At 36.6% G+C, this 71,746-nt stretch overlaps 4 protein-coding genes across 5 annotated transcripts; 2 read left to right on the top strand and 2 right to left on the bottom strand.

The window, feature by feature from the left end:
- The first annotated feature begins 24,348 nt into the window (after positions 1–24,348).
- On the top strand, positions 24,349–28,523 carry LOC122056416 (proline-rich receptor-like protein kinase PERK1). The gene is made up of 8 exons (XM_042618354.1): positions 24,349–24,949; positions 25,116–25,673; positions 26,284–26,370; positions 26,480–26,550; positions 26,797–26,873; positions 27,104–27,251; positions 27,334–27,495; positions 27,993–28,523. Exons 1-8 carry the CDS (start codon positions 24,445–24,447, stop codon positions 28,269–28,271), a joined length of 1,887 nt encoding a protein of 628 aa, XP_042474288.1. The 5' UTR covers positions 24,349–24,444; the 3' UTR covers positions 28,272–28,523.
- A 13,616-nt stretch (positions 28,524–42,139) lies between these two features.
- Positions 42,140–48,749, bottom strand: LOC122056414 (protein Mpv17-like). 2 transcript variants are annotated; one of them, XM_042618351.1, is made up of 4 exons: positions 48,625–48,749; positions 48,170–48,528; positions 46,193–46,284; positions 42,140–42,731 (listed from the first exon to the last, which is right to left on the bottom strand). In XM_042618351.1, the coding sequence occupies exons 2-4, from the start codon at positions 48,320–48,322 to the stop codon at positions 42,302–42,304; spliced, it is 675 nt and encodes a 224-aa protein (XP_042474285.1). In that variant the 5' UTR covers positions 48,323–48,528; positions 48,625–48,749; the 3' UTR covers positions 42,140–42,301. The 2 variants fall into 2 exon arrangements, with proteins under 2 accessions (XP_042474285.1, XP_042474286.1); XM_042618352.1 differs by having other exon boundaries at positions 48,170–48,467; positions 48,577–48,712.
- A 2-nt stretch (positions 48,750–48,751) lies between these two features.
- On the top strand, positions 48,752–64,888 carry LOC122056413 (eukaryotic translation initiation factor 3 subunit L-like). The gene is made up of 7 exons (XM_042618350.1): positions 48,752–49,312; positions 51,653–51,987; positions 62,043–62,382; positions 63,144–63,292; positions 63,478–63,571; positions 63,841–63,912; positions 64,609–64,888. Exons 1-7 carry the CDS (start codon positions 48,752–48,754, stop codon positions 64,651–64,653), a joined length of 1,596 nt encoding a protein of 531 aa, XP_042474284.1. The 3' UTR covers positions 64,654–64,888.
- A 407-nt stretch (positions 64,889–65,295) lies between these two features.
- Positions 65,296–67,798, bottom strand: LOC121968233 (rho guanine nucleotide exchange factor 8-like). The gene is made up of 5 exons (XM_042518693.1): positions 66,830–67,798; positions 66,663–66,737; positions 66,283–66,555; positions 65,873–66,196; positions 65,296–65,801 (listed from the first exon to the last, which is right to left on the bottom strand). The coding sequence occupies exons 1-5, from the start codon at positions 66,935–66,937 to the stop codon at positions 65,385–65,387; spliced, it is 1,197 nt and encodes a 398-aa protein (XP_042374627.1). The 5' UTR covers positions 66,938–67,798; the 3' UTR covers positions 65,296–65,384.
- Positions 67,799–71,746: the final 3,948 nt, after the last annotated feature.

The raw sequence follows: 71,746 nt of genomic DNA, 5'->3' as shown, positions 1-71,746 counted from the left end.
CATCACAATTTATTGTGATAATAGCGGTGCAGTTGCAAACTCGAAGGAACCACGAGCTCATAAGGCAAGTAAACATATAGAGCGCAAGTACCACCTGATACGAGATATCGTGAAGCGAGGAGAAGTTGTCATCGCCAAGATTGCATCAGCGGATAACCTGGCAGATCCTTTCACTAAGGCCCTTCCGGCGAAAGCTTTCGATCGGCATGTGGAGGGAATGGGAATCAGATGTATGGTAGAAGATATGGCAGCTTAGTCATTAGTATAAGTGGGAGATTGTTGGAGTGTATACTGAAAGCCTAAGCTTTGTAAACATCCATTATAAATAAAGAATCACATTTGGTCTAATTATCTACATTTGTTTGTAGTTGTTCATTTAATTTATATTGTAGATAACATAGTATGTGGTGTCACATACAGAAGATGATGTTATCAGTACCTTATAAATTATAATAGCTCACGACCAGAATGGAAAGGAACAAACCATTAGAAGGTCGTAGTGTAATTAGGTATTAGTTTATCTTGACTATATAATTACACTAGTACACTCAGAGTGTATTGAGTAGGACCATTTGAGGTCGTTTCTTTTATACTGACTTTATAAAGGAACAAAGACCTCGGTTATTATGGAAGTGTGTGCTCTTAATCCTAATATAATAACAAGCACATATATTTGATATTTATTTCTTTAATTTATCAATGGGTGAGATTTAGTTCGATGAATCAATAAGCCCGATAAATTGGGAAATGATATCACTTATAGTGTGTGTTGTTGATTATAGAAGGAAGCTGTGTCGTAGAGATACTAGGTTGATAATGTCCCAAGAGGAGCTCATAAGGATTGTCATGTTAAACCCTGTAGGTGGACTTAGTCCAACATGGCGATAAGGTTGAGTGGTACTACTCTTGGACTTAGATATTAATTAAATGAGTTGTCAGTAACTCACTTAATTAGTGGACATTCGATATCTTAAACACAGGGAGACTAACACACTCATAATAAGAAGGAGCCCAAAAATGTAATTTGGGATTGGTGCGGTAGTTCAATGATAGTTCTCTAGTGGAATGAATTATCATTGATAAAATTAAGTTGTGTGTTCGGGGCGAACACGGGATGCTTAATTTTATCGGGAGACCAAAACCAATTCCTCCTCTCGGTCCCTATCGTAGCCTCTTATTTATAGAGTTCTATACCCACCTATACCCACCTTCTATACCCACCCAATAGGGGCCGACCAAGCTAGCTTGGGAACAAGCTAGGGCCGGCCTAGGTATAAAATTGGGTGGCCGGCCCTAGCTTGAACCCAAGCTAGTAGGGCCGGCCAAATTAAATTAAAAAGAAATTTAATTTTAATTTTTATTATTATGTGGAAGATATAATTTAAAGAGAATTAAAATTAAAATATCTCTCTTGTAAAAGATCTACAAAAGATTAAAGAAAGAGATTGGATCTCTTTCCTTATTTGTAGATTGGAGAGATGTTTTATTTTCTCTTTAAAAATTATTTACATGTTGATAAAATTAAAATTATAGAAATTTCCTTTTATCAACCATGAAGAGATTTTAAAGAGAAATTTTATTTTTTTAAAATTTCCGGAAACAAATTAGGAAGTTTTAATTGTTGATTAAAACTTGTCCAATTTGTTCTCCAATGATGTGGCCGGCCATTGAAGTTTGATTTGGAAAATTTATTTTATTTTTCTAAATTAAATCATGTCAAGGAAATTGAGGAAATTTTATTGTAATTAAATTTCCTAATTTGCCTAGGCCAAGGAATATAAAAGAAGGGGTGAGGGTGCCTTCATGTGATAACCCTTATTATTTCTCTTCCTCTCTTATTCCTTGTGGTGGCCGGCCAATACCCTTTCCCTCTCTTCTTCTTGTGGTGGCCGAACCTCTCCCTCTCCCTTGGAGCTCTTGTGGTGGCCGGATACTACTCGGAGAAGAAGAAGAAGAAGGAGAAAAAGCTAGCATCTCTTGGAGCTTGGTTAGTGTTTTGATTTTCTTCCTTGGTGAAGCTTCCTCTTTGTTGGCCGAACCTAGCTAGGAGGAGAAGAAGGTGGTTGGTGGTTTCTCGTCTCGGAAGATCGTTGCCCACACAACGTTCGAGGTTAGAAGAGGAATACGGTAGAAGATCAAGAGGTCTTTCTAGAAGGTATAACTAGTAGTTTTTCCTTTTCCGCATCATGCTAGTTATTTATGGAAATAATACCAAATACAAGAGGCTTACGTTCTAGAATTTCGAATATATTTTTCGAAGTTGTGTTCTTTTGTTTCTTTCTTTTCCTTGTGATTTGATTGTTCTTTTTTGTTAACCTAAAGTTATTTTAGGAAATTAAATATTAGCTTTCTATTAAAGGTTTTGTCTAGTCGGTGGTGGTTGCTCCCATATCCAAGAAGGCCATGTGCCTCGCCACGTCAGTACTGGGAACCTTTTATGGAAATTAATATTTAATGGAATTAATAACTTAAGGAGACTTGGGTCGAACGTGTTAAGTTCTGCAGGAGATTCAAGTCAAAACCTAAAAGAACAAATAGATTAAGTTTTGGATCAAACGTGTTAAGTTCCGCAGGCGATCCAAAATTTAATTTAAAAGAACACATGGTAGCTAGGAAAAGGTTCAGACCTTTGTACAAAATTTTTGTACAGTGGAACCTATAGGTTTTCCGAGTAGCAACCAACAGAAATCACCCAAGCGAGCGGAGCCAGAGCGGAAGACTAGGACCGAGGTGAGCAACATTGGAGCAGAGGGCCCGGACCGAAAAAGTTAACCGTGTTGACTTTAAGGGTCCGAGCACCCAGACCCATTCTGGGCGCCTGGAGCGATTTCGGGCGCCTAGAACCCGATTCTATCCAAATCGTGTTTGACTGCGATCCGTTGTAGAGGGGATAAAGTTGTATCCCCCTCCAGGTGCTTAGAACCCTTCCAGGCACCCCAACCAAGATTGTAAATATAGCCTTGGTCTAAGAAGCTATAACTAACAAGTAATTTCATTTACAACACTTGTGTGCTTTCCATTTTTGTTTAGCTTCTTCATTTTTGTGCTTTCACTACTGTAAGAGGCTTCTCCGCCTAAAGGAGTATTGAAGTGCACTTCATTCCTTGGATTAACAATCTCCCCGGTTGTAACCAAGTAAATCCCTTGAACCTCGTCTTTTTGGTTTATTTCTAATTTTATTTATGCAAGTATTCATTTAAGTCCGAGAAGGGTATTTTCTATTTTATTTTATGTAGGGTTATTCAACCCCCCTTCTGGCTGACCCAATGGTCCCAACAAATGGTATCAGAGCCAAGTGCTTCAGAAGGACTAACCGCTAATCTAAGCAAAGACGATGGTCGGACCGAGCATATCTGCCGAAGTTCGAGGAGGAGTTCGCTAGCTAGAAAAAATGAATGCAAGTATTTTTTAAAACCGACTTTGAATTACTTTTAATAATGAAATTCAGTTTTGTAGCACCCGAAGGTAAGGAAGAATACCAGTGGATGAAGAAAGAACAGGCCGACTACGTGGCAAACGGCAACGCAGAATTTCATCTGCTGAGCGTCCTTCTGCCATAAGAAGTCAACCGGATCGACACCTACAACTCAGCAAAGGAGCTTTGGGAGAAGTTCCTTGAGCTACACGAAGGAACGTCCGAGGCCAAGCTCGCGAGACGAGACTTACTCCGTAACCAGCTGACGAACCTACGACTTGAAGAAAATGAAACGATTGCACATCTTCACTCAAGGACTAAGGAGCTCATCACCGGACTTTCGAATCTCGGAGAAAAGGTAAGTAACCGAGATTCGCCAAAGTACGCTCTTAATGCATTCCCAAAGAATATCAAATGAGCATTATTAGTAGATGCCTTCTATATCTCTAAGGACTTAGAATCTATTACCTTAGAAGAATTCTTTTCAACTTTTGAAGTGCATGAATCGAGATGTGCAAGTACGAAGGAGCTGAAGCACAACATCGCCCTCAAAGTAACAAGAGACGAACATGAGTCAGAATCTTCTCTCGACAACGAGGAAATGGTGATGATGGTAAGACGTTTTAAAAAGTTATGTAAATCTAGAAAAACTAACCAACCGCAGGGTAGAAAGAAAAGGACGATTAAATGCTACCACTACAATGAAGAAGGACACGTCAAAGACAACTGCCCCAAGCTAAGGAACAAGGACAAGGACAAAGAAAAGAAGCTCGTTCAAATGAACAAGTACATGACACTAAAGGTGGCGTGGGACGATACATCATCCGAATCAGAAGTCGAGGCTTTCTCCGGACTTGCATTAATGGTAAGTCATCAAGAAGATGAACACGAAGCAAGCTCATCCGAAATGAGCATCGATGAAGGGGAAGCTACATCGGAAGAAAGCATCAATTCAGGGGGAGCTACGGATAACGAAGTCAACAAGGTAAGCCATGTACGATCTCTCCCATCTGACAAGTTATTTAAGTTTGTAAAATTATTAACCAAAGATTGTTGCAAATTTGAAAAATAAATTTAAAATTAATTGTAGCAAAATCTTGCCCATTAGAATAATTTGACAAGATTAAACTGGAAAATGATATTTTGCAAAAGGAAATAAGCAACTTGAAAAATAATGCATGCTCATATAACACAAATTTTAGAAAATTCAATAACCTAAATTGGTATTTTAGATATCACAAAGGATAAATTAGAAATATTTCAAAGAAATATGTCCCTATGAAATACCTAATCAATCCAGTTGGCTGGAACGTATATTGGGTTCCCAAGTCTTGCCTAACTTGAACTTTATTTAGACTTTGAGCTTTCAGCGAGAAAATTAAACGTTTAATTTCCTTATGCGGTTTTGTTTAGAAGTGGTTGATGATCAAATAACCAAGAAGACCTAGTGCCTTGCCACAGTCTGAAAGCCAAATATTGAAATAAAATGTTTAATTGACTACCTAATAAATCATTAAAATTGGAATTAGATAATATTTTGAATAGTTATTCAATTATGTTGGAAAATTCTAAAGTTTTTTGCAAATCTATTTAACTTCTTAGAAAATCTTTCTTTAGAAATTTTTTAACTTAGAAATTGTTTTAAACTCATTTTTACTTAAAGTTTCTTTTAAGTTATTTTTTTTAAATGTATTTTACTTAAAAAAAATTTTACTTAGAATTTTTTTTTTCCCAAAATTTCTACAAAAAAATTAATTATTGAAAATTTTCTTTAACTAAGAATTTTTTTTTAAAAAAAAAGTTTCTAAAAATTGTATTTTCATTTTTAGAGCTATCAAAATTGTTCTCAAAATTTCCAAACTCAGATTTTACTTAGAAACTTTTTTGCAACACTTAAAGCTTCTAAAACTACTGAGAAATTTTTTTAAATTTTCAAAACTTGATACCATTTTTTTTTAAATCAGGATTACCCTTAGATTTTTTTTGGTACCCCATTTTTTATGTGATCAAAGGGGGAGAAAAAAGAATTAAGTCTAGGGGTAGGTAGCTTAAAATTAATTTTACTTTTTTCACCTTATTGCAAAATTTATTGTTTTAACTTTATTTGTTTACCCTATCTTAACTTGGGTTGCTCACATCAAAAAGGGAGAGATTGTTGGAACCCCAAGGTTATTTTGATATGATCAAACAAGTTACATTAGGTCTTGTTGATTTTTGATCCCTGTGTCTAAGTGTGTAGGAGCTTAGGAGCATAGGAAGTCAAGCGGAAGACGCGACTAGCGAGAAAGACGACACGGGAGAGAGTCGACGGGCTCAGTGCGTCTGAGGGATGATGCGCTGCGGAAGAGTACACCAGTGGATGAGAAAAATGTGCACGACGTTCGAGGGATGAGAAGCCAAACCGGAAGCCTACTCGAGGAGAAGGCCGAAATTGGGTTCGGGTGAACCTTATTTCGGTTGACCGAAATCACCAATCGAGCAGAGCTGGAGCGGAAGACCCAAACTGAGGCGAGCAGCACTAGAGTAGAGGGCCCAGACTGAAAAAGTCAACCATGTTGACTTTAAGGGTCCAAGCGCCCGTAGCGATTCCGGGCGCCCAGAACCTGATTCTATCCAGATCGCATTTGACGTGATCTGTTACAGAGGGGATAAATTTTTATCCCCCTCCAGGCGCTTGGAACCCTTCCAAGCACCCCGACCAAGGTTATAAATATAGCCTTGGTCAAAGAAGCTATAACTAACAAGCAATTTCATTTACAACACTTGTGCGCTTTCTATTTTTATTTAGCTTCTTCATTTTTGTACTTTCACTACTGTAAGAGGCTTCTTCACCTGAAGGAGTATTGAAGTGCACTTCATTTCCTTGGATTAACAACCTCTCTGGTTGTAATCAAGTAAATCCCTTGAGCCTTGTCTTTTTGGTTTATTTCTAATTTTATTTATGCAAGTGTTCATTTAAGTCCAAGAAGGGTATTTTCTATTTTATTTTGTGCAGGGCTATTCAACCCCCTTTCTAACCGGCCCAACGGTCGCAACACGGTATTCCACTAAGATCTCCGGCATTATCACGCATGTACATCAAAGTGGTGTAGAGTACAGGTCAACCTTAGGGCTGCAAACAAGCTGAGCCGAGCCGAGCTTTGGGGTGTTCAAGCTTGTTTGATAAGGTAACCAAGCCGAGCCGAGCCGAGTCGAGCTTAAAATGAACCAAGCTTTTGAAATGAGTGTTCAAGCTTGGCTTGGTTTATTTTGTATGAGCTTGAGCTTGTTTGAAGCTTGGCTTGAGCTTAATTCGTTTAGATGTTATCAAGCTCGCAATTCAAGCTTGGCTTAAGCTTGGTTCATTTAGATGTTATCAAGCTCTTAATTCAAGCCTATTTGATTGTTTGAAACTTTTAGTTATTTGATTGGTTATTGAGCTTGATAATTTAAATTTATTTATTTTATTTTATTTTATTGTTTATTTAGCATATTGAAAAGAGTTTTATTAATGAATATGGTTTGTGAACATTGTTCATGAACGTTGTTCATGAACATTGTTCACGAACGTTAATGAGCTGAACACATATGTGTTCAAGCTTGTTTATTTAGCTTAATGAGTTGTTCAAACTTGTTTTTTTTAATTAATCATATGTATATTGAACGAGCATAAACAAGCTCTTACCAAGCCGAACACCAAGCTTGTTCACGAATGCTTGGTTCATTTACAGCCCTAGTCAGCCTTATAAAACTCAAGGTTCTATTTATTATTTGCCCGAATAGGTCAATGCCCCGCCGAGATATGCTCAGAGAACAACATTGTCAGAGAATCCTAACAACTTCTTAGAGAACATTATTCTAAGATGATGCAAGTTCAGGGAACCTTCCTCAGAGATGATTATGCTTTCCCTCAGCCAAAACATTATGACCGTATATTCCTTCAACCGCCTCATTAATGACATCAATTATTAAAAGGGTGCACACAGGTAGCAGAAGATTTCTCGGACTTGCTATACGTCCTCCAGGATGCATATACTCCGATGCTCAATAACTTTTGACACCTGATATCATCTCATGATTGCGAAGGTTATAGAGGTGATATATAAATAGGGGATCCTCTCCGATAACAAGATACACACACTTCATTACACTAAGTGCACATCCTATTGTTCGTTACTACTATTTTACTTCCCGCCCAGGCAATACACTGACTTGAGCGTCGGAGAGCCTTCATCAGGGACCCCTTCCTTGGTTTTTGACACTATCATTTTGTTGGCTTGGTTGAGTGTGTGTAGGAATCTTGGTACACAAGTCAAGAGTCTTCTATCCAGTCTAGAGGTCTTCATTCGGTCAACGTAGTAACCACATGCATAACGCTCCACCTTCAGCTTTCAGATGGGATCATATTTGACGTTGTTTTTGGGAATCTTTCCCTGAATCTGAAGCTCAGAGATAGAAGAAGCTTGACAACTTACTAGTGTCACATTGACTCCAGAGGAGCTAGAGATGCTAATCAATGCTTGGGCACAAAAACTAGTGCAGCACCAATAACAAGTAGCTATTGGTGGTACTCTGCCACTCAATCCTATCACATCAACAATAGCACATCAGAGGGAAAGAGGAGGGAGGCCCAGCAAAATGTTAGCCCAGTCCCTTAGCGGCCAGTTTGGACCCTCCTTATGTTCTGCTAGCCCATCTGCCTCTTACGCCACATTCACTAATGCCTCATTCACCAATTGCGCTCCATCGAGCCCTTTTCCGTATGCCACCCAAGTACATGGGCCAAGAAGGGCTACCTCAAGAATCTTTTAGAGAAGCACCTGTCTGAGAGGGGAGCAAAGGAAAAGCTCCAATAATTTGCAACTCTCTCGAGCGAATTAGCACCCCATTCTCTTAGGGAGTGGTAGACAATAATCTACCAAGACATTATTGTACTTTGGCAATAGGTGAATACTCGGGAACAATTGATCCTGAGGACCACCTCCCGAAGTTGGAAAACGCCATCCTTGTCCATCAATATATGGATGGCGTAAAGTGTCGAGTATTTCTCACCACACTTTCGGGCTCAGCACAAAGGTGGTTCAAATGACTGCCAACTGAGTCTATACATAGTTTCAAGGATTTCAGCAAGTCCTTCCTGCATCATTTCACTAGTAGCTAATGTTACGACAAAACTCCCTTGAGCCTCTTTTCGCTCAAGAAAGAGCCCAAAGAAACTCTCTGAGGTTATATCAAGAAGTTCAATCAGGTGGCTATGGACGTGCCCTCGGCCACCCTTGAGATTTTGGTGAGCGCATTTTCTCAAAGGCTCACCCCAACAACAATTTCTTCCATTCCCTCATCAAAAGGTCACCTAGGGACTTCAACCATTTACTTAGCCGGGTGACCAAGTACATCGATGTGGAGGAGGCACAGGCAGCTCGGAAAAAGGAAGCCTTAGCACCCGCCGAGGCATCTGCCCTAGAGCACCGAGCGCCTCCTATGCCTCCACAGCTTAGAGGAGCTCGTGCAGGTCCCCAGCCTCATTTTCCCAGCCCCGACCCTAAGTTGTATAGTATGTGGAGGCCAATCGAGTGGAGTGTCTCGAGCCTCTCAGATTGGCTCCTTTCAAATTTTGCACATACCATCATGTTAGGGTCAATTTGTAGCTAGGGGGAATAGCTCGTCGCATTTGTTGTCTTGATGTTTCGTGATGATGTGCAGTGGAAAAGAACTCGAAGCAAACACTCACAACGCTAACAAGAGGATTTACTGAATATCCACCTCAAGAAGAGGTGACTAATCCAAGGATCCACATACGACGCACTCTCCACTAAGAAAAACACTCCTTCTCGGTAATTACCGGAGGTGGAGAAACCTCATACAAACTCACACAAGCATACAACTCGAAACAAGAAGTAAATACAAGATAATACAAATGAAAAACCTTCTTGCTTGAACCCTTGTAGCTTGTAGATGCCTCTGGACCCTTTGAAAAGTGCAACAACACTTCTCTTCTAAGCTCTTAGTCTAGTGATGAGTCGTAGTGAAGAATTGTGTAATCGCTACAGAGAAGAAAGCTTGCCACGACTTTATACCCGCCACTTCTAGGGCTCCCAATAGATTAGGCTTGCTCCCAATCGATTGCTAGGTAAGATCCTAGTGATCTCAGCCGTCCAAAATCTGCATCATGCGTAACGGTCATTTCCCAATCGATTGACCAATCAATTGGGGAGGCTTGAATCGATCGGCTAATCGATTCAGCCTCCCTCATATCCATGTGCGAGAAACAACCCCCAATCGATCGCCTGATCGATTGGCGTTACCCAATTGATCGATCGATCGATTGGGGTGTTAGAGTGTATACTAAAAGCCTAGTTTTTTTGTAAATATTTATTTTGAAATAAAGAATCACATTAGTCAAATGTCTACATTTATATGCTAAGTGTAGTTGTTCAATTAATTTATATTGTACATAACATGGTGTGTGGTGTCACACACAGAAGATCATGTTACCAGTTCCTTATAAGTTATAAATAGTAACTCACGACTAAAATGGAAAGGAACAAACCATTGAAATAGTCGTAGTGTAATTTGGTATTAGTTTATCTTGACTATAAAATTACACTAGTACACTCTGAGTGTATTGAGCAGGACCATTTGAGGTAGTATCTTTTATACTGACTATATAAAAGAACAATACGTCTGTTATTATGGAAGTGTGTACTCTTAATCATGATATAATAACAAACACATATACTTAATATTTATTTCTTTAATTTATCAAAAGGTGTGATTTAGCTCATTAAATCAATAGACCCAATAAGTTGGGAAATCATGTTATTTATATGGTATGTTGTTGATTATAGAATGAAACTGTGTCCTAGTAATCTAGGTTGATGATGTCCCCTTGAGGAGCTCATAAGGATTGTCATGTAAATCCTGCAGGTGGACTTAGTCCGACATGACAATAAGGTTGAGTGGTACTACTCTTAGAGCTAGATATTAATTAAGTGAGTTGTCAGTAACTTATTTAATTAGTGAACATTCGATATCTTAAACACAGAGAGACTAACACACTCATGATAAGAAGGAGCACATATAGTAATATAAGATTGGTGCGGTAGTGCAATAATAACTTTTTAGTAGAATGAGATATTATTGATGAACTCGAGTTGGGTGTTCGGGGCGAACACGGAAAGCTCAAGTTCATCGGGAGACCAAAACCAATTCCTCCTCTCGTCCCTGTCGTAGCCTCTTATTTATAAAGTCTTATACCCACCTAAATCCAACTTCTTACCCACCTTAAGGTGGTCGGCCAAGCCTAGCTTGGAGCCCAAGCTAGGGTCGGCCAAACCAAGGAGAGATGGGTTCAAGTGGTGGCCGGCCCTAGCTTGGAGCCCAAGTAGGTGGCCGACCACAATAAAGATAAAAGGGATTTTAATTTTAAAATCTTTCCTTATGTGGAAACCATGATTTAAAAGAGAGTTTTAAAATTAAAATTTTTCTTTTATAGTTTCTACAAAGGATTAAGAGAAAGGTTTGATATCTTTCCTTATTTGTAGTTAAAAGAAAGATTTTAATATTGGAGAAAACTTTCCTTTTTGAAATCATCCACATGTTTTAATAGAGAGATTTTAATCTATAAAAGTTTCCTTTTATAACCAACCATGAAGGGAATTTTTAAAAAGAGACATTTTTATTTTAAAAATTTCCGGAAATAAATTAGGAAGTTTAAATTTTGTATTTAAAACTTTCCTTGTTTGGAGGACTTGTAGGGGTCGACCACAACAAGATGGGTTAAGAGGAAATTTTAATTAAATTTTCCTTATTAGCCATTGGCAAGGAAAATAAGGAAGTTTTAATTATGTTTAAAACTTTGCTTATTTACCAAGACCAAGGAATATAAAAGAGAGGGTAGAGGTGCCTCACCTCAAGACAACACATCTATTATTCCTCTCCTCTCTTCCTTGGTGGTGGTCAACCCTCATTCTTCCTCTCCTCCTTTTCTTCTTCTTTGGTGGCCGGCGGCATCAATCCCTTGGAGCTTGGTTGGTGGCCGAATTTAGCTTGTAGAAGAAGTAGATAAAGGAGGCTTTGCTTCTTAGCATCCCTTGGAGCTTGGTTGGTGGCCAAAGTTCTTCATCTCAAGGAGATTGTTGGTGGCCGAAACTTGCAAGGAGAAGAAGGAGGCTTGGGTGGATTCTCGTCTCGATAGATCATCACCCACACGACGTCCGAGATAAGAAGAGGAATACGATAGAAGATCGTGAGGTCTATAAGCTACAAAGAAAGGTATAACTAGTTGTCTTGTTCCGCATCATACTAGTTTTCTTTGTATGGATTTTGAAATACCAAACACAAGAGGCTAACGATTCTAGGTTTCGAATTTATGATTCGATTTTGTGTTTCTTTTGTTTTTTCGATCTTGTGATTCGATTGTTCTTAATGGTTAAACCTAGGGTTACTATAAGGATATTAAATATTGAATTTCGTTGAAAGGCTTTATCTAGGAAGTGGTGGATGATCCCATACCCAAGAAGGCCTAGTGCTTCGCCATGTTTAACCTGGAAGTCGATCTCTGAAATAAATATTTAATCGAATTTATAACATGGGTAGATTTGGATTAATAATGTTAAGCATCGTTTGCGATCCAAGTCTAAACCTCTAAGAACATATATGTTGAATTTGGAATCAATAATGTTAAGTTCTGTTTGTGATTTCAAATTTAATTTCTAAAGAACACAATAGGTTGTTAGGAAAGGTTCAGGACTTGTACAAAATTTTTGTACAGGGAAACCGGTTATGGTATGATATTTCGAGTAGCAACCAACATGGGGAGCATTCTGTGCTCGCGATTTAACTTCTCAATTTATCAGTTGATCGATTAGGCCAGCCTTCTTCACAGCACACCCTCAATCGATGGGCTGATCGATTGAATCACGGTTCAATCGATCGGTTGATCGATTGATCTCCCTTTGACTTATTTAACTTAAGTCCAAGGTACCCAAACTCAACATCCTGTCAACCTTGACCTGTTGGGACTACTTGTGCCTAGTATCGGATCAATCTTGATCTGCTGGGACTTCTTCACCGAGTGTCCGGTCAATTCTTTGACCCACTTGGACTTTTCTCCTTATGCCAAGTGTCCGGTTAATCCTAACGAAGTGATGTTTTACTCCTATATGTTTAGTTCTAGAGTGATGTACTAGATTTTTTGTTAGATTTATAGAACTTATATTATCAATAAATGTGTTTATATTTTTATAATTCAAATTAAAATCCTTTAAAGTATGGGGCACCCATAGCAATTGAGCTACACATTCACCCATTGCTATGTATTCAGCTTTAGTAGTAGATAAGGCAACACAATGTTGCTTTCTACTAAACCAGCTAACTAAAGACGAACCTAGTAGTTGACTTCCTTCACTAGTGTTCTTTCTATCTAACTTGCATCTGACATAATCTGAATCAGAATAACCAACTAATTCAAAATTTACTATTCTTGGATACCACATTCCAACATTAATTGTTCCTTTTAGATATTTAATTATTCTTTTAACATAAGATAGGTGGGATTCTTTAGCACGCATTTGATAATAAGCACACATACTTATTGCAAATAATATGTTAGGTCTGCTTGTAGTTAAGTACAATAAGCTACCTATCATACTTCTATAGTATTTTAAGTCAACTGTTTTATCAGTTGGGTCACTATCTAGATTAATATTACTTGCCATAGGTATTTTTAGTTCTTTAGAGTTTTCCATACCAAATTTCCTAATTAGTTCTTTTGTGTATTTAGTTTGATAGATGTAGTTTCGTTCTTTAGTTTGTTTAATTTATGGTCCTAGAAAATAATTTAATTCTCCAACTAGACTCATTTTAAATTCATTTTCCATTAAAATTATAAATTATTTTAAAAATTTTGAGTTAGTTAATCCAAACACTATCTTATCTACATAGACCTGGGCTATGAAAATGTCAGAATTAAGGATTTTTATAAAAAGTGTAGGGTCAATTTGATCTTCTTTAAACCCTTTTGAATTTAGAAAGCTAGATAGTCTCTCATACCAAGCCTAGGTGCTTGTTTTAATTCGTATAATGCCTTTTTTTAGCTTAAAGACATGGTTTAGGTATTCTAGATATTCAAAACCTAGTGGTTGACTTATATAAATTTCTTTAATTTGCCCATTTAGGAATACATATTTAACATCCATTTGATATAATTTGAATCCTTTGTATGCTGCATAGGCTAGCAACATTCTAATTGATTCAAGTCTAGCTATCGGGGCATAAGTCTCGTCGTAATTAAGTCCTTCGACTTGGCTAACCCTTTGGCAACTAGTCAGGCTTTATTCCTTATGATTTCTCCTTGATCATCTAACTTATTCCTAAATATCCATTTGGTATCAATAACTGACTTACCTTTTGGTGGAGGTACTAGATCCCAAACTTGATTTCTTTTAAATTGACCTAACTCTTCTTGCATTGCAATTACCCAGTTAGGCTCAAACAACACATCATTTATGGTTTTAGGTTCAATTTTTGATATTAGTGCTATTTAACTTAAGTTCCTAAAGGCTGATCTAGTTTGCACTCTTAATTTAGGATTACCTATGATTTGTTCAATTGGATGATTAGGGTTTGGTCTTATAGTTCGTGGGTTAATTTTTTCAGTTTGTTTGTTTTGTGTTAATTGTTCCTCTTCTTCTTGATTTGTGGAACTATGTTGATTATTGGTGTTTTCAAGATTAATTATGTTGTTATTAACTTTTCATCAAAAGTTATATTAGTGGTTTCTTCAATTTTTAAAGTGGATTTATTATAAACTCTATAGGCTCTACTTGTAGATGAATATCCAAGAAAAATTTCTTGTTGAGTTTTTGAGATGAATTTCCTAAGTGATCTTTAAGGTTTAAAATATACACATTACATCCAAATACTTTAAAGTAATTCATGTTTGGAATTTTATTAAAATAAATTTCATAAGAGGTTTTATTTAGTAATTTGTTGATTATAATTCTATTTTGGACATAACAAGCGGTATTAATAGCTTCGGCTCAAAAATATTTAGGTAAATTATATTTATTTAACATTGTTCATGCAACTTATTGTAAGGTTCTATTTATATGTTCTATTAGACCATTTTATTTTGGAGTCTTGTGGCATGAAAACTCTGAAGGCGCTGGAATTCCGTTCTGTTTAAATTTCTCTGTACAAAAATTGTACAAGTACAGAACTTTTCCTAGCAACCCACATGTTCGATCAGACATGTGTTTGATCTATCAAGCAAGTTCTTGACGGATCAAAGTACACCTTGATCGAAGTACAAGATCGTTGGCCTCTTGTGTTGATATTCCAAAAATGATACAAAGAAAGCTAACTAATTACACAGCGGAATTAACGAACTAGTTGTACCTTTTCTTTGTAGCTAAAGACATCTTGATCTTCTGCCGTATTCCTCTCCCCTTTTTAGACGTTGTGTGGGTGACGATCTACCAAGACAACACCACCCTCCTTCTCTCCTCGGGTTCCAAACCGCTGGCTACAAAAGGAGCTCTTAGGATGGGGCACCTTCTCTTCTTCTTCCTCATCTTCCTCTTCTTCCTCTTCTCCAAGTCGCCGCCCACCAAGGAGTAGAAGAGGGGGACAACGGCCTTAGTAAGGAGGGGGCCACCAACCCTAGCAAGGAGAGGAACCGCCGGCTCTTAGCAAGGGGGAAGGGGAGGGGCACCGACCCTAAGCAAAGAGGAGGGGAGGGGTGTCGGCCCTAGGTGAGGAGGAAAGGGAGGGGCGCCGACCACAAGGAGGAGAAGAGAGAAATTAGAAAAATTAGGTTTTAGGGGACACCACCTACTCCTTTTATAACCTTTTCTGTCGGTTACAAAGAAAGAAAAATAACAGAATTCTGGTAAGAAAAAATCTCCCTTTCTATAACCTTGTTAAACCAAACCAAGTTTAAACCAAACCAAGTTATGGATGGGTGGATGCGAGACTTTATATAAAGGCTACAACGGGGATCTAGAGGAGGAATTGGTTTAGGCCTCTTGATGGGCTTGGACTTCCTGTGTTCAGCCTGAACACCCAACCCAAGTCCATCAATAATAACCCATACCACTAAAGGGTTATTATTGAACTACCGCACCAATCCCATATTACAATATGGGCTCCTTCTTATCATGAGTGTGTTAATCTCCCTGTGTTTAAGATATCGTATGTCCGTTAATTAATTGAGTTACTGACAACCCAATTAATTAACATCTGATTCCAAGAGTAGTGCCACTCAACTTTATTATCATGTCCGACTAAGTCCATCTACAGGGTTTACATGATAATCCTTATGAGCTCCTCAAGGGGACATCATCAGCCTAAATAATTAGGACACAATTTCCTTCTATAATCAACAACACACCATATAAACAGTACTATTTCCCAACTCATCGGGCTTATTGATTTAACGAATAAATCTCACCCATTGATAAGTTAAAGAAATAAATACTATGTATACATGCTTGTTATTATATAGGGATTAAGAGGACGTACATCCATAATAACAGAGGTTCTGTTCTTTTATGTAGTTAGTACAAATCGAACAACCTCAAATGATTCTGCTCAATACACACATAGTATACTAGTGTAATTTTATAGCCAAGATAGACTAATACCAAATTACACTACAACCGTTCCAATGGTTTATCCCAACCCATCTTGGTTGTGAGCTACTATTTATAATTTATAAGGAACTGATAACATGATCTTCTGTGTGGCACCACACACCATGTTATCTATAATATAAATTAAATGGACAACTGCATTGACATTTATATAAATATAAAATACAAATATTTAACCAAAGTGATTCTCATTTCAAAATATTTCAAGACAGATGTTCATACAAAAGCTAGGCTTATAGTATACATCCCAACAAACTCATGATGATAACCATTGTTCAAACAAAAATTTGTAAAATTTTGATTCTTAAATTCTCCTCCATTATCACTTCAAATTTTTTTAATTTTTATTTCTTTATCATCTTTTATTTTTTTGCAGAAATTATTAAATATTTCAAAAGTTTTATATTTATCAGTTAAGAATTTAACCCAAGTGTATTTGGAGTAGTCATCTATTAAAATTAAGTAGTAAAGACTTTCATTTAGTGATTTTACTCCATGAGAGACGAATAAATCTAAATGTAATAATTCAAGTATTTTATTAGTTCTATTTTGATTAGTCAATTTATGAGTTGATTTAATTTATTTTCCTTATTGACAAGGGTTACATATTTTATTCTGGGGGGTTCCTGATTTTGGTAGACCTCTAACTAAATCATTTTTTTAATTTTATTAAATTCCTAAGATAGGTGTGAGCTAATCTCCTACGCCACAACCATGTTTCTTCATGTTGTGTTAGTAAACACTTGGGTGAGATTTTTGGTAGATTTATTGAGTAAATATTTTTATCTCTAAATCCTTTCAGCAATATATTAGTTGATTCAGTGTAGCTTATTAGACATTCAGAGATAAAAATTTGACTTTAAATCCATAGTCGCATAATTGACTTATACTAAGTAGATTATAATGAAAATGTTCGACAAACAATACTTTTTTAATTGATATATTTAATTGTAATTGAATTTCACCTGTACCAATTACCTTTAATTTGACATTGTTCCCAAAGGTAACTGATCCTAGGTTTTTGAACTCAATATTGGTAAATTTGTGCTGATCCCCAGTCATATATCTGGAACAGCCATTGTTCAAAATCCATTTATCCAGAGCTTTGGATTCTTACGCATAACATAGGAGTTAAACCAAAGTTTTAGTTAATGGAGTTTCAAATATTTGAGTTCAGTTATCTGGTTTTAGTTTAAAATTCATGATGTAATCTTTTAGATTTATTAGTTTGATAGTTAAGTTTAGGAATTGAGTTAAGTTAAGATTAAGTTTTGAATTAAGTTTAAGTTTAAGTTAAGTTAATAATTTTAATTTAATATTAATTTAGAGGTTGTATTTAAATTTTATTATATAATTTTTTTATTAGGTTGTAAAATATTTTAAAATCATTTTGATTAAGTTTTAAGACAATTAAGTTTTAAAATAATTATAATTAGATTTTAAAATTTTAATTAAATTTTAAATTAAGTTGTAAAATAATTAAGTTTTAGAATTTTAAATTAAGTTTTAATTTTTTAAAAATATAATTAAGTTTATTAAGTTAGGTTAAGATTTAAGTTTGAATCTTATTATTTATTAGGTTGTAAAACATTTTAAGTTTTAAAATAATTGTAATTAAGTTTAAAAATTTTAATTAAGTTAGTTTGTTTTGATTACATTTTTAATTTTAAGTTTTTAATTAATTTTGAGGTTAAGTTAACAATTTTAGATTTAATAATTTTATTTACGTTAATAGTAATAATTTTTTTTATGTTAATAGTTATTATTATTATTATTATTATATTTATAATAATTTGATTCAATAATTTTAAGTTGAGTTCTAAGTTATATATATATATATATATATATATATATATATATATATATATATATATATATATATATATATATATATATATATATATATATATATATATAAAAGTTGAATTTAATTAAATTGATTTTGGATTTATGTTTTAATTATTTTTCAAATTTAACTTTAAGTTAAGTTTAAAATAATTTTAGATTTAAGTTTGAATTAATTTATTATTTAAGTTATGTTTTAAGTTCAAGTTAATCAGGTTTAAATTTAATTAAATTTAAAAATTTAAGTCTAAGTTAATTTAATTTTAACTTTTAATTAATGTTGTTTTAATTTTATATTTAAATTTAATTAGGTTTTAATTTAATTAAGTTTAAAATTTTAAGTTTAAGTTTTAAGTTTTAATTAATTTTAGATTTTAAGATTTAAGTTAGAGTTGATTTGATTAGGTTAAATAAAGAGCCTAAAAAAAAGTTGTTGAACCCATATTAGATTCAAACTTAGCTTTAGGTTAATCAAGCTGACTTCTTAAGGATAAGTTTTCAGTTCAGCGGCGAAGTATATGACCTTCTTGTGTACCGTTAAGGACCACTTGCTGAATACTTTCCAAAATATTTATGCCCAAAAAATTTAATACTAAGTTTTGGTTTAACTAGCCCATGTTTGGCTAGGTAACTTCGGCCATATCCACTAAGTCTAGTGCACCGGGTATAATACATAAGATTTAGCCTAGACATGCTTTCGACAAATCTTTTTTGATGTAATATCATCTCAATTCATTCCGATGCTATGTTATTAGGGTTTGGTAAACCTTTTTAACTAACCATTCTAAGCGAAGCAGAAAAGTAAACCTAATCCTAAGCATGCATAGTAGATCAAGTTGGTTTAACTAATTTTCCATTTGCTCCCCCTGAGTCATAGCTTAGATATGATTTATCTAAGTAATGAATTTGACTCTTAAGGATCAAATATTGATTTGGTTTGATTGGTTTGGTTAAATAGTTTTTAAGAACCCATGCTTGGACTTGATTTCTAACATTTTGACTGATTAGAGATTGATACGATTTGTTAGTTTTGTTAGGGTTATAGCTAAGTCCCAATTTATTGTACATGGCTCGTTGTGACCCAAGTACCATATTTAGACACTTGGACCTCAGTTCGAACTTTTCCAACATTTTCTTAAGTCGCTCGACTTGTCCTTTCAAGTTGAAATTTTCTTCCTCAAGTTTTGTAACTTGAGTTGAAGTTCCAACTTGAATTTGGTTAGTCGAAACACTCAAGTTAACTTGCTCTTTAAGGTGGTCAATTTCCTTAAGAGTAAGTTATTTTGTTTTTCGGTTTGGTTAATTTTTTAAACAAACATTTAACTATTTTAAGTAAATTTGACTTGGAATAAAATGTTACCATATTGGGACCTTCAAAAACGGATGCAGATATGTGGCTAGACTCGATGTCAATCTCGGACTCAGTGTCGGTCTCAGACTCGTACTCTTCCTCGGACTCAGAACCTTCGTTTCTTGACATAAGGGTAAGATGGCTTGAATGCTTCGGTTCTTCTGCATCGGACTCTTCGAAAGATGACTCGTCCCAAGTTGCTTTAAGGGTCTTCTTTCTTCGTGTTGATTTTGGATTTTTCTCCTTCCAGTTAGGGCATTCCTTTTTAGATGCCCCTTCTTGTTGCATCCGTAACAAATCATTTCTGATTTATTTTGTGTTTGGTTGATCGGTGTCCTTTTGGTGCTCCTTTTGAACTTCTTCCTTGTTAGTAGTTTTCGGACCATGTTGACCAGCTCCTCTTTATTGGTTGAGTCTGAGTCAGACTCACTTTCTGGTTCAATCTTGGCTCTGGTCTTGGTTTCTTTGCTTAATCCTACATACAAGGCGACACCTTTCTCGACTTGACTTAAGTTAAACTGTTCATGTAATTCTAATTCACAAAAAAGTTCATCTAGTTTAAGAATTGAAAGATCCTTTGAAACTTTGTATGCATCTACTATTGATGCCCACAAAGCATTTCTCGGGAAGGCGTTTAGTGTGTACCTTATCGTATCATGATTCTCCAGGTTGTGTCCGATTAGAAGCAGTTCGTTGAGAATATCTTTCAATCGGGCGTGTAGTTGCGTGATCGTCTCTCTGGGAAGCATTTTAATATTAAACAAATTATTTAATGACGAATCCATTTTGTTTACCTTAGATTCGTCGGTTCCTTCGTACAATTTTACTAGATGATCCCAAAGTTCTTTTATATTTTCGTAGGGCCCAACTCGATTCAGTTCCTCCATTGTTAGGCCACATTGAATGATGTTGATTGCTTTGTAGTTCAGTTGCACCTTCTTGATCATCGGAGGAGTCCAGTCTTCTAGTTCTATCGTCTTTCCATCTACTATTGGGGGAGTGTATCCTTTGAGTATGGTGAACCAGAGTTTGATGTCAGACTTGAGGTAGTACTCCCTTCTGTTCTTCCAGTGGCTGAAGTTCTCTCCTTTGAACAATGGAGGGTAGACTGTGTTGTACCCTTCTTGGTAGGAGTTTGTCATCTTTGCTATCAAAGAGAAAGGAAAGGAAGATTTTAAAGACTCTCGTCTTGGGATTGTAGTGCGGGATATAAAAATTAAGAAAAAATATTTTTAAGAGGAAAAGAAAAAGTTTTTTAAAATTACTTTGAAAAACAATTAAGTATTTTCAAAACTACCAGACTCTGACACTAATTGAAGGATCGAGAAAGTGCGGGGGAGGGGGGGGGTGAATATCATTTTTATTCAAAAAAAACTCTTTTCTTTTTAAGCGTTTAAACTAAAGTAGTGCGGCGGAAAATAAAGAACACGATTCGATTACTTGGTTCGGAGCCTAGGTCGACTCTTACTCCAAGACCCGCGATCCTTAATCACACCGTTGGGAAATTAACTAAAATCCTTCTTTTCAAAACGTTCAGATAGAAGCAATTCGTACAATGAAATGTGTAAGATAATAACAACCTACTATCTTACTTGAAATTAAAGTACAAAGCAAGCTAAATAAAAATATACTGACACTAGATGTTGAATGAAGCTCGGTCGGTACTTCTTGGATGGAGCAACAGCTTGCTTGGAGATGAGTAGTAGACTTGTCGCACGAACAGCAGCTTTGCACAGAGATGAACTCAGAATCGATACCCTAGCCTCGAACCTCAAGCACCAGTTTTATAAGAATCGTCAACGTTTGGTCAACCGATCCTTGGGTTCGGTCGATCGAACCCTCTCCCTTCCTTCTTTGCTGAGATTCGATCTTTGGGCATTGATGACATTGATGGTTCGGTCGATCGATCACCTTGTTCAGTTGACCGAATGGTGCACTTTCCCCATTCGTCAAGGTTCTTCATTAATGCGCCTTTAATGCGATGATAAATCGATAGACCGATCTTCGTGTTCGGTCGACCGATCAACCTGACTTCCTTCTTTGCTTTTGGTCGAGTCTACTATCTGTCATGTCATCATTGTTTGGTTTTGGTTAACCGATCCTCTTGTTCGGTCGATCGATCAGGCCAAACCTGCAAAATAGAGTTAACAAAAAATACATTCCTGCAAAACAAATGTTAGTACAATAATATAGTAAGATGCATGACTAGTAATTGATAGTAACACTGTCTTGATCTCAACTTGGAAGTCTTCCCTATTTCTTCAGTTGGATCAGCGACCTAGAGTTTATTCCCTTCCGAAACGCGACCTCATTGTCGCTCCTCCAGTTGCTTACCTCAACCTACCTACCAAACATGATCCTCCAGACCTGTTTGGACTTACCTCTTAGCCTCAGATCGACTCACCAAGACTTTCTCTCGATCTTCAGTCCTTCATACCTATCGAGCTTCCCTGCCAAGTGAAAAGTCCTCTCGACTCACTTGGACTTTCTGCCTGGCTTCCACGATCTACTAAGACTTTCCTGCCTAACCTCCAACTAGGACTTTCCCGGTTGAGTAAATAGCCTGCACACTTAGTCAACTCGTTAGAACACAACAAGACTTAACTTGAACTTTTGACAATATAAAAATTTAGGTTTGATTTGGTGCAACCTGCACCAACAATAATATGTTTGCTTAGTTTTGTAATTGAGAGTAATACAATAAAATATTAAACTATCTTATACATTGAAACATCTAAACAAATAAGTTTTTATTGCATTATTTAATTTGAACCAAACAACATTAGGTTATGTTATATTTCTCATAATCTTGATTATGTGATTATCTAATAATCATATAACTAAAGTTATACGTGATGACTTTAACCAAACAAGTTCTAGGGTATTGTTGTAACCTTCATGTCCTTTAATTCTAGTAACCGCCACATGTCAGGAGCTCGGGTGGTATGCAGGTCGGCAACTCGGCAAGTCGAATTGGCTAGGAAGATTGGACCGACTTAGAAGATTAGACTGGCTCAGAAGATCGAACCAACTTGGAAGGTCAGATACTATCACTTAACCCCTACATTGACCAAGTCTTAGAGGATACCATCCAGACTTTCGATTAACTTGGTTAAAGACTCACCATGTGGACCCAACCCCGGTCCTTTGACTCAGGAGGCCCGGGACAAAAAAATAAAATGAGGTCCAAAATAAATTTTTAATAATATACAATTCATGTACAACGATTTCTTTTAGCATTTCTATTTGCAAAATAGTCTATAATATTATCAGTTTTTATATTTTTTAAAATGTCTTTTTCAATACATAAAATTGTCAATCCATTTAATTTTTCTTGTGACATTGACGATCTCATATATGTTTTCAATAATTTTAATTTAAAAAAACTTCTTTCAGCCGATGCTACCGTAACAAACATAGTCAACAAGATTCTATAAGTAATTGCAACATTTGGATAATAATTTATACTTTGAACAAATTCAAAAATATCAATTGTAAACATTACTATATTTGGTAAAGTCATTTGTAATATTTTTTAATTCGGTAAATAAATCATCTAACTTAACATCCGATGAGTTGTTATGAGTTAGAGTAGATTTTAGATTGACATATTTTCGCAATTCATCATCGTCCAAAGTTCTTAACATTTTTGAATCAAATAAAAAATCAAATATATTTTCAAAAGTTTTCATTTGCTCAAATCTACATTTTAAAGAAGTAATCGTCATGACCACAACAACAACAAAATAATTTATTTTAAAGGACTCTGATAGTGAAACTTCATCGTCCTCTCTTTCATTAAATTATTTTTTCCTAAAAATATGACGTTTTATTATAAATATTGGCTCTATGTGCATATATGATACAAGACTTTTAGTAATAGTTAAACTTGCAACAAAATCATTATTCCTATACTTTTGAAAAAAAAAAAAGATTATACCTTTCAATTGTTTTATGACAGCTCCAAATCTCTAATTTTTCATTTATTTACCACTTTGCAAATTACAACCTAAAAGGATAAAAGGAAAAAATATTATAAGATTCTGAAATATGAATTTAGGCCCAACTATCCAAGGCTCCAACTATATACCTATAATACATAATACTAAAAAAAAAAAAAAAAAATTTGAACCCTCCCAAATTCTGATCCCAGGCCCCCGTGTTTAATTAACTACCGACTTTAAAATCAGTTTCTAATTAGAGACAGAAAAAATTTCGATTACTAATTAAACACAGAATAAAAGTTCGATCATTAATTTTTTTTTTCATATGTAAACCATGGTATTGAAATAAAATTGTTCGTTACATGAACGACTGATTTTATTTCGATGCTAAATTTAACAATCGAATTCCAGAAATATAGGGACCGACTAAGTGGGTAACTAATCGACCACTAAATTATTGAATTGATCATGCTTTTCTTGTAGTGAGACTTGGCCTCCAAACATGGGACTTGCCTAGCTGTTCTTATCCTTTCTTCAAGTCACATAATCACCAGTGCAAAGATAACACAAGAACAGTTGCCTCCTCTGCTCTGGGTCGTAATCAACAAACACTCAATTAATTTATTCAAACAAACTTACTGACCGGCGATCCCCCTGTTCTTTGTTCCGGTTTGAGTCAGGTTTATGAAGTAAACCCCCGTTCATCCCTAACCCAACGCACAGCTCGGAGACTTTTAGGTTTTTTCTCAAATTCACAGTTCAAACCAAGAACGGGCATATTCGCTGTAACGCGGAATGACAGAGAGGCATCAGGCATGCGAACGGTTCAAACGGGGTGGAAGAGGAAGATCCCAGCATCCCAACCTCCTAGGCCCCACCGCATCCTCTCCCTCTTCTTTTTTTCCTTTTTCTTTTCCGCGTTTTTTAATTTCTATTTTTTGTCTTCTCATTTTTATTTGATTATTTGGCGCCTCGTAGACGCATGGCTGGACAGGGTCTAGCTTTTGCTTGCATAAAGGCTTCCGGCTACAACACCTACATATTCGAACTGAACATTGTACCGTGGGATGTGGCGAACAGCGAATCCCCCGTCTTATCTTGCTCTCGGCTGCTCTCCTCGTCACTCTCGGAAAGGGTGGGCCCTCGTGTGTTTCTGGCTTTCTGCTGTGGAGGTCTCGGTCTCCTCCTCTTCCACTACAAAGAGAAAGAAAGGGAAGTGGAACGCGTCTGAGATCCGCATAGTTGCTTCAGGCGATGGCCAGCATTTCGCCGAGCTCGCCTCCCTCGCCGCCCGCCGGGACTGCCCCTCCCCCATCCACGCCGGCTGCTACGCCCCCTGCCTCTCTTCCGTCTCCCACCGTACCGTCCTCTCCCCCTCCCTCCCCTGTCAGCCCGACCTCACCCCCTCCTTCGCCCTCCACCTCGCCGCCTCCCTCTTCCCCTCCTTCACCGCCGGGGAACACTACCGTTCCGCCTCCGTCGCCGCCGTCCGGTGGGTCGACGCCGTCCGGTGGGTCGACGCCGTCCGGTGGGTCACCTCCGTCACCTCTGCCTCCGGGAACTATTTCTTCCCCGGCTCCACCCCTACCGACGCCGCCATCTTCGAATTCTAGCTCGACGCCGCTCGTGGTTGGCCTTGCAGTGGGTGGGGTGGTGATCCTGTTGCTGCTAAGCTTGGTCTGCTTCTGTTGTTGGAGAAAAAAGCGACGGCCGCCTCTCCATTCCTACGGAGTTCCTCCTCCACCACCTCAAAGGAATGGTTAGATCTAGTTAATGCCGCCAATTCCTGGAAAAGATGTCCTTTTTTTTACCTTTTAAGTCGGTAAAATATAGGGAGACTGAAATTCTGTCTTCTTAGTGTATCTTCGGGAAATTCCATCGATTACGCTATGATCTAACTCTATGTTTATGCCGATGATTTTTAGATGATCGTTATGGCGGATATTGGCAACAGAATGCTCCAGCCCCTGGAGATCATGTCATCAAAGTGCCTTCAGGACCTCCACCACCAGCACCAGCGTTTACATTGCGCCCTCCACATCCTCCAAGTCATTTGCGACCTCCACCCCCTCCACCTCCACCTATCAAAAGTAGCAGTGGAGGTTCTGGGTCAAATTATTCTGGCTCCGATGTTCCAGTTCCATTACCATCTCCTGGTGTCGCCCTTGGTTTCTCTAGAAGTACCTTCACCTATGAAGAACTGGCTAGGGCAACTGATGGTTTCTCTGAAGCGAATCTCCTTGGACAAGGTGGTTTTGGTTATGTTCACCGAGGAGTACTTCCTAACGGAAAGGAAGTGGCAGTTAAACAATTGAAAGCAGGGAGTGGACAAGGGGAGCGAGAATTCCATGCAGAAGTTGAAATTATTAGTCGTGTGCATCACAAGCATCTTGTTTCATTGGTCGGATACTGCATTTCTGGTGGCAAGAGGCTTCTTGTTTATGAATTTGTGCCCAACAATACATTGGAGTTCCATTTACATGGTAAGCCATCATGCCATGCTTTTTGGCAAAATTTGTTAAGATGGTTTGATGTCTTTTGTTTTTTCTCTATTGTTCTGCAGGTTATACATAGTACATCAGTACAATAAGGTTCATCGCATTGGATTATATAATATGTTCAATCAGAAACAGTTAATGAGATATTCTTTTATTAAACATGTTTCTTTTTAATAAATATATATTTCTTAGTTATTTTTATGTTATTCTATGACTACAATAATGTCTAGTGTTATAAATTATAGTTCTCTTACTACATGCACTCTGTTAAAAGGGACTACTAGGGAGTCGTTTTCTTTCATCCTAGTGCTTATAACATATAAAAAACGAAAAACATATTATTCTAGACAAGTTGAATATGATGAACTGCCTAAAACTAGAGATCATAATTTCTTGTTAATTGATAATTTTATTGCAAATGATTATATTTATCTACATACGTTGACTGTAACCCTGCTATTCTAAATGACTTATTTAAGAGTAGTTATATACAACAATGTGTTTCATATTGTCCTATTTTTAGTGTATTATGTTTTAATCAATTTTGAGTTTCTAGTTTTACATCCTTTTATCTGAAAGGTGGTTGATTTTGTAGGTAAAGATCGGCCAACTATGGAATGGCCTACACGACTGAAAATTGCATTGGGTTCTGCAAAGGGGTTGGCATATCTGCATGAAGATTGTTAGTTTTTTTTTCTATTTTTTTCCTTGTTGAAGTTCTCATACTTAAGTTAATCTTCCTAATTGAGCTTGTTGACTCAGTTTCTAATAAAAATTTATCTTACTTGCAGGTAACCCTAAGATTATTCACCGTGATATTAAAGCATCCAATATTCTTCTTGATTATAAATTTGAAGCGAAGGTGCGCAAGCGTCATTTTTAGTGTATCTCCATCCAGACTATAATCCCACTAAAATTTTCTTCATTAGTGGTGTAATCTGTTAATTTTCTCTCCATTATCTCTATCCAGACTAGAATTCCACTAAAATTTTCTTCAAAGTCAAAAGATTAGTGGTGTAATTTGTCAGTTCTCGTGTAGAGAAACATCTCAGCGACATTGCATCCAGTTTAAATTTGGATTTTTGTTTACCCACTATGGTTATTACAGGTTGCTGATTTTGGGCTTGCAAAGTTAGCATCTGAGAATGACACCCATGTCTCAACGAGAGTTATGGGAACATTTGGGTATATTGCACTTTTTCCATGTTGCAATTCCTTACCTTAAATGTGTGCAATTTGTACTGGACTGATGGTTCCTCTAATTACAATCTTGAAGAATTGTGATTTTAGTTTATGCATTATGATATGCATATCATTTATTTTTCATCTTTGTTCAGCATCTTACCTTCATTTTCAATGAAGGTTCTTACTATACAATTGACTTCCAACTCATTAAAAACCATGTATTCTTTCAGTTATCTGGCTCCTGAATACGCATCGTCAGGCAAACTCACTGATAAATCGGATGTCTTTTCATTTGGTGTCATGCTACTGGAGCTAATCACTGGGAGGCGGCCTGTTGATTCATCCCAAAGTTTCATGGACGACAGCTTAGTTGACTGGGTTAGCATTCTGCATTCCTTGTTTCCTATGCATTGTTTACTTATTATCCGAGCTCCACTCTTATATTTTCTGGTAACTATAGGCAAGGCCATTGCTTACTCGAGCTTTGGAGGATGGCAACTATGATACCCTTGTCGATCCAAACTTGGGAAAGAACTTCAATCCTAGTGAGATGACTCACATGATTGCTTGTGCTGCTGCTTGTGTGCGCCACTCTGCAAAACGACGACCAAGAATTAGTCAGGTGCTATTTCCTTCTATCTTTTTTTTGTTATTCTTGGACTACATTATTGTATAAAAAATCTTGACAACAATTTTAAATTATTAATCTAAATGATTTGCAATTAGGACTTGTTTTGCATGTAGATTTTTTTTATTCATAGATTATTCTGTGAGATTTTGAAGTTAATTTTGGTTATGAACTTCATATATCTTCGTCTACACGATGTTTCAACTCAAACCAATTGTGTACTTCATTAATGAAACATGTGGCCGAATTCCTTAAAAGAAGTTAGCCTTCACGTAGATTATACAATATATGCAATATGTTAGTCGTAACATCTATATATTCAACTGTGCAGATTATTTCATGAAAGTTCACAAACTTTAAACAATTTTGGCACTTAATTTCAGTTGTTCACCTCCTATCTCATATAACCATATGCTTTTGGATATTTGTCTCAACCTTCATGAATATACAAAGGTTACTTGATGTGCACTAACTCGAGTGAAACAAAACAGATTGTCCGCGCTTTAGAAGGAGATGTGTCTCTTGAAGATTTGAATGAAGGTGTCCGACCAGGCCATAGCAGGTTTTTTAGTTCATATGGCAGCTCAGACTATGATTCTATCCAGTATAATGAGGACATGAAGAAGTTTAGGAAAATGGCATTGGGAACTCAGGAATATGAAAACCCTGAGCAGAGTATCGAATATGGCCAGAATCCATCATCGTCAAGCGGTGAAGGTCAACAGGAAATAGAGTTGGGCAACAAGAAAGCAAGCTATCACGGTCGGTAGTTTGTGATGAACTTTTGGCTATTGAGTAACTGTAAAGCTCAACCTTATTGATTCATATTCGTTACTGACTTAAAACAAACTCCAGATTTTTCATATATGCAATATAGATTCTGTTTAGGCTTTCCATTTCGGTGTACTTTTCCTCGAAATATTGGTGAATGACTAACTTATTCTTTGGATGTGTGAAAGCTTACAATGTCCCTTTTTTGTATTTTCTTTATATAGACGAAATATATAGAGAATTTTCTTTTATTCATTAGTACATATTTTCCTCGAAGTCGATTACTTTCTCCTTTTTTTTTTACAAAATATATTTGAGTTGAGCTTGCTTTGAAAGTAAAAGTAAAATATGATGCTAGTTTTATGGGGTCAGAGAATTTTGTTCAGTGGACGAGGAAGCAAATAGTGACTCCCTTGTGAGTTTGTCTGGGAATTTTGTAAAACTGGCGACGAAGAAAAAGCTAGTGGCTCTCATGTGAGTTTGTTCTTAAAACCCTATGCTACACTGCTGCATCAATTGATGACCATCTACGTCTATGTTTCGTTTGACCAAAACAGACTTTTTGTTGGTTGCGCTAACAATTTAACAAATGTTATGATCATTAGAACTTTTATGCCATTAGATTGGATTAAAAATTTCTTTAGCACTAATTTTCATATGTAAGAAGTATAATACGTTAGCAGATTAAAATTGATATCTCTATTAAATTTAGTGGAATACAGATAACTCATCTTAAGGAAATAGACAATTCTGTCCGAGATGTGCGATACCTCCTAAAACAAATTGAGTTTAAGTTTAGTGCTACTTTAAATTTTCATCTAAATTATCTCTGCACTGACAAGAATAACAACAGTAATAATCAAATCTTATCCCACTAAGTGGAGTCAGGTATATAGATCATTTTATGCAATTGAGCTCTATCTTCAACTATATCATCTATATTTAAATAAAATTTATCTTATTTTATCGTTGCTAACCAAGTCTTTTTTGGACTTTTTCTTTCTCGTTTGATATACGTGTTTGTCATAGTTTTACATCGTCTAACTGGAGCATTTATTAGTCGTCTAAGTACTGCACATACCATCTTAAACGTGTCTCTCGGAGTTTTCCCTCAATAGATGCAACTCTGACTTTCTCTCTAATGCTCTCATTTCTTATTCTGTCCATTCTCATATGTCCACACATCCACCTTAACATCCTCATATCTGCAACTCTTATCTTTTGCTCATGTGCTCGAGTCATAACCCAACATTCAGCTCCGTATAACATAGCGAGTTTAATTACAAATAACATGTACCACAGTACTGTGTCTTGAATATGTCCAGTGAGTTCATCCATAATTAGTGTAAAAGATAAGGACATAGAGCTGATCCTTAATATAACCCTATCTTTATTAGAAATGCTTCAGTTACTCCACCTGAAGTCTTTACTCCAGTTGTTACATCCTCGTACATATTCTCAATTAATTCAATATATGTTACACTAATACCTCTCTTTTTTAGAACTCTCCATATAATTTCTCTTGGAACTCTATGAATACCATGTGTAGATCTTATTTTTGCTCCCTATATTTTTCAATTAATTGTCTAAGAAGATGTATAACTTCTATTGTTGACCTTCCAGGTATGAACTCAAATTGATTTTCGATCACCGTAGTCTCCTTTCTTAATCTTTTTTCTATTACTTTTTCTCAAAATTTCATGGTATGACTCATTAGTTTAATGCTCCTATAGTTTGCACAATTTTGTATGTCTCCTTTATTCTTATATAAGAGAACTAGAGTACTTATCCTCAATTAATCAAACATTTTTTTGTTTTCAATATCATATTAAATAATTATGTAAGTCATTCAATACCTTGTTTCCCTAAGCATTTCCATAACTATATCGAAATATCATCCGGTCCAACGACTTTTTCATTGTGTATCCCATTTAGAACTTATTCTACTTCTGAAGTTTGAACTTTACGATAAAAATTAAAATTTCTATACTCATTTGACTTACTAAAATTACCTAAGTTAAGTTGATCACCTAAACCTTCATTAAAAAGTTAATGAAAATACCTCTTCCACCGCTCTTTTATTCCTCCCTTGTTTACTAGTACCCTATTACATTTATCTTTAATATATTTTATTTGAATAAAATCTCTTGTCTTCCTTTCTCTTACTTTAGCTATTCTATAAATGTCTTTCCCCTTCTTTTGTATCTAATTTTTGATATAATCGTTCAAAAGTTTCATTCTTTGATTCATTAATTATTCTTTTAGCTTCTTTCTTGGTCATTGTATATTTTTTTAGGTTTTTTGTCGTTCTTACAAATATATAATGTCTTATAAGCTATTCGTTTTTTCTTCACTTTTTCTTGTACTTTCTCATTCCACCACCAATATTCCTTACTTAGTGGTGCATATCCCTTTGACTTACCGAATACACTCTTAGATGTTGGATCATGAAAGTCGATAGAGGGGGGGTGAATAGTGATTTACAAAAAAACGTCGAAAAGAGTACGTAGTGGAAAGTATAAGGATGCTAACACAAGAACCTTTTACTTGGTTCGGAGCCTTTGGCGACTCCTATTCCAAGGCCCGCACATAAGGGTACTTTCGTTGGATAATCTACTAGCAATTCAAAGAATGTTACAATAATGAATTACAGGAACACTAATAAGAAAATAAATGCCGACAAAATGAAAAGAAATAAACTGAAGACAGCGCTTTGTCGGAGTAGCCTTGCGGCGTCGCAGGAGCACAGTAGAGCAGGCAGTTGTAGATCTCGTTGTATTTGAAGCTCCACCCCTGACCCTTCTTTTATATGATGCTCGGGGCGCCTGGAACCTTCAGGGCGCCTCGACCATGACGTAGCAAGCCCAACCAGCGAGCTCCACGTGTCAATGTCGCGTCAGGGGATAAAACTTGCCTCCGGGCGCTCAAACCACCTTTCTCCAGAGACTCCTTCTCCTGCAAGACAAGGTTAGTCCGAGGCAATGTATATCCTGCAAAACAAAATATTAGTACAGTTTATAATTTCAACATAAAGAGTATGACTTAGATTCCGTCTTTCCGAGACCAGAATCTAGTCACGATCTCAACTTAGATTTCCGAAATAGATCTAAGTTGGATCGACGCCTAAGTTCTCTTCCCGGGAACGCGTCCTCACAGTCACTCCACTCCAGTGACTTACCTTTACTTATCTGCCAGACGTTCGGTCAGCCCTTCGACTCGTATAGACTTCGTGCCAGCTATCCAATCTGCCCGTCGACCTAGCTGGACTTCGTGCCAAATGTCCGGTCAGCCCTTCGACCATTTGGACTTCGTGCCAGCTATCCGGTCGGCCCGTCGACCTAGCTGGGCTTCGTGTTAGACATCCGGTCAGCCCGTCGACCTATCTGGACTTCGTCTGCACACTCGATCAGAGTGTTAGACAACGACAAACCTAACTTAACCTAATTTGTTATTCATCAAAATCTAAGTTAGACCGTTAGTGCTAACCGCACCAACAATCTCCCCCTTTTTGATGGAATGACAACCTGGTTAAGTTAGTGACAAAATATGCAAGTAAAAACAAGCATTTATAGGATTTTTTTAAGTTAGATTTTATTTTCAGTTTATTTTAGCTAACTTAACCACCTAACCCTCCCCCTTTAGCATTATCAAACATGAACATAGAAAAAAATGCACATAAAAGAATCCAGCCAATGTAAACATTGCACGAAATAAGGTCAAGTTGACTTGGGGGAGTTTAAATTTTAAAACATAGTTAATTTAACTTTTATTTCTTAACTTTTGTAAAATGACTAAGTTTTGAAAGATAGCTAATTTAGCAATATAACTTAGTATTGATTAATTTTCAAAAGATAATTTTTGCAACATAACCAAGTTTTAAAATTTTAAACTTTCAAAGCATAAGTGTATAAGTTCCAAATTTCAAGATCAAGTTTTAAGTTTTAAAAATAAGTTTCAACTTTGAAACACTTTTCAAACATAAGTTTTCAAAATTTCAAAACTAAGTTTGAAAAATCGATTTTTCAAAACTAATTAAAATTTATTTTTCATATCTAAGTTTGCAAAAGATTTTATTTTCAAAACCTTAGTTTATAAAATCCAATTTAAAAGCTTAGTTTTAAAAAATTAGATTTTATCAAATTAGATTTCCAAAGATCAGTTTTAAAAAAAAAAATTAAGAAAAGACATTACTTTTAAAGCGGAGAAAATAATTTTGGTACTAAGTATGGAAGTAAGTTGATTTAATCCTCCCGCTAAACCTGACATTTAAAATAACTGTCTAACCAATTAGGTACTTACTAACTATCAGAAGATAGTAGCTTTCACTTGGTTAGTCAAGTTAAGTGCATTGTAATCAGTTAGTGTTAGACTAAACTGAATAGCTTAACTTGATCAATGTATGTTTTGTATTTAACGCCCGGACTTATGTCGATGCACTGAAATAAGCATCTTAAGTCCAGGCAATCTGCCTATGCATCTCACCCCTTTCTATGTTTGACAATCACAAACAAGGGAATCCTAGGGTATTGGTGAAATGCTCAAATACTAGTCTTAGGGGAACATGATTTCTAAGGAATTATTCTAATCTAAGGCTAAAACTGTTTTGAAATTCTAAAAATAGGAAATTTTGAAAACATAAAAGTTTTTTGCCTTAGAATTTGAAAATAACCATTTTAAAACCAATTTTAAAATTCCTAGTCTATAAGACAAGTCAGAATCAATTATATTAAGATATACCTAAGTAGGTGTAGTCCAAAATGTCATAACTCCAGGTCAAGGTACAATGATAAAATATACATAATGGTCGGGATGTCTATTAAGATGAAGAGGAGGGGTGTGATCCGGGTGGTCTGGCTCTGAAGGAACGGAACATCTCGATCAACTCAGCGTGACGAGTCCGGGCATCCTCGCGGGAACTAGATAGATCGTGTCGAAGATCCGCGATATCCTATCGCACGTCTTGTCGCAGGTCCGAGATGTCCTGTCTTGCGTCTCGTCTCAGGTCTAAGACCTCCTGCCGAAGACTCGTCATGGATAGCTCGAGTCCAGCAACTCGATCTCCTAGAGTGCGCTGTGTAGGACAGGGTGCTCGGCCTGGAGGTGGAGCTGGTGCTGGAGCTGGAGCGTCGTCGCCGAACAATGCAATCATAAACTCATCATGCTCTACTGCCTCCTGGACATCTGGGTCTGGCCAGTGCTGTGGCCCCCTCCGCCAAGACATGACGTTGTCATCCTCATCTACGTGGACACCCACTAATGAGAAACTCCTAGATCCTATGACGTCGAACTCAGTCATGGCCCGAATATTACCTCGGGTGACGTTAATCTGGTGGTGAGCAAAATATGCCGTCAAAATATGACAATATGACATATGAATTCGAGCGATGGTGACATATCCAGCTGCGTAGATAATGGTATGAAATATATGTAGACTAATATCTATGTCTAGTCTATGACAAAGTGCGTACAACAGAAAGGAATGAAATGGACGCATCATCACTATGTCGTGAGTGGATAATGGTAGTATGCAGTAAGCTAAGACCCTATATAGTGCATAGTCATGAACTCGAAGGCCAACTGACCTAAACATAGTGACGGTGGGTACACGCTCCCCTCCGAAAAAATACGAATAAATCGTATCCAGGGTGATGTGTGAGTAGGGATCACCAAATGATAGATCCCTAGGGGGGTAACACTGAAAATGACACGTAGATGGTCGTAATCCTAAGAAGTCCTGGATAATGGTAAGGGATAGTGTCATATCTATACCAGCTACCCTAGTAACGTAAGTGAGATCATCAACCTTCACTAAGTTATTATAGAATTCAACACATAAATCTATGTTTACTGAATCGGTACAGTAAACAAGGTTTCGTAAGTTATAGTGGCTAATCACCTCTATAACTGGAACACAAGAACGTAAGAAGAACGCTCTATCTAGACACTTAGTCCTAATGGCTACGTAAATGGTTGACTCAAACTTAACCCTAAGTTCGTCAGTCGGGAACCTAGGATCTATGCTAGCAGTCGAGGGCCCAACACCAGATCTAGAACGTTTTCTACATTAAAAAAAATATTCTTAAGTAACAAACAAACTAGCATGCAACAAATTAAATATTTAGACAAGGGAAAAGAATTTTACCGAGGAGCCATCGCAAAATATTATTTAGAAATGACGACCTCGGTTGATTCGCAGCAACGTATTAACCGAAAGAAAATTTTGATTTTAATCGCTCTCGTAGTAAATTTCGGTTAGAACTTGGTGAGAGTAAAGGAGATGAGGTGCAAAAGAAGGGGCCGCCCGCTGCCCCTCTTATATAGAGTGTTCCAGGCGCCCGGGTACCTCCCGGGCGCCCGGGTACCTCCCGGGCGCCCGGGGTCAAGTGGGGCGGGCCGCCCGGAGTCCCTTCCGGGCGCCCCGGGTCAGTATACTAGGGGCGCTCGCCCCTGGTTTTTGACTCGGGCTTTGATTTTTTTTTTTTAATTTAACGTAAAATTATTTAAGTTAAAAGGAATTTTTGAAAAAAAATTGAGTAAACAAATTAAGTTAAAAAGAATTTTTGAAAAAGTTTTTGAGTAACCAAAAATTTAAGTTAACAAGATTTTTGAAATTAAGATGATTTTTAAAAAGATTTTTTTTAAAAAAATTCAGTTTAATTTTAAAATAAATTTTTAAGTAAAAAAAATTTTAAGTTTAAAATAGATTTTTAAGTTAAAAAAATTTAAGTTTAATTTTTTTAACAATTTAAGTTTAATTTTTAAAGTAAAATTTTAAGTTAAAAAAATTTAAGTTTAATTTTTGAAATAAATTTTTAAGTTAAAAAAAATTTAAGTTTAATTTTTAAAATAAAATTTTGAGTTAAAAATTTAAGTTTAATTTTTGAAATAAATTTTTAAGTTAAAAAATTTAAGTTTAATTTTTAAAATAAATTTTTAAGTTAAGTTAAAAAATTTAAGTTTATTTTTGAAATAAATTTTTAAGTTAAAAAAAATTAAGTTTAATTTTTAAAATAAATTTTTAAGTTAAAAAAAATTAATTTTAAATTTTAAAGTAATATTTTAAGTTAAAAAAAAATTAAGTTTAATTTTTAAAGTAAATTTTTAAGTTAAAAAAATTTAAGTTTAATTTTTAAAATAAATTTTTAAGTTAAGAAATTTAAGTTTAATTTTTAAAATAAATTTTTAAGTTAAAAAAAATTTTAAGTTTAATTTTTAAAATAAAATTTTAAGTTAAAAAAAATTAAGATTAATTTTTAAAATAAATATTTAAGAGAAAAGATATTTTAGTTTAATTTTTAAAATAAATTTTTAAGTAAAAAAAATTAAGTTTAATTTTTAAAATATATTTGTAAGTTAAAAAAAAAATTAAGTTAATTTTTAAAATAAATATTTAGGAAACAAAATTTAAGTTTAAAATTTAAAATAAATTTTTAAGTAAAATAAATTTTTAAGTAAAAAAAATTTAACTTAATTTTTAAGATAAATTTTTAAGTTGAAAAAAATTTAAGTTAATTTTTAAAATAAATTTTTAAGAAACAAAATTTAAGTTTAAATTTTAAAATAAATTTTTAACTAAAAAAAATTTTTAAGTAAAAAAATTTTAACTTAATTTTTAAGATAAATTTTTAAGTTAAAAAAAAATTAAGTTAATTTTTAAAATAAATTTTTAAGAAACAAAATTTTAGTTTAAATTTTAAAATAAATTTTTAAGTAAAAAAATTTAACTTAATTTTTAAGATAAATTTTTAAGTTGAAAAAAATTAAGTTTAAATTTTAAAATAAATTTTTAAGTTCAAGAAATTTAAGTTTAATTTTTAAAATAAAATTTTAGTTAAAAAAAAATAAATTAAATGAAATAAGGTTAATTTTGATTTTAATTTTAATTTAATTTTTAATTTTGATTTTTACTTTTAATTTAATTGAGTCCTTAGTCATCTCACTCGATTTATGTTTTCAATCAGGGAATCCTATTATTTTGTGAGATGAGTCAGGTTAAATTTTAAGGTTTCATTTTAACTTGTGTTAGATTTAGGTTTTGCTTTGGGTTCAACAAATATGCGTTCTTTAGATAAACTTCTGGGCTATGGTGAGTCACTTGGACATCATTAGAGTAACCATGCCTTCGAGGTTTTCCAAATAGTCCTATCCACTGGACTTAGTACAAACCATTGGTCTAACTGGTTATGATCCATAAAGGGTAGCTTCGGTCAGTTCCATTTAGCCAAATGCACCAGGTCGAAGCCATATCTTTCTAGACATGCATAGACTAAGCTTTCCTAACGTACTATCATCCAAAACTTCACCAGTATCATTTTTCAAGTTAAACTTGAACTCTTTTTAACTAGTCCTAATTACCCTGTTGGGTAGGTTGGTTAGGGTTATCCTGTCGGGTAGGTTAGTTTTGGAGGTGCAAGCTATTCTGGAGCCTCCCCCTGAATTATTGGCCGTTAATTTAATTTTTAATTTTAGGTTTATGTCTATTTTTTTTATAGTTATAATTTACTTGGTGATAGTCTAAGTTTTGGTGAGTTTTAAAATATTTAGATTTTGAATTTTTTTGTTTAGGTTTGTATTTTGGTTTTTGATTTGGTTTATTCGAATTTATATAATATATTTTTTCTTTAGGTGTATAGTATTGGTTAAGTCCTACTTGCATGATCAAACACGCTTTCGAAACGCAGGCTTTACTCGTTGGTTTGTGTTGGGTTATTAATGATTTAAGAGTTTTATTTGAGTTTGACTTATATCCAAGTCCGGTTTTGTTATAACATGCCTTTTGATTATTTAAAATTAGATCTAAGTTTTTTGATCTTGTTGTAAATTTTTTTAACATTTCTTTTAAATTATTAATTTCTGATTTTAGTGATAGATTCTCCTCCTCAAGTGTTAGATCTTGAGTTGGATTATTATTTACAATTTGTTCCTTGAGGTTTTGATTCTCCTCAAGGAGTAACTTGTTTTCACTTTCTAGTTTAACTAATTTACTATTTAAGCAAGAAATAATTTTGAAAAACTTTTGATTTAAAGTTAGGTATACCTCTTCGGAACCTTCGGAAACGAGTACGGACTTGTGGCTCGATTCGGGTTCGGACCCGTCTTCCGATTCGTCTTCCGATTTGTCTTCCGACTCAGCTTCGTAGGCCATTAGCATAAGATGACTCTAGTGCTTTTGATCTTCGACCTCCGATTCGTCCGAGGAGGAGTCGTCCCACATCGCTTTGAGGGCCTTCTTTTTGGTAAACTTTGTTTTGTCGATCTTCAATTTCGGACACTCATTCTTGTAGTGCCCCTTTTTGTTGCATCCATAGCATGTCACGTTCCTCGGTTCAGTTGGGGAACTGATCTTTTGTAGATCCTTCTTGCTGAAGCTTTTCTTTCTCCTGGTGAACATTTTTCTTACCAAATTCACCAAGTACTCTTCGTTTTCGGAGTCTTGGTCAGAATCTTTTTCAGGTTCTGGCTTGTTCTTCTTTTCTTTGGAGGAACCTGTAAGTAAAGCAACACCTTTCTCGGCTTCAGCGTTAGTTTGCTCATGTAACTCTAATTCACAAAATAACTCATCTAATTTAAGTTTAGATAGGTTCTTAGAAATTTTGTAGGCATCCACGATGGATGCCCACAAATTGTCGCATGGAAACGCATTTAATGCATACCTGATTAGGTCTCTGTTGTTCATCTGGTGACCTATCGCGTGGAGCCCGTTGAGGATGTCTTTAATCCTCGCGTGGAGCTGACTTGCTGTTTCTCCTTCCTGCATTTTTATATTAAATATTTTATTTAACAACAAATCCCTTTTTGTTACCTTAGCGTCGCTAGTTTCTTCGTGCAGCTCTATCAATTTATCCCATAGCTCTTTCACGTTCTGATGCAGTCCGACCCGGTTCAGCTCTTCCCTTGTCAGTTCGCATTGTAATGTGTTGATCGCCTTGTTCTCCGTTGATGCCTTCTTCTTTATGTTTGACGTCCATTGTTCAGGATCCAGTATATTCCCAGAGCTGTCAATTGGTGCTCGGTAGGCTTTTGTGACGCTCAACCATTGATCGAAGTCTGTCTTTAAATAGACTTCCATCCTTTTCTTCCAGTATGGAAAATCGTCTCCGTTGAATAGGGGAGGATACACCGTATTGAAACCTTCGATCTGAGACATCCTGCACACAAGAGAGTAGCTAGACAAAAAAAAAAAAAAATCCCAAAACTTGGTCTTGGATTTAGTAGTGCGGGAAGAAATAGAAATAATAAAGAAAACTAAATTGGTGTTACACCAATTTAGATTAACTGCAACGGAAAGAAATTTCCAAAAAGGTAATAATACCAGTTTGGAATTATACGAAAAACTGAAAATCGAAAGAATTTTTTTTTTAAAAAATAGATCACTCCCTTGTCTGATTGGTGGTTGCACCAAATCAGAGCGGTACCTGCTTTGATACCACTTGTTGGATCATGAAAGTCGATGGGGGGGGGGGGTGAATAGCGATTTACAAAAAAACGTCGAAAAGAGTACGCAGCGGAAAGTATAAGGATGAAACAACGCTAACATAAGAACCTTTTACTTGGTTCGGAGCCTTTGACGACTATTACTCCAAGGCCCGCACACAAGGGTGCTTTCGTTGGACAATCCACTAGCAATTCGAAGAATGTTACAATAATGAATTATAGGAATGCTAATAAGAAAATAAATACCGACAAAATGAAAAGAAATAAACTGAAGATAGCGCTTTGTCGGAGTAGCCTCGCGGCGTCGCAGGAGCACAGTAGAGCAGACAGTTGTAGATCTCATTGTATTTGAAGCTCCACCCCTGACCCTTCTTTTATATGATGCTCGGGGCGTCTGGAACCTTTAGGGCGCCTCGACCATGACGTAGCAAGCCTAATCAGCGAGCTCCACGTGTCGACGTCGCGTCAAGGGATAAAACTTGCCTCCGGGCGCCCGGACCACCTTTCTCTAGAGACTCCTCCTGCAAGATAAGGTTAGTCCGAGGCAATGTATATCCTGCAAAACAAAGTATTAGCACAGTTTATAATTTTAACATAAAGAGTATGACTTAGATTCCGTCTTTCCGAGACCAGAATCTAGTCACGATCTCAACTTAGATTTTCGAAATGGATCTAAGTTGAATCGACGCCTAAGTTCCCTTCCTGGAAACGCGCTCTCACAGTCACTTCCCTCCAGTGACTTACCTTTACTTACCTGCCAGACGTTCGGTCAGCCCGTCGACCTAGATGGACTTCGTGCCAAATGTCCAGTCAGCCCTTTGCCCCATTTGGACTTCATGCCAACTATCCGATCGGCCCGTCGACCTAGCTGGGCTTCGTGCCAGACATCCGGTTAGCCCGTCGACCTGTCTGGACTTCGCCTGCACACTCGATCAGAGTGTTAGACAATGACAAACCTAACTTATCCTAATTTGTCATTCATCAAAACCTGAGTTAGACCGTTAGTGCTAACCGCACCAACATTAGCTACTATTTTTTAACTTTGATATCATTTTATCTCATGTTGTATTAGAATCACCATATATTTCACCCAATGCTTGTACTCCTACCTTCTCCTTGAATATATTTTATTTTCCATCCTTTAACTTCCACCACTTAATTCTAGGACTCACATATATATATTTTTTCTATTGATATTATATTTGAGGCGTGTATCCAACACTACTAACCTATGTTGGGTAGTTAAGATTTCTCCAGGAATGACCTTGCAATCTTTACAAATCTTTCTATTCTTCTTTCTAACCATAAGAATTGTCAATTTTTAATTTATTATTCCCACTTTTGAACGTGACTAAGTGTTCTCCTCTTTTATTTAAAAACGTATTAGCTAATATAAGGTCATATGCTATTACAAAATCTAAAATAGTTTTCCCTTCCTCATTTCTCGTTCCAAACCCATAACTCCCATGTACCTTCTTATATTCCTCATTTTTCACTTCAGCATGCCCATTTATATCACCTCCTATTAGAATCATTTAATTTGGCGGAATGTTTTGTAATATTTTATCTAAGTCGTCCTAAAACTTTGATTTGGTTGCTTCATCTAATCCTATTTGCGGTGCATATATGCTAATTATGTTTTTAGTTTCTTTCACCACTATTATCTTAAGGATTATAATTCTATCCCCTTTTCTAACTACTCCTACAATTTCATCTTTTAACGAACTATCTACAACAATACCTACTCTATTTCTTGCTTTATTCTTTCCTGTGTACCATAACTTAAAACCCGAGTTCTCTATTAGTTTTACCTTCTCGCCTACCTATTTGTCTCTTGTATACACAAAATACTAATTCTTCTCCTAATCATCGTATCTACTACTTCCATTGATTTACCAGTGAGGGTTCATATGTTCCTTGTTCTAAATCTTAGATTATTAGTTTTTCTATCATATTTGTCCTTATCCAACCTATGGTGTGAGAACTCTTGCTTATTTAATACTATACCTAAGTTCACATGGAGATGTAGCGGTCCTTGCCGATGTATTACATTTGGATCTTGCAACACAAACTCTTGCATATTTAACACTAAATCCAAGTTCTGAAAATGTAGCGGTCCTTACTGAGACATTACAGTCGGACCCTCAACGCGTTCCTTTCGGGGAACAACCTGACATTAGCATAATAGTTTAATGAATTCATTCATTAAATATTTGTTATAATTTTAACGCTAGCTAGCAACTTAAATCAACCCACCTTTTTTATCTGAGCTTAAGACCATCTCCAACCATAAAACCTATTTTGGTGTACTTTCAACACTAATTTGGTGTCATTTGAGCACTAAAAATTTTTCCAACTCCAACCAATGCACACTATTTCATACACTAAAAGGAATATTCTTTAGAATATTCTATTTTTTCATCTTATAATTTATTATTCAAATACATATTAATTTGTTAAATATTTTTATTATGATAATAATTACTATTAAAATTAAAAAACTCATTGTACATTATAACTAATTTTATTGTGTGTTTGTTATGAAATTACCAATATTATAAATTTTAATATATTTATAATCTTAATAATATAACAAATATTTTAAATATTAATTATTTAAGTTAATAACTAATATAAATTTATAATATATAAAATTTACATAATAAATTAAATTAAATTAAATAATATTAATTTATAATATTTAAGAATATTTTAAATATAAATTTAATATTATAATATATTATATTTAAAAAATCCGTACTTGCACCATTTTAGTGCAAGTTTTGGGATCTCTATTGAAGGAGATTTGATATTCCTTTTACATCAAAATAATGTAAAAGGACACCGGTTGAAGATGATCTAAGACCGGTCATGATTAGATCGTCAAGGGCGGAATTAAATTATCTCCTGCAATAGAATTCTAAAATAACTCCTGATTAAAAAAATGCATAGCACAGTCTGCTAGAGTATAGAAAAAAAAAATATTTTTCTATAAAATTACGAGAGCAATAATATCCTAAACCTTGATTTTAAGAACTTTCTCTGAGCGCCTACTTTCTTTCTCATGTAACCATGTGTCTTGCACTTATATATAGCATTGCAACTCTCTTAAAATTTGAGCTTGAATTTAAATCTTCACAATTGAAATGCTTGCATTATAATTGTCACGTTCTCTAAATAACTAAGGCAATATATAAACTCTCTTTTTCTTTGAGCAGTATATGGAGTAGTTTCACTTACCCTTCGTAAATCTTGATGATAACATTTGTTTTAAATTTTTCTTCGATTGAATTTATCTCTTGTCAAATCGCTCGAGCTTCAGATTAACCCGTAGATTGTAGGGATGAAAAAATATGTAAGAAGACAGCACCATAAAAATTCCGAAATTGCATGGGACAAGCTTGAGCTTTACGCTTGAGGTACAGATCGGGGATTATGAAAATGAAGTGGATGCCAATTACTACTGGTAAATGGAATCATATTAACAAAACAAAAAAAAAAAACACCAATTGGTCACGCAATATGCAACAGTATGTTCCAAGTCATGGAAAGGATGCGAAGGGTCTCTCTCCTTGATGTTACCAGAAGTCTGGAGTTACATTTTCTCATTGGACTGAGATATCAATTTTGGCTCTTGTGGTCTTTCCAAGTTATGGAAGGATGAAAACCACTGCTTCCAAGGAGCATCCCCTTGTTGCTCAATCCAAGACAAGAAAGAGCTGTCTAACAAGCAAAAAAAATTTACATAAAGGAGCTGGTATCGGACAGGAACATATCTAAAATTTGCAACTTGGACAGCAGGCCAGATTGTTCCTCCAACAATAAGAGCCGGGAGGAAATCTCTTTTCACGTCTTCCTTCACTTGCTCTATGCTCCTGCCCGAGCCGAAGCCAATATAGGAGAAAAAGATTAGAAGATCGAGTGGTCCAAAGATTAGCCCATCTGCAGCAACTTTTGCTGTTACAAACTTTAATGACTTTGGTTGCAATTGAAGCCGTCGCATGGAACGGTCCAAGTATTCATACCTGGGTAAAGCAAGAAAGAGAAGTTGAATACGTTTGATAAGAATGTCCCAGTTAAAAAAGAGAAATACTAAAATGGTTCCAGGAGTATATTCCAAGTAGATCCGACCGTGGGCTAGGTTTGAACCGGACCTGGGCCAGGTCCAATTGTTAAAAAAGAGAAATGCTAAAATGGTTCAAGGAGTACATTCCAAGTAGATCCGACCGTGGGCTAGGTCCGAATCGGACCTAGTCCAAGCCCATAACGAGGGTCAATGGGCCGACTACCCGTTTACTCGATTCTTAGGCCGAAACCATAACCAACCCAATAGAATTGCCGAACCGATGGTTAACCACCGGTTCATTATATATATATTTTTTATATATATGGATGAAAGTGGGTTTAAGGGTGTTGTGAGACTTGAACCAGAAAGCCTAGTATCCTAACCAACTAACCTATAACATATTGACATTTTTATACGTTAGTTAATTATTTAATAACTAATCAATAGTTTTCTTTTACTATATCACTATTAAGATAGTTGAAAGAAAAGTAAGAGAGTAAAAAAATATTTTTTTTTAAAAATATGTAATAGTTTATTTATATTAGTGTAATTTAAAATCTGGAGGGAAGGAGTAAAATAAATTCCAACCGTTAGACTGATGGTTCTGATTATTGAGGGAGAGGAGGAGTTTTTATTTTTTTAAAATGATTTTTACCTATGACGATTCACGATATTCTTATAAAATTATAGGGAATACGTAGACACCTTAAGTAAATGCAAGTCCTCCTTTTAATATATATATATATATATATATATATATTTTATAAATTTATAATTTTTAAATATTTTTAAAATAATAATAATCGTGAACTGTGATAAACCGTGAACCGTAACTATATTAGAAAATTAAGAGTCGACCTGTCAGGAACCATCGAACTAGCGGTTATGAACCATGGTCGGGTCCAAGCTAAATTAGCATAGACTGCACAATTAATTTTAAGAAAGAAAAGTTGGAATATGTTTGATAAGAAAGTCCAAGTCAAAAAAGAGTACTTAAATGGTTCAAAGACTATATTCCAAGCTAGATTTGTATAAAATGCAAAACTAATTTTGCTTCATAAACGCTGGGTGATACTTTTTACCATCCTTCTTCTTGGCGAGATAAACATATTATTATAAAGGAGATATCATATGATAGATTGTTTTGTGTTGTAGTTATTATATCTTTTTGAATCATAATGTTACCCTTTTATCTTGCATATGACAAAGTTTTGTTTATTAAGTAGCCTAAAGCGTCAATTTCATATTGCAAGATCTTCATCCCTAAACTAAAGAAACCATACAATGTTGGAATTCACTAGAAAGTTCAAAAACCATCTGAACAGTGCCCCACCTCCTTAATTAAGCATTATACACATGTAATGTTATCTAAACTGAAGGAAAATGTTCCTATAACAAGTTTTATCATAAAGAATAAAAGAAAATAAAACGGCACAAAAAACATTAGCAGCAGTACCTACTGTATAGCCTATGGAATTGTATGGCATACCCAGGTATCATTATGAAAGAAAATAAATTCTTTATAAGGAACCTTGTTTTTGGTTAATAATACTCACCTTAATTTACTTTACAAGGATACTTTTTTTTGGGGATAAATAAGGCTAATAGCTATGTTTGTTCAGAGAAAATAAATGTTTGGACCAAAACAAAAATTGTTAAAAGAGATTGGTCCCTGACTTGAACTAGCCAGAAACCAACCACAAATGGGAAAGGTTCAAAATCTGAATCTAAGTAATTGATCTCCATCATGCTCTTCCTCCAAGTATTTGCTGTCCATTATCCCTTGATTATTAACTGTTGATCCTTTTTGATCATTGATTTAATTGGAATGAGAATTTTTCTTCTTCTGAAATCACCACATTCTAATATTAGTACAAATGATGCCCTTTCGCAACCAGCAAAGGTATAATTTACTTGATGACGAGAGGCCCGATTTGAGTTGATTTGAAATAGGAAGATCTGCCTTCCTAGATAGAGATCTCACCCATTTACATGCTCTCCCCACGGGTATAGCCGAGTTGGTACTTAGGTGATAAATTATGAGAGTAGGGATTGAATTCCCGAGGGAACAATCTCTTGGGGAATAAAATCCCTTCCACCTAGAGATGCCGCTTGATCACCATAATTTACTCCCTTCATCTCGCTATGGGGCCGGCGGGCCGGCGATGAGGGCGCTTGGGGTGAGCGAGTCACCTTTTGTCACTTGGGAGACCAATCCTCAACTTATAAGAAACAAGGCAAGAAGTCTCGATGCAAACCCACCTAAGTTTTAGTTTGATAAACACTATCAAGCATATATATCTATTCCATTCATTTTTTGCTATTATAAGATTGGATTCAATAAACCGGATTATGCAATTAGACATTTGTTCCCAACATGTTTGCTATGTATCAACATATATAAATCAGAATAAGCTTAACTTCAGCTGAGAGTTCTCCTAGGCAAGGAATTGAGGAGATTATCTACATGTAATACTAGGAGAGTTATCGATTGCTGTTGAAATAAATGCCAGCGGTAGAATATCTTGTCTGCCTAAGATCCTCTACTTCACACAACTAAAAGACTACTTAGATTCCCTTTTAAAAGTGTTACTTTGTTCAACTTTCTCATTGTCAATTAACTAAGTAGAGCGAACAACCCCCTTATATTCAAGATTTAAGGCTCTGCTTCTTACAACAACTAGGGAAAGAAAGAAGGAAAAAATCAAAAGAAAAAATTGTAAAATATTTTTCAACTGACTGCCATTTTTTTTTACAGAAAGAAAGAGGGATAAAAAAATTTCAACACTTCATTTGCCAAAGATTTTTTTTAAAAATAAATCATAAATCAAATAAATTTGAAAAGACAAACATTGAATTTTTTAAAACTCAGATTTGAGCTCCATTCCATAGGAAAGTGAGTTTTCTGCCTAAAACCAGATAGATGCAATATAAATAAAAATTGTGGACAAAAATGTTTTCCCTCCAGCATTTTCTGTCAAAGGAAACAGAGGGACAATGCAACTTAGAATTTTTTTTGTCACTTTATTTCCTTCCTGCTTTTCTTCCCTCAAAGCAAACACAGAGTAAAATTTTTATATGAACTGTATTTATGTTGCTGCTGTATGTTTATTTAGGAAACATGAGTATGGAGACCATAATTCTAATTAAAAATGTATTTTAACAGTGAGATGGATAAAATTGTATCTGTCAATTAAAAGAGATTGAATTAGATCCGAAAAATATAGTCTCCTGTAACACCTAATAACACAATATTGCATATGGGACTAAACCTATATATCATAACATATATAAATATTAACTCTAACACTTCCGTCAATTATCCCAGTAGTTGCCTATTGATAAGAATTAGTGAATAGAACATGAATGATAAAAATGAACTCAAAGCAAAGGTAGTCAGATGATTTCATAAATCCTTACCAGTAGTGGCCAACTGGCCCCACAAATGCAAATCCAAACATGCTTGTGATAGCCACTCTTCTCCAGTCTATTTTGACCTCTTTGTTTTCCTCCTGCAAAATATACAGATGCCCCAATTATGAACCACGCTGCACTAGCAAACTTGGACATAGGTGAAGATAGTCCCCAATATCAATTTCTTCTCCTTATAAGCAATAAGCTTTTATCAAAGCATCATTGGTAATTTGATGCAATCAGTTGATCAGCAACAGTAGGCTCAAGCAACAAGTTTACTTGTCTGTTGCAGAGAATAGAATAAGCTACTAGTATACCAAAATATTGATATTCTATGAACTCTTCCTGTTAGCATAATCATTTCCCTAGAGAAATTTGAAGGAAGCCAAGGTTTTGTTTGGCACCAATTTTATCACTTGTGAAGCAGATGAAGAAAAAAATTCTTCAATAATACTAGAAAATATGCACATCTTAGATGCTTGCATCAAATATCTTCATGTGATCTCACAGGCAATTCTACTATGTTTCTAAAGCCTCAAAAATAGTGAATGTTAGATACAAGGACTAGTAACTTTTATATGATTAAGTTTCATGAAACATAGCCTATAATTATAAGGGAATGTGAATATAAAAGGTTCTTCGTTATACAAATATTACTTATTATTAATTGAGTTAGAATCAATAGTATTTTAAACTTTTTTCTAATAGAGGCAGTCATTGACTAAGGAATTTTAGTCTATTATTTTCAATTGTCTATATTAGAAAAATGATTCAGATTAGAGAGTACTATACTTGCATATAAAGACAATCAGCTTCATTTTAACTGGGAAAAAAACATTGTGGATTAAAGACTTAATTAAGCATATTTCTTCAGATTTTAAAGATGATTGATGCAACACAAGGATAAATAGTCTCATGAACTCACAAAGAGTAAATTTATTAAGCAAAAGATGATTAACATGTGTGGATTAAGTCTCCTTTAAAAGACTCCAATCAGCAGGCAAAGAGTGCAATCAGAAGGAACCGTTGGGCAGTGTGTCAACTTGGAAGGATTGTGAGAGAGCTTGGTGAAGGAACATCAACTGGGTGAGTTCACACATAACTTTAATACTATATTAATGTCGCACAAGAATAAGCACTCTCACCAAGAAAATAAACAATCTAACATAGGGAATGAAATTCATTAAGAAAAAAAATATTAAGCAAAAGATGATGAGGGATTTGGGATCCCTTGGAAAGATTTTAATCCAAACAAAATAAAAATATTCAAGGGAATAAATGGTTGTATATCTAACAAGACTCAATCAAACTAGTAAATAAATCAAACTACAGACTACGAAAAAATCCAAAATAAATTGAATTTCTACCAAATTTATCTTACACTCCTAATAAGATAATTGCCACTAAAGACTACCTTAACTAACTCATCCTCCGAAATAAGAGGATCTTCCAAATTAAGCTATCGCACAATCTAAAACTTTTAAAAAATAAACTTCTAGTTTGCATTGATGATATGGCCAAAATGTTTTACGCTAGTTCTTAAGCACTATAAAGATTCTCCCTTTCTCATTTGATGGAGCATGCAAAGCCAAGACAAAGGTTCTAGCTATTATGGTTCTCAGAAGACACCCAAGTAAAAAGGAATTACAGAACAATCAGGCTTTCTTCCCAATCTAACTTAATAAGGAATTTAACCTCATACTTAATTCACCCAATCTCCAATACTGTAACCTTGTTTACCTCAAGAAAATAACTATTTTACCATTAGAGACGATTTAAATCAACCACACCAACATTAGGCACTTCATCGTATGCAAACTCCATCACATTAGAAGACAAAATTAGTTCAAGATCCGAACAAACCCTTTATCGTAAACCCAACTGCAAGCGAAAAAGATCAAGAATACCAAGAAAACAACTCACAATACCCACATATCAACAAGTTTCAAAAGCGAAGAAGAGAAAAAACGATGACCAAATTACCTTGTTGTTATGCGATTTATCCCTCAGGGTCCTCTGAGTAACCACCTGAGCTCCGATGTCTCCCAAGCCCCAGAGGATACCGGAGCTAACCACCTGAGTCTTCACCGGGTGAACGGCGAGGCAGTTCTGATACCATCTCCACAGCTTCAACATTGATTTGGAAGCAGAGCAATGGATGAGCGGAATTGTGATGGAGCTAGCGGAGGGAAGGCTCACGTTCTCTACTCGAATCGATCGAAAAAGGAAAGTAACCCACAAGAATGGGGGCGAAGACCCAAATCGCCAATAGCAGATGCGACTGCGAGCGTCCGCAGAAGGCAGGCAACATAAACATTTTGTAACTAAATTGCATAAAGGACCTGTAAATTAGAATTTTCTCTTAATAAAATTATACATAAATCAATAACCTGATCTCGAAGATCAACGGTTCAAATTAGCCCCTCGCCTATCCCTACCCTAATTGAGTTTTTCTGTCCGCCTGGCTTCTCGTAGACTGTCTCGCCTCTCGGTTCTCCTTTCATTTCCTGCCACCTCTAATTAACCGAAGCAGAGCAAACCCTAACCCACGCACCGATCGCAAAGATGGCGAGCTCGTACGACTACGATGATGGTTCGCTTGACTCCAGGTACGCCCGGCCTCCTTCCTCCGGCCAGGGAGGCGGGGCCGCCGCCGAGCTCAGCTACGACCCTAACTTCGTGCCGGATTCCGTGAAGACTTTCGTTGTCCACCTGTATCGCCACATCCGTGAGAAGAACGTGTACGAGATCCACCAGATGTACGAGGGAAGCTTCCAGAGGCTTAGCGACCGCATGTTCCGCGAGAACCCCTGGCCCTCCGTCGAGGCCATCGCCCCCTATGTCGACAACGACCATGTCTTTTGTCTCCTTTATCGCGAGATGTGGTTCCGCCACGTCTACGCCCGGCTCGCACCCACGGGGCAGCAGCGAGTGGAGTCGTGGGACAACTATTGCAGTCTCTTCGGCGTGGTGCTCCATGGGGTCGTTAGCATGCAGCTGCCGAACCAGTGGCTGTGGGATATGGTGGATGAGTTCGTCTACCAGTTCCAATCCTATTGCCAGTACCGAGCCAAACTTAAGAACAAGACCGAGGAGGAGTTGCAGTTTCTGCGGCAGTACGATCAGGTTCATATCATGGAACGACTATATTATTTTTTTTACTTTTAAAAATGTTTTTCTAACTTGCTTACTCTTTGATGTTAAACGAACTGAGAAGAAATTTTAATACAGATGTTGTGGTGATACAAGGTCCACACCTCAATGCTCCGGATACAGGATGCTTTCACAATGAATTCAGAACAAATAAAATAATTAAAATAAAGAATATAACATAATTCGTTCTAGTATTAAAGCTGACATAATCTCCGCAGACATCATTAGGCCTTCACATCTTAAAGCTCTTCCCAGTTAGGAAAACTACATGCATTTGTGTACAACTACATGCTCTAATTAATTTGTGTTTGTCCTAACAGTGTTGATAAAAAACCAAACACCCAAAAAGATTGTTGTTACCTAAACAATGCTGATTCATGCACATGGTCTGGGTGTGTTTTAGGCTATTTGCTACATTCTCCTCCAACTCATGGATCTCCCTGCCCCTCATCCAATTGGATTAGAACAACCTAAGCAGCCATGTGGAATGAAATTGAGTCAGATCAAAATATACTCAATGGTAGTATTAGTGAACCTTTGATAGTTAACTTATGAATCGTCTTACATAATAATTCATTAGATAGTACAAGAAATCTTGTGTACGATATCTTCATATCAAATCCCAAAAGATTCTTCAGAATATGGTGACACAAAACAAATGAATTTTTAAAAGATTCAACTTAATGAATTGTGGAATTTGTGTTCTCATGTCATATGATGTGACTTCCTGAAGATGGCAATGTCTGTTGTATGTTCAAAGTGAGATGGCTAGTAGTGTTGTGTTGGGCTTACTTGTTTCTGAAGGGTACATATATGGTTCTTATTGGAGGAAATATTGAGATTTACAGTGGCGATAGACTTTGATGACAGCTACAATTGTGTCAAACAATCTATATTTGTTGGAGGGCTCCTTTAATATCCCACCCACAAGACGTATTGAAGCACATTGTGTTAATGTTCATCAATGAATAGGAAGATGATAGATAGGACAACATGGGTGGCAGAGACCAACACTCTGCTGATCAAGTTTGCTAGGGTTGATGCGATTCAATCTGGCACATTGTTGGTGTTTGATTGGGGCCATTGGAAGAGGGGTAAATGACCATAAGCTTGCGGAAGAGATTGTTGTGCAGTGGCCTTAGGTCACATGCTCATCACCTGAACATCATCATCATGCTAAGCATAATCATTTATATATATATATATATATCTAATTACTGTTACTCTGCGATCATTGTTTGGATAATCAATCACCGTTTTTTTGTCCTGGATCTGAACAACTGCCTATAAGTTGAATGCCATTTTTTAAAGTTGTTTTAAATGAGGATTTTGTTGAAATTTTTGTAACATTTATATATTTTCTTATTAGGAATTGAGAAAGAATTGGATTTCAAGATAAATTGCTAAAGGTTCTACAGTTTGTTGATCTAGGATATCTAAGGGAATTCCAATGGGCATGCGATCACGATGAACCGCATTAAATTCTATGTATTTAATCTAAAATTCCGAACATCTTTCACCCAAAGGTTCTCTTTGTGATCTCTTTTGAGTATGCTTCTCAAATTATGACTAGGAAATAGCACTACAAGAACAAGGTTGTTTAAAGAGATTGTTGCACCCTCTAAATCATTCACTTATTGAAAATTATCAGCCTGAAGAATTCCAACTGGGTATTTGGGTCACTAGTGTGTTTTGCAGAAGCATGCTTAATGCTTTGTTCATTGCATTTCCCATCCTTAGTCAGTTAGTCTCATGAGTTGCCTCATTGCAGAGGCACTTAAGTTTTGTAACTTGCTTGAGCAGATCAGTATTTTATTTAGCAATCATAGGTAGGATGCTTCCTTACCTCATCTTCCCTTAAGTTTTCTTTCATCATCTTCTCCCCTTTGAGCCTTGGCGCAACGGTAAAGTTGTTGCTTTGTGATCAAAAGGTAACGGGTTTGAATCCTGGAAACAACCTCTTGGAAAAAGCAGGGTAAGGTTGCGTGCAATGGATCCATTCCTGGAACCTCGCATAGCGAGAGCTTCGTGCACCGGGCTGTCCTTTTTATCTTCTCTCCTTTGAATTTCAAAGTTTCAAACACTTCTCACTAGTGATGGTCACATCAATCTAACATTTTTCTAATTTGGATCATCAACGAGTATATATGACTAAACATTTTTCTAATTTGGATCATCAACAAGTATATATGACCTTTAGTGATAAATGTAGGAATAAGATTCATATAGTGGTACAACTCTACATTCATTCTGTGAACTTCTAACACTATTTTATTTCTATTAAATAACAGCCAACATACTTCTTGTTCACAGGCATGGAATATATATGGAGTATTGAATTACTTGCAAGCTTTGGTTGAGAAATCAAGTATTGTTGATATCTTGGAAAGGGAGAAAGAAGGCCTGGAACAATTCACTGCTACTGATGGTTATGATTATGAAGGTGGAACTAGCAATGTCCTCAAAATGCTTGGTTATTACAGCATGATTGGTTTGCTGAGAGTTCATTGCCTTTTGGGAGATTATCATACTGGGTTGAAGTGTTTGGCCCCTATTGACATCAGCCAACAAGGCGTTTACATGATTGTGATTGGAAGCCACATATCTACCATATATCATTATGGGTTTGCAAACCTAATGCTGAGAAGGTTAGCTGTTTTATCGTCTTCCTTTTTATTATGAGGAGATAAAACGTTGGTCTTATTGACTGACAATGTTATGGTATGTTATGTTATATTATGTTATTTATTTATAATTATAAGCGTGGCCATGATCTTTGCTGCAGAGAACATCTGTTTTTTTCTCAACTTGAGGTTAGTGGATGCTACTAAATAATAAACATGTATATGTCTCTAGGGCATTATCTGTTTTTTTTCAGTAAACAGGAAAGTAACTTTTCCAAAGGAATGAATTTTACATATTGAGGGATCATCTCGTCTGAAAGCCGCTCAAGTCAGTTTCTGGTGATTTTCTGCATGAAGAAGATGAATACTGCAGGAGAATAAATAACAAAATAAGTATATGCAGTAAGGAGTCTTTCTCCTTTTCCTCCTTTTTTTCTCCTCTCTTCCTTCCCGGTGGGACAGGGCTTTTTATAGGAGGGTCATGTCAAGACAAAAGATATCAGAGGGTAATATTATCCCTGTCTAGGTGTCAAAGGGGCATGTTATCATTGTTTAGATGTCAGAGGGTCCTGTCTAGATGAAGATGTAAGGTCATGTTATTTCTGTCTAGGTGTTAGATGAGGCAAAAAAGGGGTGATGAGCCTTCTAATGGGCTTTTAATAGATTGACTTAGTTTTGCTCTGCCGGTCAGACACTCTGCTCGATCAGGAAGACTGGCCCGTCGACCAGGATGATTGGCCAGGAAGGCTAGCCGGTCGGATGCTCTGTCAGGCCAAGAAGACTGGCCCGTTGGATGTTCTATTAGGTAGATTGGTTGGCTTGACTTTGCTATGATAGGTAGGCTGGTTGGTTTTGGAAGAATGACCGGGTGGCCGGTCGGGTCGTCCTTTGTCAGTCGGTCGGGTAGGCCTTGGCTGGTCGGCTAGTCGAGTCGACCTTAGCGGGTTGGCCAGACGGGTCGGCCTTGGCGGGTTGGTCGGTCGGGTCAGCCTTGGACTTTTTGGCGGCCAGTTGGACTTTTTGGCGGCTTAACCTTCTTGGGCAGGTCGGCCTTAAAAAAGTGGACTTTGGTCTGGGAGAGATGGTCATTTACCTCTATTTGACTTTGACCCAACCCAAGTTCTAAAATTCGCTAGGCGCTAGTTGGGCGACAGACCAGCGCCTAGCGCCTAGGCGGGAATTAGGCGTCGCTAGGCGGATTCCTCGGTATACCTTATTTTATGTGGACTGTGGACAATGTTATATGCGAATCTAAATATTGTCTTAAACAATTTCATAGCAATGGAGATCTAACTATGTATGCTGAAATAAATGCATACGTTCCAATACCAAAAAATAAAAAACTATAAAAGAAAACTAACAGTTTTGTGCAAAGGAAATATACTAGACTCAGTAAATACGAGTAAAAGAAACAGTTGAATAGTAGAACATGCAGTAAGTTATCATAATTATGTAGTAAACAGTAGAACATATATCCAACTTGAATTTTAAAATCTTGTTATAAGCTAAAACAACTTTAGTGGCGGAAAATATTAGAAAATAGTAGCAATAGTTCAATTCAAGATTACATCATTGTGAACCAGTAACCACTAAGCAAAATATAATTGTTGAATAACATAAATCATGTCTTAACAAAATGAATTCAAAATTACACAACTAATAATATCTCATAGACTCGTATTTATTCTACTTCTTTTTCTTCATAATTTTCAATAACTTGTTCATCATCGGACATAAACTCAATATCATTATTGTGATCCTCCTCTTCTTCTTCGGATGCAAAATCATCTTCATGAAGTTCTTTCACTCTAGAGCTTCTTCGGGGTTGTAGATTTTCATATGCTCCACTTGCTTCATCAACCATTTGCCAAGTGAGCTCGGAACCTAGTTCAACTTCATCATCTTCCCCACCATCCACAATCCAACCTTGTGCATTTGAAGCATCTTTTGCAAGGACATCGACATTTCTTTCTTTTTCTCTTTTTTGTTTGTTCAACAATCTAGCATTAAATTGGATAAATACTAGATTATTCAAACTGTTGGCATCCAACCTATTTCTTTTCTTTGTATGAATATAAAAAACAGAGAAAGTAAATATTATAGTTAGTACCTGAATATAGAGTATAGACGTTAAAACTTATAACTAATTTAATTAAAAACTGAAAGTTTAAAACTTACTCCTTCAAATGTACTCCAATTTCTTTCACACCCAGATGAACTTGTAGTTAATGAAAGTATCCTCAATGCCATCCTTAGCAAATTAGGTGCGTGAGCACCGTATGTACTCCACCATGCACATGGATCAAATGTATCATCATTTTTTCATATGCTTTTGCTGTCACTGTATTTCCAAATAACCCAGTCGCGACCTCCTCATAAAGAGCAATAGAACTATCTTTATAGTAAAAATAAGGGTTCAACAAAAAAGCAGTGGTATGCAATGATGTATCAAGTCTATCATTCATTTTTGACTCAATAATGACTGATAGGATGATAATTTGATTCCACATTGTTCAGAGCCACCTTGATATCTTCTTTAGTTTGAAGAAGCTCCCCATATAGAAACCCCATCGATGGCTTTCTATCTCCATCTATCAATCGAAGAACTTTTACCAAAAGAGCAAATATTTTCAAACAAAGTGTCACACCATTCCAAAAACTCATGCTCATCACTGTAGAGTAAGCCAATTTTCCTTTGTTTGTTTTTGACCATTTACATTTCTCCCACATCTCACTTGTAAACATGGCCCTTAAACTAACTTTTTTTTCAATCAAACTTTGCAATGTGAGGAAATTTGATGCAAATCTGGTAACTCCTGGTCGGACTATGTCTCTCTTCTTCGTGAAATTTCTCATCAATGACCAAGTCTTACGGTGAGCATAGATGAAAATGGTAAAAGACTTGGATTGCTCAATAACCTTTTTATATCGTGGAAGTTTGCCAATACTTTCAAGCATGAGATTAACCGTGTGAGTTGCACATGAATTCCAAAAAATCCCAGGTCGCTTTTCTCTCATCAATTTAGCTGCAACCATATTGTTGGTGGCATTGTTTGTTACAATCTGAATAATATTTTGAGCTCCTACTTGTTCAACACATTTGTCAACGTACTCAAAAATAAATTCAGCTGTATGCACCTCGTCTGAAGACTCCTTAGACTCTAAAAATGTAGTACCCTCCTTGCAATTAACACACAAATTTAAGATGCTTCTTCTTTTTCTATCACTCCATGCATCTCTCATAATCGAGCATCCATTCTTTGCCCATTCTTCTTCATGTTTCTTCAGCAATTGTTTTGTTCTTTTAACTTCGGTTTTCAACAGTGGCTCCCTAAGTTGATATTGAGTTGGAGGCTTGAATCCTGGTCCAAATTGATCCACTGCCTCCATTAGTTGCTTGAAGCTATCATATCAACAACATTGAATGAGATTCCATGTTCATAAACCCATCTCCCAACATATTGTTGAACTTGTTGAATTCTCTCTTTGAAAAGAGCTTCATTTATATTTTTTTGGCGAAACACTTTACTTCCATTGGAGCTTGCATTTTCGGGAGCAATTGTCGATGCATATCTATCCATGGGGCCAAGTGGAAGAGGTTTTTTAATTCCATCCATCCTTTCAATTTCAAGACCTTCTTCTTCGTCTAGAGAAATAGCCATCTCTGCTCTACAACTTTGTTCTTCCATTATTTTGTTCTTCTTTCTGTTCCTCCCTTCTAAAATAGCCTGTTTGCACTTATTTTTGTCTTCTTGAGATGCTTTTCGACAACCAGATACATTTCCTGGTATATTTTCAATGTGCTCTTTTATCCTATACACTCCCCCTGACATTGTTTTTCCACATAACTTGCATTTAATTTTATCGAGGTTCTTAGGATCAATCAATATCTCAAACTCCCATCCGATGTCATTTGACTTTCTTCTAAGAATCCCGGATTTGGGTTGAGTGACAGATGCTGTCGAAGATGGATTGCTTACCATTATGATAACAGATAACCTGAAAAAATTATGTATAACAAAATAACATGATAATAAAATTTAATTATACCATACGATAAAAAATAATGAAATATAACATTAACAAGTTTCAGTATATTTTTTTTATATATTATATCTTAATCTAATTAATACAATTTATTAGATATTTATTTAAAAAAACTAAATTTTAAATATATTTTTTATATTTTTAAATCTGTTTTATATATAAATTAATATTATTTATTGGAAAATTTAAAATTTTAATTTAATTTTTATATTTTTAAAACTGATTTATATAATTATAAACTAATAATATTTATTAGAATTTTTAAAATTTTAATATTTATAAATCTGATTAATATAAATTAATAATATATAAAATTTATAAATATGATTTATATAAATTAATAATATGTATTATAATTTTTTAAATTTTAAATATTTTTTTTATATTTTTTAAATCTGATAAACGATAATATTTATTAGAATTTTTTAAATATAATTTTTTAAATCTGTTATATAAATTAATATTTAATAATATCTATTAAAAAAAATAAATATATTATTTATATATATAATCCGATTTATATAAATTAATTATGTTTATTAGAATTTTATATATTTAAATTTGTTTTATATAAATTAATAATATTTATTATAAAAAATTTAAATTTTAAATATATTTAATTGGGATCATAATTTAATTAAGCTTTATGAACCTTATTATTGAAATTATCCCAGTTCGGAATTGTTTTAATTTATTAAATCTAAAAAAAAATACAAAATAGAAAAAAAAACGCAATATTCCCGTGAACGCCACCAGCGCCTTGTGGGAGGCCTCTGACGTCGCTGGAAGCGTCGCTTGACTGGTCCGTTGCGTCCGGCGCATCCGACGAAGTGCGACATTGCTTCTAGTGGTGCCGGTAGCGTCGCGGAAAGCTTTCAGCGCAGCCGGAAGCATTGCAACGCTATCGGCGTTGTTGGAAGCAATGCCGGACTTCGCCGGACGCTATCGGCGACGCTTCAGGCGACGCTTGACGCCCTGTGATGCGTCCGGCGTTGTCGGAGAGTTGCTGCGACGTGAGAAACAAACAAATAAATTAACAGAAACGAAAAATAAAAACTTATCGGAAGCAAGTCGCGATGAGAGAAGACAGAGTTGGCGATGAAAGAAGACGAAGCGCCTTGGCAAATCCGATTTAGTATTAAAAAACCTAAAATACATAGGCTCGTCAAGCCCGTGATGGCCGCCAAAGCCCGCCGAGGACCGCCGAGGGGCGCCTAGGCGGCCCAGCTGCCTAGGTCATCCACCTGGCTAGTTTTCGGCGCGGCCTGCCGCCGCACAAAGCCTAAGCGGCCGCCTAGGGCATTTTTTCAAACACTGGACCCAACTTAGCATGTCGTTTTCCCCCTTTTGCATCTGTGGCAGCTGATAATACTCGACGTATCACAAGCCTTCCCTTCAAGTCTAGTCGAAGGAGACGTGAGTCTGATTGACAGGACTAAGCTTATCACCAGGTTTAGGTAAGAATTTTTTTTCTTCGATTTGTAATTGATTAAGCCGATTAGCTTTTCACTTGGGGAGTGCCGATCGGTTGGGAATGCCGATCGGCTAGGCTTTTGTAGATTTTTCAACCTGAATTTGATTGGAAGTTGTCCTTCTAGTTGTCCATGTGAGGTTGTGTGATGCTGATTGGAGTTTTCACTTTGGGAGCGTTGCCAAAGCCGGGTGAACCCAGTGAGATTTTTCCAATTGCATGTGCTTGCACGTGATCAATTTGTAGGGAATTGTAATTATGCAGGGAATTGGTCCCTGAGATGCCACAAGCCGATTGGCAACCATATTAAATTGGAATTTCCATTTGGAATTTTCCAACCAACTAGACTTTGTTAAATGGACTTGGCCAATTGAATGATTTTTGGAACTTGATTGATTTTTAAACTGGACGGATAAAAAGAGATACATATTTATCTAAGTATAAAATTCAAGTTTCAGACTTATCTGTAAGATGACGAGCGGATAATCTCAAGTTGCCAAGCCGAATGGATGAGCTGCTTGGGATGATTGGGTAGCCGATTGGAGCTGTTGTTTGGATGTTGCTAATTAGATTTGGAGTTGCCAAGAAGCTTTTTGCCTAGCGGGTATTTGGAGGCACGGTGTATGACCCGAATGCCTTAGAGATCAGAGACACAGTATATGACCCGAATGTCTTAGATTTTGGAGGTACAGTGTAAGACCCTAATGCCTTGGAGATTGGAGGCACAGTATAGGACCTGAATGCTTTGGAGATTGAAGGCGCGGTGTATGATCTGAATGCCAGTCCAGTCTGCGCTTACTTGCTTGATAAAGAAATATTTTAGAATTTGAATTCTAAAATCTAAGTTTATACTTTTCTTGTGATGACTTGAGTCGACGACCTCCAACTGTTAAATAAGATGGATAAATTGCTTGGGGTGGTCGAGCTGTCGTTAGAAGGCTGGTTGAATGGCCTATCGAAACTACCAATTGGAGCTGTCTAGTGTTTGGATGGAATCGGCCAATGGCCGATCGGCTTTTCACCAAGCGGTGCTTGATTACCTGCTTGGATTTTTTAATGGGAGAAAATCTGATGCTCAGGTTTGCCACTTGGACTTTGACCAGTAGTCTTCTTTAAGGATTACTGGTTGGTGGACTTGAAACTGAGTTATTGGTTAGCTCAAATTGAGTTTTCTTGATTGACCTGGCCTATTGGAGGATTTGGTCGGTTGACCTCTTCATATTGCTGATCGAACTAAAGGTGCTCAGAATTTTAGATGCGTCCAATCTTGTCAATGTTGCCGATAGACTTTTTCCATTAAGACCTTTCTGACTTTTGATGAGCCTTTTTTTGGAGATGTAAAATTGGAAAGTTTAACTGCATGTTGAGAATTGAAACTTGGGAGCTGTCAATCAGATCTGATCATTTGATTTTTATTGAAGTTCAAATGCTGATCGGACACGATCATATGATTTTTGTTGTAGTTCCATTCATATGCCGATCGGATTTGATATCTTGACGCCAATCGGCTTCGATCAGGAAGAGTAGATGGGCGGCCAGGAAAAGTGTTCGGGCAGTCGGCTAGCAGGTCAACCAAGAAAAGTGTCCGGGCGGCCGACTGGGAAATTTGGCAGGCTTTGCTCTGTCCCAGGAATATTGGCTGGTTCTGCTCTACTCGGTCAGGAAGGCTGGTTGGATTGACTCATAAGAGTAGTGGCTCGGCCAGGAATGTCGATCCGATCGGAACTTTTTAGTTTGTTCCCTTATGTTGAGCTGCTTGCTTTCGGATTTTACCACTTGAATAATTTGAATTTGATACCTTTGCAGCCAATCGACTTTTGTTAAGGATTCGATCCAGAGAAATCTTTGCAATTAGCCTTTTTGTAATTGATTGGGATTTATGCTTCCAATTGTAATTGCTGATCGGAATATTTTTTTAAATTTTTACTGTCAACTTTGACTTTTGCCAGCTGCCATTCGAGACTTGGATATGCTTCTTGACATCAATTGGCTACTTCAGCTGAACGGACTGGTGGAGCCGATCAGTTTTGCTGTTCCAAGTCGAAACCCGGATATGTCGAATGATGCCGATCGGCCAAATTTAATTGGAGTATCAAAGTTAACTGCAGTGCCAAAGTCAATGGCCAAATTTGATTGGACATGTTCAATTCACTTGTCAATTTACTTGAGCCCGCCTATTGACATGTCACTTTGGAATTTGCTTGGAGCCTATAGGTCGGCATGGAGGCCTGTCAATTGGAGGCCTCTGAGTGGAGGGGCTGTTAGTAGGAATTCCACTTGTTGCCGTTCGGACAATTGAAGCCTCCGATGACGTTCCGGTCGGATTTTTCCGATTGGCATTGTGGTTGGACTTTTTCCAATTTGCTTCGATAGGCATTTTCTTGTAACCTTGGAGATTTGATTGGGATTTTCTCCAATTTGCCCATCTCTCTTTTCTTGCCTATTGAGTTCTTCAACGTGAAGTGATGCAACCAATTGATGTCAAAACCGTCGCTTGGCCTTTCCTATTGATCGAGGGTTTGGTTTGAGCGTCAGCTCTTCTTGCTATGTTCTTAAAAGGGACACTTGGAAGGAGAGCGAGGGTGACCCTTTATTCGCTTTTCCTGACTTTGCCATTTGACGGAGCATCTTGGCATACTGATGACATTCGCTGGTAGAATGATGATGGAATTGATGGTAATCACAAAAACGTTAGCGCCTTTTAGGAGGCGACCGGTCTGGCGCTATAGTTGATTCTCGGGCATCTTCCACTTCATGCACTACTCTCTCCTCCCTTCTTGTCGACTCAAGTGGGTTGCTCAGATGCCAACCTGCATCTTGTGAGGAAGGAGGGAGAGCCTTGCACTCTGTCTGAGGATCTCGAGGTATATCTTCCGTGGAGGACCTCTAAGATCACTTGGATCTAATGGATTTTGTTGCAGGTACTTCTGAAGCCGAAGGATTCACCCCTTGTTATTTCTGCACCTATCCCTTTCACTCTAGCCGTTATAGACCGAAGTCTTCTTGTGATAAGATGGCGGGAGAGGGTTTTCCGGCGTTATCCATCTTCATGTTCCAAATCAGGCGAAGTTCCCATAGACGACACCAAATATGATGCTGTTTGGAACCTGAGAAGAGTGGATCGCTAGTGATGTGGTGTTGGTGTTGACTGTGAGGAGACTTCGAGCTAGAAACCAGGAGAGAGTGAGTTGTCCTCGTCGCTGGAAGAATCTGCAAACAGATCGAGCTTCCTCCGACCTTTTACTCTGACAACCCGAGGCCGGTCCTAAAAATGTATAAGGAGCCAGCTAAATGGTAGAGAGATGAAATGCTCGAAGAATAAGCTCGAGAAATGTACCCTGGCCCAGAGGGGCGCCCTCTAGTTGGTTGGTGAGCTGTTCGTAATGCTAGTCACAACCGCTCAAGTCAGTTTCCGGTGTATGAAGAAAATGAATAGTGAGAATAAATAACAAAATAAGTATATGCAGTATGGAGTCTCTCTCCTTTTCCTCCTTTTTTTTTCTCCTCTCTTCCTCCCCTATGGGGCAGGACTTTTTATAGGAGGGTTATGTCAAGACAAAAGATGCCAGAAGGTAATGTTACCCTTGTCTAGGTGTCAGAGGATCATGTTACCCTTGTCTAGGTGGTCATGTCCAGACAAAGATGTCAGAGGTCATTTCAGTAGATGAGACAAAAAAAGGGTGATGAGCCTAGCAGTCTAATGGGTTTTTAATAGATTGACTTAATTCTGCTTTGCCAGGAAGATTGGTTGGTCGAATGCTCTGCCAGGCCCGTCGAATGTTCTGTTAGGTAGACTGGTTGGCTTGACTTTGCTATGATAGGCAGACTAGTTGGTTTTGGAAGAATGGCCGGGCGGCTGATTGGGTTGGCCTTGGCGGGTTGGCCAGTCGAGTCACGGTCTTTTGGGCATCCGACCTTAAAAGAGTGACCAATCGGCTCTAGACTGGGAGAGATGGTCATTGACCTCTCTTGACTTTGACCCAACTTAACATGTCATTTTGACCCCCTTTTGCATATGTGGCAGCTTTTAATACTTGCCGTATCAATGGATAAACATTACTGAAATTTATTTCCTTTCCATGTGAATTTCAGAACCAATTACTAGAACCTAATACATCCTTGTCGACCTGGATCCCAAGATACACTATTCAGCAGCCTCAATGGTTGCTACACAAATGAAAAATTTCTTATGATTATCTTCCTGTTACTTGCTCATTTATAATTCAGAGAATCATCTTGAATCTCTTTCCTCTGTCTATGGACCCCTTCAAACAAATTGAATTTGATTTTTTCTGTATATATATATTTTTTCTAGCACTACTATTGTTAGAATCACCAAATTACTGCACTCACATTCATCTTTTAGACGCAAGAACATTCATGGGGAGTCTAATGATAAATTAATTGATTAAAACTGTGATTCATCTATTTGTTGACACCTTGTGGAAAAGTTTATTGGTTACAATTCATGTCTTTCTTTTCTACTTGCTATGATGTATGCACTGATGCTCGTTTTCATCTTATCACTTGCACTTATGATTTTTTACTGCCTTATTGAAAGGTATGTTGAAGCAATACGAGAATTCAATAAAATCCTACTATATATTCTAAAGTACAAGCAGTATCATCAGAAGTCGCCACAGTATGATCAGATACTTAAGAAAAATGAACAGATGTATGCCCTATTGGCTATTTGTCTATCTTTATGTCCACAAAACAACATCATTGAGGAGAATGTAATCATTCAATTGAGGGATAAATACAATGAGAAGATGACAAAGATGCTAAGGTATGATGATGAAGCATACACTGTGTATGACGAGCTCTTTACATATGCATGCCCAAAATTTATCACCTCATCAGCTCCTGTTCTTGAGGAGCCTCTAATAAATTACAACCAGGTGATTATGCTTCCCTTTGTGGTTCATCTCATCTATTCTTATTGATGCATTTTTTTTTGTTTTGTAATTTACTTTCGATGCTGCACTAAATTTTTGTCAGTTTAATCTCAGATCTTTTTTTTGTTCTTTTTATCAAAAACATTTGTCCATAGCAAATTAATTGTTCTATTTTTTAACTGGATGGATTAGTCTTATTTTTAGTCATGTTCTTGATGTATAACTGCAACTTTGAATTTCAGAGGCTTCTTGATTGCATCAATTTTTTTTTGTTTTATCCTTGTTTGCCTAAATGTAATTCTGAACAGTACGTAATGTAGTTAAACTTATTCTAAAAGCTTGAGCTATTTGTAAAGCAATCTATGTATATTTACATAATGAACTACTGATCTTGTCCATGTGAGGCCAATGGGCATTTAGCCTCTTAATTTAAACATATCCTCTGGCATCCATCATAACACAAGGTAGGATTCAAACCCCAACCTCCTGATCTGATACTATGTTAAAGTTGATTACTAATTACTTATCCAAAAGCCCAAAAAGCTTAAGCTATTAAGGAAGGGACTTATTTATATTTATATACTAAACCACTGCATGTCCTTGTGGGACCAATGGGCATAAGGGCCTTCTTCCTTCAACAAAACTATTTTTTATGTAGTTGTCTTTGATAATTGACTATCAGTTTAGGTTTGCAAGAACTAGCAACTTTCTCTTAATTAGTTATGCCAAGCTTGCAGGCTTTATATTCTGAATGACGAATGCAGGATGCTTACAGGCTCCAGTTGAAATTGTTTCTCTATGAAGTAAAGCAGCAACAGTCACTATCTAGTCTGCGCAGTTTCTTGAAGTTATACTCGGCCATATCAATTGGGAAACTTGCTGCATATATGGAAGTGGATGAATCCGCTATGAGGTATGTATATTTGAATTCTTATATATTTTATGTGAAACCTTCTGTTCTCTTTCTATTCTGCAACTATTTCGCAAGCAGTAACCATGGTCCATGGATTAATTTTCTTTCTAACCATTAGTAAGTCAACTAATGGACTTACAGTTATCTACTTGTTTCTTGACTTTGAATTAGCTTTTCTCTGACAGAACAATTTTGATGGCGTACAAGCACAAGATGCATTCTGTTGCTAGTGATGGAAAGATTATTCCTAATGCAGATATAGACTTCTACATCAGTGAGGTAAGTTGTATGTGATTGGCTCAGCATCTGACTTTTACTGTCAATAAATGGTTGGCACATGTGATTTGTTCATGGTGTTTTTGGGTTCAATATTTTATTTACTATTTTGAGTTCAGCAATAATTGAAAGCTTAACCAAGTGTTTATGCATTTCTTTATTCCATCCTTTTGCATTGACTTGAATGTTGTTTTACAAGTCCATTTTCTGCAACATATGGAATCTGGTCTATGCTTCGAACCCTTTTCTTATGATTAATAAATTCAATGCAGGACATCATTCATGTAGTGGAGTCCAAACCATCAAAGCTCTATGGTGACTACTTTTTGCGTCAGATCTTAAAGGTTTGTTTCCTAGCCTTATATCTGATTAATAATTTCTCTAAAGCTCTCAAATAAATACTTGTACAGTGTTTAAATTATCAAAGCGCTCCCTTCTGATTGGTTTTTATCAAATCACTGCCCAAAAAATGCTGCCCTTCTCTATCTTGTTCCCATGTTTACCCTCGGCCTAAACCAAATCAGCTTGCATGGGGCAAACTCATACAGAATTAGCATGTGTGATCCAAAAATGACTATTTCAGTTGTCAACCAACTCAAATAAGCTGTTTTTAATGACAATGACGCCTTCTAATCCATTCTTAAATTGGACATTCACCTATCTTAATGAACCATTATTACGAGTCTAAAATGATCATTTTAGGTGCAAAGGAACTTAAACATGTAAATTTTTAATGAAAATCATTGTGCAAGTTTGATTCTAAAACCAGCTTGCAAACCATTCTTTGCCAAGTAGACCTACATGGAAATTACCTATATTTATCCATTATTAGATGTGAGAGTAACATTTTAAGTGAAAAGGAACTCAAACAAATGGTTTTAAAGAGAAAAGGTAATCAGCAGGAATAAATTTTGGAAAGTTTTTCTGAATTGAACGTTAAAACAATAAAAGAGTTAGTGAGGGGCACTATTTGGTAAAACTTTTATTATTGGAGCATGATTTGGTATTGCTCTGATTTCCTGACCTGATATACCCTGCAGTTTGAGGAGATGATCAGCGAACTGGACAGAGTAAAGCTGGACTGATGATGGTGACAAATGCTTTCCTGTTTTTTGTTCGCATCATCTTGCATTTTCCTGCGGGTTAACCTTATTTTTGTTTTTGTTAGTCACATAGTGTATTCACCTCCATGGATGGAAATCGCATTCATAATGTAATAGACATCTTTATTTGTTGTTTCCCACCAATTATGGTTTTGGATTCTAGAGGCTGATGAGTGCCTCTTTAACATATACGCTCAATCTAGTTAGTTTCCTACAATGTTGTCTTATAGATTTTTGACAATTCCTTTTATCAATCGATATAGAGCATGCAGATTAGTGATTACCTGTAGCTGAAGATATCAGGGCTCAATATTTTATTTGGTCAATGAATAGGTATTTGTTGTCAAACGATCTTCATTTCTATTGATTTTCTCTCCTTTTTTTTTTTTTTTTTTTTTTTTTTTTCATTTTTGAATTAATAAACAAACTCTAATCTAGGAACTCTACAATACCTGTCCTGTTAATCGGACTGTTAGGCATGTAAAATGCATATTATTTAAGGAATCAGATGTCAAATTTTATAAACTAAATTCATAAAAAAAACACTAATTATGATCTCACAAGGTTTATGCACACCAAAGATTGCAGCAGCTATTAGCCATTGAGCTACATAAGAGGCTCATGTTGCAAACTTAAAACACACCCCTAAGACCTATCCGTTTGGGTTGAATTTGCCTCTCGGCTAGCACTCGAACTCGCAGTCTCTGCTCTTTCTAATGCCGAGATGTTGGACTCCTCAAGCCTCCTTCGTTCTCCAACTTCTCCATGAAGGAGTACTTCTTGGTCACAGTGTCGATGGGCTCCTTAGACTTCTCTTCTGAGTTCAAACTGTCTTCGATGTTTCCTATCTTCTTCTCCAGTTCCGCCTCCAGCTCCACATAATGCCAACCCATGAAATCCGATAGCGACATCATCGATGGTACCTCCTTTAACTTCTCCACTTCTTCCCTGGCATCCAGTCTCTTCACTAGTCCTGCCTCCGGCAACGACTGCTTTCTGTCTGAATCATCACTCGATTGATGTTGCGCGAGGGAATCAGCATAAAGAATGTCTTCAATCCTCGACATGATCGTGTAAGCTAAGCTTTCTAGGATCCTCGAATAGCTCTCCAGAATTGACTGCCCAACATCCTGAATATATGTATACTTTTTTTCAGAAAAAAAAAAAGTTCATAACGAGATGGAAGAACTTTGCCTCTTACTTTGTTGTATTGGATCTTGCTTATATCGAGAGCAGATTGAGGGATGCCCGGAAACTTTTGCTTGATGAGATGCAAGATAGTCTCGGCTCTCTCTTCAAATTGCTCCCTTTTCTCCAAGCTGACAGCTGAGCCCCATGCCGATTTCCCATCTTTGTTGTTGTGCATCTTCCTCTTCCAGATGACGATGGAGGCCTCAATCCTGTTCTTGAGATCAAGGACCTTGTGCTCCGTCGAAGTGTCCATCGATTGGAGGAAGTGTTCAGGATCGAAGAAATCATCCGTGATGCTCCTGTAAATTGCATCTCCCAGGCTTGCTCTCCCGTTCTACGGTAATGCTCAGAAAGCCATCAGAATTCGCTACATTTGCATGAATAGATCAAAGCTAAATAGACATTAGGCGAGGTGTGTACCCTTGGGAGAGATTCTATGTAGGCCTCCGGAATATCCATCTCCATAAGAACTTGAGCATTGATTGCCATGGCTGCCTTCAGCACTTGATTCACTAATTCTTTCAGAAACTGGAGCCACCTCCTGAGGACCTCAGAGAGCCCATATGGAGGGACTTCCACCTTTGGATGCCACCATTTATCATCTCTAATGTCAGGATTGCCCTGCTCGGCTTCGTCGGCATTTCTCGAAACATACCAGAACTCCCTTTGCTCCTTGAAGTTGTCAAGAAAGCCCTGGTAGCCCATGGACAAAAGATTGAAAACCACAAACTGTATTTGCATCACTACTCGTTGCCATAGTCTGTTCTTATTACTTGTATGCAGAGAGGAAGAATTCTTACGATGAGCATCGCGTCGAGTTTGCGCAGTGCGGGGATGTTCATCTGGAGATCTTTGCGTTGTTGAGTCACCATTATCTGCGAATGAGGAAAGCATGACAAAATTTTTAATGCACTGCAAAAGAAGCCAAAAGAAAAAAAGCTAGGAAGAAAGGCAGCAATCGTATTGCCTCGACGTTGGCTCCACCCTTTGAAGGAACAAATTCTACAATGTGATCGGCGACCGATAATAGCCAGTCGATTTCTCTTTGCCACCTTCCTTTCCGTTCCGCCGACATGGGCTCCAAACGTCCTTGCTCACTGAATATGGATGCTGCATGCAACCATAAAGATTGAAGGAAACAATTTGGAGATAAAGAAAATCCTTTGGAACTATAAAACAAGGTCTAATAAGAAAAAATTGCCGAGAACAAAATGGAAGCGTAAATGAGAGTACCAGCAAGATTTGTGATTGCATTTGAAATAGCAAGAGCTGATGAGACTCCTTTGCCACCACCTGACATGTCCTCCCCAAGAAGCAGCTTTGAAAATCTCTCCTTCATTAGATCCATCTCTGTATAGCAATCGATATTGAAATTATAGTTATCCTGATATCAAAGTTACTTTGTTTTTCCTAACGGAGATAAGACACTTACCAGATGAAGGGCCTCCTCCTCCTCCTTCCTCACTAAACCGCGACTTTGGTCTTTTGTCGGACAAGCAGACGGGAGCAGAGCCAATCTGATGGCCTTCTAATGGAAGCCCTACGCTCGACTCTCGGCTGTGGACGATCATAGCTTCAAATGCCGCACTGCTGTGCCGATGCTTTTCTATGCTTAATCCCCTCATCAGAAACCGAGCCATCACTAAACTCAATTCGCGGTCTCTGTTAGATCATGAGATCCGGAGAAGACAGAACACTCGCCTTAAGAACACTGCTGAATGCATGATCAAGCAGAGATCTTTGATGGCTCAGGACATGGAACGAGGGACGGAGTTGAAATAAATCTTCACAACTTTTGTGCTGTGGGGAGTTGACCTTGTTTTATAGTAGGATCAAACGTGGGATGGAGTTATTGGTATGGGAAAAGAGATTGTTGTAGTCTTCTGTTACAAAGGTCTGGATCAGACCAAAGGCTATAAACTGGTCCGATCTAGAGGTGTTCCACTTGTTCTTTATGTTAATCTCCTTGTTGTGTTGCTATCGAATTATGGAAGAGTCAACTCCTTAAAGATCTAAACAAAGCAGTAATCATAGTTTAAATGCTTGAATCCAAAGCCTTAAGATCAGGGTAAGAAGCTGTTGAAATCTGGCACACTTCGTGCACAGAGGAAATGTGGCAAGTCAATGATGATATATATTTAATGAGTTTTTTAAACTCTGGTTCCTGTGAACATGGCAAGCTGCAACTCTTCTTTATCATGGAGATTTATATGGCAGCATTTGCAATGCTTGCATATTAAATATTTTTTTAGAGTAGAACTTGCAATTGCAGAGTAAGCAGAAAATAATTTTTTTTAAAAATTAGCAAAATTAAGTTGATAATCTCTGATACGGTGCATTGTGAGTGACAAGAGATATGACAGTCAAAGTCGAGGTAAGATGACAGTCAAAGTCAAGGAGAAGTGATAATGACAATCAAAGTCAAAGTGAGATGACAACAAAAGTCAAAGGGATGTGCAGTAGCAGTCAAAGTTAGGATTTACGTAGCCAAACAAATCACTCTCAACGGAGCTCAGTTCTCCACTTTCATGGGCAAAACTTTCAGTTTACAGTTGGTTGGCTCTAGAGCTGGTCGGACATCCGGGCTCAGCTCTCCACTTCTCATGTACAAAGCTCACAGTCTAAAGTCCATCGACCCTAGAGCCGGTTGAATATTCGGGGATCAAGTCTCCACTTCTCATGGGCAAAACTCTCAGTCTACGGCCGATTGACCCCTCCACTTCTCATGGGTAAAGCTTCCAATCTACAACTGGTTAGCCTCAGAGCCGATCAGATATTCGACATTCAGCTCCCCACTTCTCATGGTAAAAGCTCCTAATTTACAACAAGTTGGCCCTAGAGCCAGTTGGATATTAGCTCAGTTATTCGTTTCTCATGGGTATGGACTCCAGCTTAAACTCAGTCGTCCCTAGAGTCGGTTGGACTTACCGAACTCAGCTCCCAACTTCTTATGAACAAAGCTGCCAGTCTACAGCTAGTTGGCCCCAGGGTCGGTCGGACTCTCTCTAGGGGACAACATTATTAGAGAATCGCAATAACCTATCAGAAAATAACAGCTAATCATCAGAGAATATTCTAGTACTACTCTGATATATACCTGTAACGAAACCTTCCTCTACCTAGGGAAAAGTTGCCATACATCCTCCACCATTTGACATATTCTGACATCAGATATTCTCTGACGTTTCATCATCGCGGATGTTATGAGAGGCGGTATAAAAAGAGGATTCTCTCTGTTGGTCAGGTACGCTTATGCACACACATGCATCCACATTACTATTCTACTATTCATTTTCTTCTCCATTCTGATTTGGCTACCGTTCTGACTTGAGCGTTGGAGTGCCTGCGCTAGAGACCCCCTCTTTAGCCCGGTGACTAACGCTTTCATCTGCTAGTTCCTATTTTTAACACGCAGGTTGGTCCATGCTATTAAGGTCTTCATCTTCTTGTAGTCAACATTGGAGCTACTTAGTTAGTGCACCATCTTCCTTACTTTCAGAGAGGATCAATCTCCACGAAGAGATGTGCGGAGCTTTAAGCAAGGTGCATAAAAGATACTAAACACTTGATCTTCCTGATATTTAAAGAAAAGTTATACATGAATGAAGGATCTGAAATCTTGCAAATTATTCCAGAACTGAGTGTTGTAATTAAAAGCTATAATTTTTGAGAATGGACTTGTATGGTTGAACAACCTCAGTTTATCATTTTATTTATTTATTTTTAATCCAAGTATTTGGATTTGGACTCAACTAATTCTAGAGGCAGACAATTTTCTCCTGGTTCATCCACTAGATGAATCTGGAAGCGCCAGCGGCTCCTTGCTCGCACAATAGTCAACATCTTAGATTTTTTATTCCGCTAGAGAAAAATATCCTATAATACATTGTAGATGAGATTTGAACTGTGAATACTTAAATAGTATGGCACAGTGTGATGAATGTTAGGACCATTGACGGCCGACAAGAGGGGGGGGGGGATAAACCCTGCATAAGTTAAACAAAAAAAAATCTTTCTCGGATTTATAACTTGATTAAAAGAACACTTGCATAAGTAAGAATAAAGAAGAAACTAAAAAGAAAGAGGCACCAAGATTTTACTTGGTTACAACCGGGGAGGTTGTTAATCCAAGGAAGTTAAAGCGCACTAATTTCTCTTTCAGGAGGAGAAGCCTCTTACAACATTCAAAGCCCACGAAACAAAGATAAACAGGAACTAGGAAGTGTACAAGTGTTGTTTTAGGCTATTCAATCGTTCTCCTAGCTTCTGGGAGTAGGACCGCTTATATGGCCTTGCTCGGGGTGCCTGAAAGGGTTCCAAGTGTCTAGAATTGGATAGAAATCTATCCTTGATGCAACGGTCAAATGCCACGTCGATCTGGATGAAATTCGAGTTTCGAGTGCCCCGAGCTGGTCGAGGCACCCCCAGTCCAGGCACCTCGAATTGGTTTGGGCGCCTCGACCAGGTTCGGGCGCCCCGGGGCCAAAAATCAGCACTTTGCTGATTTTTGGTCCCGGTCTCCTGCTTCGGTTCCTCTCGCATTGGTCCAGGTCTTCTGCTCCAGTTCTGCTCATTTGGATGATTCAACCATTTAAAATAGGGCTCACCTGAACCCAACTTCCAACCTTCTCCTCGAGCAATCTTCCGCTCCGGCTTCTCGTCCCTCGGAATCGCCGTGTGCTTTCTTCTCGTCCGCCAGCGTACTCTTCCACAGCTTTTCGTACCTCGGATGCAATGAGCCTGTCGGCTTTCTCCCGTGCTGACCTTCTCGCTAGCTGTGTCTTTTGCTCCTCGAGTAATCTTTCGCTCTGGCTTCTCGCCCCTCGAAAACACCGCACGCTCCATTCTTGTCCGCTGGTGTACTCTTCCGCAGCACCTCCTCCCCCAGACGCACCGAGCCCGTCGGCTCTCTGCCGTGCCGTCCTTCTCGCTAGCTACGTCTTTCGCTCGACTTCCTATGCTCCTAAGTTCCTGTACATTTAGACACAGGGTTAAAAACTAACAAGACCTAACTTAACTTGGTTGATCACATTAAAACCATCTTGGGGTACCAATAATCTCCCCCTTTTTGATGTGACCAACCGAAGTTAAGTTAGGGTAAACCAATATAAAGTAAAAGAAATAAATTTATAATTAAAGTGCAAAAAGTTTAAATTTACAGTTTCTTTTAAAAATTTAAACTACCTCCCCTTAGACTTAATTTTCCCTTCTCTCCCTTTGATCACGTAAAAAATAGGGTACTTCAAAAGTCTAAGGGCAACTTTATCGAAAATAAGAAAGTTTAAGTTTTAACAAAAACTCTGAATTTATAAAGTTAAAAATAACTTTGAAATTTTTTGACAAAAACTTTGTAGATAAATAAAGAAAACTTTAAGTTTTTTAACATCTAAGTGGTGAAAAAAACTAATAGAATTTTAACAAATATTTAAAGTAATTATATAATTAACCATTTTATTAGTAAGTCCACTAAGCATTCATTTAGACAAAAAAATATATATTTTCAAGATTTATAATTTAAATATTCTTAATATTAAATATTTATATTTAAATAACTCAAAGAAAATTCATCAATAAAAAAACTTAAAAAAAATTCTTAGATGAAGAAAAGTTAGCAGGGATAACTCTTGTAGAATAATTAAATATTTAAAGAAATCAAATGATACGAAAAAATTGAGATTTTTCCTTAAGATGAATATTGAATTCCTCTCTAAAAAAATGGGATCCAATTTATTTTGAACACAAGTTAAAACTCAAAAGGATTTTTGTAGTAAAAAAAAATTAATTCAAGCATAATTTTGGAATCCAAAATAGATTCCTTCCTACCGGATTGACAAGAAATTTTTTAGGTACATATTTTCTTGACAATTTTCTAATTTGTCCCTTA

This window comes from Zingiber officinale, chromosome 3B, assembly GCF_018446385.1.
Source record: "Zingiber officinale cultivar Zhangliang chromosome 3B, Zo_v1.1, whole genome shotgun sequence".
NCBI classification, from domain to species: Eukaryota; Viridiplantae; Streptophyta; class Magnoliopsida; order Zingiberales; family Zingiberaceae; genus Zingiber; species Zingiber officinale.
Note: the sequence above shows the minus strand (reverse complement) of the source record. Positions and strands in the feature narration are given on the sequence as shown.

Excerpts from the sequence above, each read along its gene's own strand:
- LOC122056413 (XM_042618350.1), top strand. The coding sequence starts at position 48,752 with ATGGCGAGCTCGTACGACTACGATGATGGTTCGCTTGACTCCAGGTAC. Across the intron at positions 62,383-63,143 it reads CTCTAATAAATTACAACCAG|GATGCTTACAGGCTCCAGTT; the intron begins GTGATTATGCTT and ends TGACGAATGCAG. Across the intron at positions 63,572-63,840 it reads TAGACTTCTACATCAGTGAG|GACATCATTCATGTAGTGGA; the intron begins GTAAGTTGTATG and ends AATTCAATGCAG.
- LOC122056416 (XM_042618354.1), top strand. The coding sequence starts at position 24,445 with ATGGCCAGCATTTCGCCGAGCTCGCCTCCCTCGCCGCCCGCCGGGACT. Across the intron at positions 26,371-26,479 it reads GGCATATCTGCATGAAGATT|GTAACCCTAAGATTATTCAC; the intron begins GTTAGTTTTTTT and ends TCTTACTTGCAG. Across the intron at positions 26,874-27,103 it reads AGAGTTATGGGAACATTTGG|TTATCTGGCTCCTGAATACG; the intron begins GTATATTGCACT and ends GTATTCTTTCAG.
- LOC122056414 (XM_042618351.1), bottom strand. The coding sequence starts at position 48,322 with ATGTTGAAGCTGTGGAGATGGTATCAGAACTGCCTCGCCGTTCACCCG. Across the intron at positions 46,285-48,169 it reads ATAAATCGCATAACAACAAG|GAGGAAAACAAAGAGGTCAA; the intron begins GTAATTTGGTCA and ends TATATTTTGCAG. Across the intron at positions 42,732-46,192 it reads GGGCCAGTTGGCCACTACTG|GTATGAATACTTGGACCGTT; the intron begins GTAAGGATTTAT and ends TGCTTTACCCAG.
- LOC121968233 (XM_042518693.1), bottom strand. The coding sequence starts at position 66,937 with ATGTCGGCGGAACGGAAAGGAAGGTGGCAAAGAGAAATCGACTGGCTA. Across the intron at positions 66,738-66,829 it reads AGGGTGGAGCCAACGTCGAG|ATAATGGTGACTCAACAACG; the intron begins GCAATACGATTG and ends CCTCATTCGCAG. Across the intron at positions 66,556-66,662 it reads AACTCGACGCGATGCTCATC|GGCTTTCTTGACAACTTCAA; the intron begins GTAAGAATTCTT and ends ATGGGCTACCAG.